Below are 72,089 nucleotides of genomic sequence, written 5' to 3' on the forward strand. Positions count from 1 at the left end.
GCTTGTAACTGCACAAGTCTGATAGCTTTTCACTGGGCTGAGTGCTCAACACTGCTCTTTCCCATTTTCCTATGCATAGAGTTAAAAAAGAGATGTAACCTGACACCTCATTGTGCTGGCAGTGTTGACTTTGATTTTGAGTTTGCACAGTGACATAAAGAAAGCAGCATATCTTAGGGTACAGATCGATGAATAGGAAGAGAATCTTAAAAAATGTACAAACTTTTTTCTGGAGAGGGCCTGGGTAGCTCAGTCGGTAGCATCAGACTTTTAATCTGAGGGTCCAGGGTTCAAGTCCCTGTTCAGGCGTCTTTTAAATTTCATCCTATCACTTTGTTTAAATTTCAGCTTGTGCTTTAAGTTAAGTTACATGCTTAGTTCACTCATTTGTTATTAAAAAATAAAAATGTTGCTTTTCTTCTAGATAGGAAAAGATACATTTGAATATGTCCAAACTGAATGCACGATGCTTTGCTTGATTTTGGCATTGTACAGTGATATTAAGCAGGAACATATGTTTCCCATAAAAAGCAAGCAGAACCAAAGTGAGTTCTACTTTTCTCTGTAGCACATGTGGCATCAACATTATGAAAGACAATAAACATCAGTACTGAGCTGTACGTATGTGAATTCAGCTTTGGAGAAAGCTAAATCAATTGCTTGATGTTGCAGCTCCACCTGCTTGTAACTGCACAAGTCTGATAGCTTTTCACTGGGCTGAGTGCTCAACACTGCTCTTTCCCATTTTCCTATGCATAGAGTTAAAAAAGAGATGTAACCTGACACCTCATTGTGCTGGCAGACAGTGTTGACTTTGATTTTGAGTTTGCACAGTGACATAAAGAAAGCAGCATATCTTAGGGTACAGATCGATGAATAGGAAGAGAATCTTAAAAAATGTACAAACTTTTTTCTGGAGAGGGCCTGGGTAGCTCAGTCGGTAGCATCAGACTTTTAATCTGAGGGTCCAGGGTTCAAGTCCCTGTTCAGGCGTCTTTTAAATTTCATCCTATCACTTTGTTTAAATTTCAGCTTGTGCTTTAAGTTAAGTTACATGCTTAGTTCACTCATTTGTTATTAAAAAATAAAAATGTTGCTTTTCTTCTAGATAGGAAAAGATACATTTGAATATGTCCAAACTGAATGCACGATGCTTTGCTTGATTTTGGCATTGTACAGTGATATTAAGCAGGAACATATGTTTCCCATAAAAAGCAAGCAGAACCAAAGTGAGTTCTACTTTTCTCTGTAGCACATGTGGCATCAACATTAAAAAAGACAATAAACATCAGTACTGAGCTGTACGTATGTGAATTCAGCTTTGGAGAAAGCTAAATCAATTGCTTGATGTTGCAGCTCCACCTGCTTGTAACTGCACAAGTCTGATAGCTTTTCACTGGGCTGAGTGCTCAACACTGCTCTTTCCCATTTTCCTATGCATAGAGTTAAAAAAGAGATGTAACCTGACACCTCATTGTGCTGGCAGTGTTGACTTTGATTTTGAGTTTGCACAGTGACATAAAGAAAGCAGCATATCTTAGGGTACAGATCGATGAATAGGAAGAGAATCTTAAAAAATGTACAAACTTTTTGCTGGAGAGGGCCTGGGTAGCTCAGTCGGTAGAGCATCAGACTTTTAATCTGAGGGTCCAGGGTTCAAGTCCCTGTTCAGGCGTCTTTTAAATTTCATCCTATCACTTTGTTTAAATTTCAGCTTGTGCTTTAAGTTAAGTTACATGCTTAGTTCACTCATTTGTTATTAAAAAATAAAAATGTTGCTTTTCTTCTAGATAGGAAAAGATACATTTGAATATGTCCAAACTGAATGCACGATGCTTTGCTTGATTTTGGCATTGTACAGTGATATTAAGCAGGAACATATGTTTCCCATAAAAAGCAAGCAGAACCAAAGTGAGTTCTACTTTTCTCTGTAGCACATGTGGCATCAACATTATGAAAGACAATAAACATCAGTACTGAGCTGTACGTATGTGAATTCAGCTTTGGAGAAAGCTAAATCAATTGCTTGATGTTGCAGCTCCACCTGCTTGTAACTGCACAAGTCTGATAGCTTTTCACTGGGCTGAGTGCTCAACACTGCTCTTTCCCATTTTCCTATGCATAGAGTTAAAAAAGAGATGTAACCTGACACCTCATTGTGCTGGCAGACAGTGTTGACTTTGATTTTGAGTTTGCACAGTGACATAAAGAAAGCAGCATATCTTAGGGTACAGATCGATGAATAGGAAGAGAATCTTAAAAAATGTACAAACTTTTTTCTGGAGAGGGCCTGGGTAGCTCAGTCGGTAGAGCATCAGACTTTTAATCTGAGGGTCCAGGGTTCAAGTCCCTGTTCAGGAGTCTTTTAAATTTCATCCTATCACTTTGTTTAAATTTCAGCTTGTGCTTTAAGTTAAGTTACATGCTTAGTTCACTCATTTGTTATTAAAAAATAAAAATGTTGCTTTTCTTCTAGATAGGAAAAGATACACTTGAATATGTCCAAACTGAATGCACGATGCTTTGCTTGATTTTGGCATTGTACAGTGATATTAAGCAGGAACATATGTTTCCCATAAAAAGCAAGCAGAACCAAAGTGAGTTCTACTTTTCTCTGTAGCACATGTGGCATCAACATTATGAAAGACAATAAACATCAGTACTGAGCTGTACGTATGTGAATTCAGCTTTGGAGAAAGTTAAATCAATTGCTTGATGTTGCAGCTCCACCTGCTTGTAACTGCACAAGTCTGATAGCTTTTCACTGGGCTGAGTGCTCAACACTGCTCTTTCCCATTTTCCTATGCATAGAGTTAAAAAAGAGATGTAACCTGACACCTCATTGTGCTGGCAGACAGTGTTGACTTTGATTTTGAGTTTGCACAGTGACATAAAGAAAGCAGCATATCTTAGGGTACAGATCGATGAATAGGAAGAGAATCTTAAAAAATGTACAAACTTTTTTCTGGAGAGGGCCTGGGTAGCTCAGTCGGTAGCATCAGACTTTTAATCTGAGGGTCCAGGGTTCAAGTCCCTGTTCAGGCGTCTTTTAAATTTCATCCTATCACTTTGTTTAAATTTCAGCTTGTGCTTTAAGTTAAGTTACATGCTTAGTTCACTCATTTGTTATTAAAAAATAAAAATGTTGCTTTTCTTCTAGATAGGAAAAGATACATTTGAATATGTCCAAACTGAATGCACGATGCTTTGCTTGATTTTGGCATTGTACAGTGATATTAAGCAGGAACATATGTTTCCCATAAAAAGCAAGCAGAACCAAAGTGAGTTCTACTTTTCTCTGTAGCACATGTGGCATCAACATTATGAAAGACAATAAACATCAGTACTGAGCTGTACGTATGTGAATTCAGCTTTGGAGAAAGCTAAATCAATTGCTTGATGTTGCAGCTCCACCTGCTTGTAACTGCACAAGTCTGATAGCTTTTCACTGGGCTGAGTGCTCAACACTGCTCTTTCCCATTTTCCTATGCATAGAGTTAAAAAAGAGATGTAACCTGACACCTCATTGTGCTGGCAGACAGTGTTGACTTTGATTTTGAGTTTGCACAGTGACATAAAGAAAGCAGCATATCTTAGGGTACAGATCGATGAATAGGAAGAGAATCTTAAAAAATGTACAAACTTTTTTATGGAGAGGGCCTGGGTAGCTCAGTCGGTAGAGCATCAGACTTTTAATCTGAGGGTCCAGGGTTCAAGTCCCTGTTCAGGCGTCTTTTAAATTTCATCCTATCACTTTGTTTAAATTTCAGCTTGTGCTTTAAGTTAAGTTACATGCTTAGTTCACTCATTTGTTATTAAAAAATAAAAATGTTGCTTTTCTTCTAGATAGGAAAAGATACATTTGAATATGTCCAAACTGAATGCACGATGCTTTGCTTGATTTTGGCATTGTACAGTGATATTAAGCAGGAACATATGTTTCCCATAAAAAGCAAGCAGAACCAAAGTGAGTTCTACTTTTCTCTGTAGCACATGTGGCATCAACATTATGAAAGACAATAAACATCAGTACTGAGCTGTACGTATGTGAATTCAGCTTTGGAGAAAGCTAAATCAATTGCTTGATGTTGCAGCTCCACCTGCTTGTAACTGCACAAGTCTGATAGCTTTTCACTGGGCTGAGTGCTCAACACTGCTCTTTCCCATTTTCCTATGCATAGAGTTAAAAAAGAGATGTAACCTGACACCTCATTGTGCTGGCAGACAGTGTAGACTTTGATTTTGAGTTTGCACAGTGACATAAAGAAAGCAGCATATCTTAGGGTATAGATCGATGAATAGGAAGAGAATCTTAAAAAATGTACAAACTTTTTACTGGAGAGGGCCTGGGTAGCTCAGCCGGTAGAGCATCAGACTTTTAATCTGAGGGTCCAGGGTTCAAGTCCCTGTTCAGGCGTCTTTTAAATTTCATCCTATCACTTTGTTTAAATTTCAGCTTGTGCTTTAAGTTAAGTTACATGCTTAGTTCACTCATTTGTTATTAAAAAATAAAAATGTTGCTTTTCTTCTAGATAGGAAAAGATACATTTGAATATGTCCAAACTGAATGCACGATGCTTTGCTTGATTTTGGCATTGTACAGTGATATTAAGCAGGAACATATGTTTCCCATAAAAAGCAAGCAGAACCAAAGTGAGTTCTACTTTTCTCTGTAGCACATGTGGCATCAACATTAAGAAAGACAATAAACATCAGTACTGAGCTGTACGTATGTGAATTCAGCTTTGGAGAAAGCTAAATCAATTGCTTGATGTTGCAGCTCCACCTGCTTGTAACTGCACAAGTCTGATAGCTTTTCACTGGGCTGAGTGCTCAACACTGCTCTTTCCCATTTTCCTATGCATAGAGTTAAAAAAGAGATGTAACCTGACACCTCATTGTGCTGGCAGACAGTGTAGACTTTGATTTTGAGTTTGCACAGTGACATAAAGAAAGCAGCATATCTTAGGGTATAGATCGATGAATAGGAAGAGAATCTTAAAAAATGTACAAACTTTTTTCTGGAGAGGGCCTGGGTAGCTCAGCCGGTAGAGCATCAGACTTTTAATCTGAGGGTCCAGGGTTCAAGTCCCTGTTCAGGCGTCTTTTAAATTTCATCCTATCACTTTGTTTAAATTTCAGCTTGTGCTTTAAGTTAAGTTACATGCTTAGTTCACTCATTTGTTATTAAAAAATAAAAATGTTGCTTTTCTTCTAGATAGGAAAAGATACATTTGAATATGTCCAAACTGAATGCACGATGCTTTGCTTGATTTTGGCATTGTACAGTGATATTAAGCAGGAACATATGTTTCCCATAAAAAGCAAGCAGAACCAAAGTGAGTTCTACTTTTCTCTGTAGCACATGTGGCATCAACATTATGAAAGACAATAAACATCAGTACTGAGCTGTACGTATGTGAATTCAGCTTTGGAGAAAGCTAAATCAATTGCTTGATGTTGCAGCTCCACCTGCTTGTAACTGCACAAGTCTGATAGCTTTTCACTGGGCTGAGTGCTCAACACTGCTCTTTCCCATTTTCCTATGCATAGAGTTAAAAAAGAGATGTAACCTGACACCTCATTGTGCTGGCAGACAGTGTAGACTTTGATTTTGAGTTTGCACAGTGACATAAAGAAAGCAGCATATCTTAGGGTACAGATCGATGAATAGGAAGAGAATCTTAAAAAATGTACAAACTTTTTTCTGGAGAGGGCCTGGGTAGCTCAGTCGGTAGAGCATCAGACTTTTAATCTGAGGGTCCAGGGTTCAAGTCCCTGTTCAGGAGTCTTTTAAATTTCATCCTATCACTTTGTTTAAATTTCAGCTTGTGCTTTAAGTTAAGTTACATGCTTAGTTCACTCATTTGTTATTAAAAAATAAAAATGTTGCTTTTCTTCTAGATAGGAAAAGATACACTTGAATATGTCCAAACTGAATGCACGATGCTTTGCTTGATTTTGGCATTGTACAGTGATATTAAGCAGGAACATATGTTTCCCATAAAAAGCAAGCAGAACCAAAGTGAGTTCTACTTTTCTCTGTAGCACATGTGGCATCAACATTATGAAAGACAATAAACATCAGTACTGAGCTGTACGTATGTGAATTCAGCTTTGGAGAAAGTTAAATCAATTGCTTGATGTTGCAGCTCCACCTGCTTGTAACTGCACAAGTCTGATAGCTTTTCACTGGGCTGAGTGCTCAACACTGCTCTTTCCCATTTTCCTATGCATAGAGTTAAAAAAGAGATGTAACCTGACACCTCATTGTGCTGGCAGACAGTGTTGACTTTGATTTTGAGTTTGCACAGTGACATAAAGAAAGCAGCATATCTTAGGGTACAGATCGATGAATAGGAAGAGAATCTTAAAAAATGTACAAACTTTTTTCTGGAGAGGGCCTGGGTAGCTCAGTCGGTAGAGCATCAGACTTTTAATCTGAGGGTCCAGGGTTCAAGTCCCTGTTCAGGCATCTTTTAAATTTCATCCTATCACTTTGTTTAAATTTCAGCTTGTGCTTTAACCCCTTAGTGACAGAGCCAATTTGGTACTTAATGACCGAGCCAATTTTTACAATTCTGACCAGTGTCACTTTATGAGGTTATAACTCTGGAACGCTTTATCGGATCCCGCTGATTCTGAGATTGTTTTTTCGTGACATGTTGTACTTCAAGTTAGTGGTAACATTTCTTCGATATTACTTGCGATTATTTATGAAAAAAATGGAAATATGGCGAAAATTTTTAAAATTTTGCAATTTTCAAACTTTGTATTTTTATGCCCTTAAATCAGAGAGATATGTCACAAAAAATAGTTAATAAATAACATTTCTCACATGTCTACTTTACATCAGCACAATTTTGGAAACAATTTTTTTTTTTGTTAGGGAGTTATAAGGGTTAAAAGTTGACCAGCAATTTCTCATTTTTACAACACCATGTTTTTTTTAGGGACCACATCACCTTTGAAGTGATTTTGAGGGGTCTATATGATAGAAAATAACCAAGTGTGACACCATTCTAAAAACTGCACCCCTCAAGCTGCTCAAAACCACATTCAAGAAGTTTATTAACCCTTTACGTACTTCACAGGAACTAAAACAATGTGGAAGAAAAAAATTAACATTTTACTTTTTTTTGCAAACATTTTACTTCAGAACCATTTTTTTTAATTTTCACAAGTGTAAAAACAGAAATTTAACCACAAATTTTGTTGTGCAATTTTTCCTGAGTACGCCGATACCCCATATGTGGAGGTAAACCACTGTTTGGGCGCACCGCAGAGCTTGGAAGTGAAGGAGCACCGTTTGACTGTTTCAATGCAGAATTGGCTGGAATTGAGATCGGACGCCATGTCGCGTTTGGAGAGCCCCTAATGTGCCTAAACAGTGGAAACCCCCCACAAGTGACACCATTTTGGAAACTAGACCCCCCAAGGAACTTATCTAGATGTGTGGTGAGCACTTTGAACCCCCAAGTGCTTCACAGAAGTTTATAACGTAGAGCCGTGAAAATAAAAAATCGCATTTGTTTTCACAAAAATGATTTTTTCGCCCACAAATTCTTATTTTCACAAGGGTAACAGGAGAAATTAGACCACAAAAGTTGTTGTGCAATTTCTCCTGAGTACGTCGATACCCCATATGTGGAGGTAAACCACTGTTTGGGCGCACCGCAGAGCTTGGAAGTGAAGGAGCACCGTTTGACTTTTTCAATGCAGAATTGGCTGGAATTGAGATCGGATGCCATGTCGCGTTTGGAGAGTCCCTGATGTGCCTAAACAGTGGAAACCCCCCACAAGTGATACCATTTTGGAAACTAGACCCCCCAAGGAACTTATCTAGATGTGTGGTGAGCACTTTGAACCCCCAAGTGCTTCACAGAAGTTTATAACGTAGAGCCGTGAAAATAAAAAATCTCATTTTTTCTACAAAAATGATCTTTTTGCCCCCAAATTTTTATTTTCACAAGGGTAACAGGAGAAATTAGACCACAAAAGTTGTTGTGCAATTTCTCCTGAGTACGTCGATACCCCATATGTGGAGGTAAACCACTGTTTGGGCGCACCGCAGAGCTTGGAAGTGAAGGAGCACCGTTTGACTTTTTCAATGCAGAATTGGCTGGAATTGAGATCGGATGCCATGTCGCGTTTGGAGAGTCCCTGATGTGCCTAAACAGTGGAAACCCCCCACAAGTGATACCATTTTGGAAACTAGACCCCCCAAGGAACTTATCTAGATGTGTGGTGAGCACTTTGAACCCCCAAGTGCTTCACAGAAGTTTATAACGTAGAGCCGTGAAAATAAAAAATCTCATTTTTTCTACAAAAATGATCTTTTTGCCCCCAAATTTTTATTTTCACAAGGGTAACAGGAGAAATTAGACCACAAAAGTTGTTGTGCAATTTCTCCTGAGTACGTCGATACCCCATATATGGGGGTAAACCACTGTTTGGGCGCACCGCAGAGCTTGGAAGAGAAGGAGTGTCGTTTTACTTTTTCAATGTAGAATTGGCTGGAATTGAGATCGGACGCCATGTCACGTTTGGAGAGCCGCTGATGTGCCTAAACAGTAGAGACCCCCCACATATGACACCATTTTGGAAACTAGACCCCTTAAGGAACTTATCTAGATGTGTGGTGAGCACTTTAAACCCCCAGGTGCTTCACAGAAGTTTATAACGTAGAGCCGTGAAAATAAAAAAATCGCATTTTTTCTACAAAAATGATCTTTTTGCCTCCAAATTTTTATTTTACCAAGGGTAACAGGAGAAAATGGACCCCAGAAGCTGTTGTACAATTTGTCTTGAGTACGCCGACACCCCATATGTGGGGGTAAACCACTGTTTGGGCGCATGGCTGAGCTCGGAAGCAAAGGAGCGCCATTTGACTTTTCAATGCAAAATTGACTGGAATTGAGATCGGACGCCATGTCGCGTTTGGAGAGCCCCTGATGTGCCTAAACAGCAGAAACCCCCCAAAAGTGACCCCATTTTGGAAACTAGACCCCCCATGGAACTTATCTAGATGTGTAGTGAGAACTTTGAATGCCCAAGTGCATCACAGAAGTTTATAATGCAGAGTCGTGAAAATAAAAAATATATATTTTTTAACAATAAAGATTTTTTAGCCCCCAAGTTTTTATTTTCACAAGGGTAACAAGAGAAATTGGACCCCAAAAGTTGTTGTCCAATTTGTCCTGAGTATGCTGGTACCCCATATGTGGGGGTAAACCACTGTTTGGGCGCATGGCAGAGCTCGGAAGGGAAGGAGTGCCATTTTGGAATGCAGACTTTGATAGAATTGTCTGCGGGCGTTATGTTGCCTTTGCAGACCCCTAATGTAACAAAACAGTAGAAACCCCCAACAAGTGACCCCATTTTGGAAAATAGACCCCCCAAGGAACTTATCTAGATATGTGGTGAGAACTTTGAATGCCCAAGTGCTTCACAGAAGTTTATAATGCAGAGTAGTGAAAATAAAAAATATTTTTTTTCCCACAAAAAAGATTTTTTTAGCCCCCAAATTTTTATTTTCACAAGGGTAACAAGAGAAATTGGACCCCAAAAGTTGTTGTCCAATTTGTCCTGAGTATGCTGGTACCCCATATGTGGGGGTAAACCACTGTTTGGGCGCACGGCAGAGCTCGGAAGGGAAGGAGCGCCATTTTGCAATGCAGACTTTGATAGAATTGTCTGCGGGCGTTATGTTGCGTTTGCAGACCCCTAATGTACCTAAACAGTAGAAACCCCCACAAGTGACCAAATTTTGGAAACTAGACCCCCTAAGGAACTTATCTAGATATGTGGTGAGAACTTTGAAAGCTCAAGTGCTTCACAGAAATTTATAATGCAGAGTAGTGAAAATAAAAAAATATATTTTTTTCCAACAAAAAAGATTTTTAGCCCCCAAGTTTTTATTTTCACAAGGGTAACAGGAGAAATTGGACCCCAAAAGTTGTTGTCCAATTTATCCCGAGTACGCTGATGCCCCATATGTGGGGGTAAACCACTGTTTGGGCGCACGGCAGAGCTCAGAAGGGAGGGAGTACCATTTGACTTTTTTAGCGCAAAATTGGCTGTCGTGTTTGGAGACCCCCTGATGTACCTAAACAGTGGAAACCCCCCAATTCTAACTCCAACCCTAACCCCAACACAGCCCTAACCCTAATCTCAACCCGATCCATAATCCTAATCACAACCCTAACGATAATCACAACCCTAACCCCAAAACAGCCCTAATCTCAACCCTAACCATAACCCTAATCAAAACCCTAAATCCAACACACCCCTAACCCTAATCCTAACCCTAATCCCAACCCTAATCCCAAACGTAACACTAATCCCAACCCTAATCCAAACCCTAACCCTAATCCCAACTCTAACCCTAACTTTAGCCCCAACCCTAACTTTAGCCCCAACCCTAACCATAACTTTAGCCCCCGTCGTCACAAAAAAAGTTCAATGTAACCTTTTTTTTGTACGTCGCGTCCGCCATTTCCGCGGATGCGTGGCCGTAACTCTGCCCTCTCCTCCCCAGGACATAGACTGGGCAGCGGATGCGTTGAAAAACTGCATCCGCTGCCCACGTTGTGCACAATTTTCACAACGTGCGTCGGTACATCGGGCCGACGCATTGCGACCGCCCCGTACCGACGCAAGTGTGAAAGAAGCCTTAGGCTACTTTCAGACATAGCGCATTTTTGAGCGCTATTTTGCGGGCGCTTTTCAAAAATGCGCAATGTCATTTTCGTCTGCCGGCAAAGTGAATGAGAAATTCACTTTGCCGTTCAGACACACCGCAAAAAAACGCGGCGCTTTTGTCTGCAAACACGCCGGCGTAAAAAGAATTGACATGTCAATTCTTTACGCAGCGGCGTGTCTGCGTATCCCCTTAGGGCCCCATATTACCTTCCACACACAGCGCCTTTGTCCTGGGTGTCGGCGTCTTTGTACGGAGGGGTTGACACCCAGGACCGGACGTGACGTCGGACAGGAAGAGGGAAGCCCCCGCCCCCCAGTGAAGCAGCATGGAGTCCTTCTGTGTGTGCGTGTGTGTGCGTGTGTGTGCGTGTGTGTGTCCCCATGCGACGCTAGTGCCACCATTGTGCTAAGTCGCCGTATGGGACTACTACTCCCATCCGGTATTAGGATGGGAGAGTTGTCCCTGTGTCCGGCGACTTAGCACAATTGTAAAGTTACACAAAACACCTACACACAATACACATACATGACACACAGTACATACAACATATAACACAGAGTATATACTCACCAACAGCACACTTGTAGGCGAAGCCCTCGATCCTCCAGGAAAAAATCCAAAAATAATAAACCAAATTCATACTCCCTGTCCGCAGAATCCATAAAACGAGTGTCCCACGCCGATCGGCTGCTCTCCGGCGATACACTGCCAGGAGCGAAGCTCCTAGCAGTGTATCGCGTACTGTTCCGGAGTTCAATGACTCCGGCGTCTCGGTTAACAGCAGTACAGCTGCGTTGAACTTTCCCACGCAGCACTGCCGTTAAGCAAGAGTGCCGGGGTCAATGACCGCCGGTAAACTCGCTCGCGCATGCGCAGTGACACACCGACAGGAACTATGGCTCCTGTCAGTGTGTTGCTGCAGCCGTGGAGAGCAGACATATCTCTGGATGTGTCTGTTCTCCATGGAAAATCTTGATACGTGGCACTTAAATATGTGGCAATTAAATACGTGACACGTGGCACTTATACGTGATACGTGTCACTTAAATACGTGGCACTGAAATACGTGGCACGTGGCACTTTGATACGTGGCACGTGGCACTTTGATACGTGGCACGTGGCACTTTGATACGTGGCACTGAAATATGTGGCACGTGGCACTTTGATACGTGGCACGTGTCACTTAAATACGTGGCACGTGGCACTGAAAGATGTGGCACGTGGCACTTTGATACGTGGCACGTGGCACTTTGATACGTGGCACGTGGCACTGAAATATGTGGCACGTGGCACTTTGATACGTGGCACGTGGCACTTTGATACGTGGCACGTGGCACTGAAATATGTGGCACGTGGCACTTTGATACGTGGCACGTGGCACTTTGATACGTGGCACGTGGCACTTTGATACGTGGCACGTGGCACTTTGATACGTGGCACTGAAATATGTGGCACGTGGCACTTTGATACGTGGCACGTGTCACTTAAATACGTGGCACGTGGCACTGAAATATGTGGGACACGTCGCACAAAAAAGTTACATGTAGTTTTTTTTGTGTCGACGGTCCGCCGAAGCACGACGCATCCGTCGCACGACGGATGCGACATGTGGCAATCCGTCGCAATGCGTCGCTAATGCAAGCCAATGGAGAAAAAACGCATCCTGCAAGCACTTTTGCAGGATGCGTTTTTTCTCCAACGACGCATTGCGACGGAAGCCAAAAAACGCTAGTGTGAAAGTAGCCTAACCCTAACCCTAGCCCTAACCCTAAATTTAGCCCCAACCCTAACCCTAACCCTAACCCTAACTCTAACCCTAACCCTAACCCTAATTTTAGCCCCAACTTGTCTTCTCCTGCCGGCCGGCAGATGGCAGCAGATGGCGGGCGCACTGCGCATGCGCCCGCCATGATGAAAAAGCCGGCTGGCAGGAGAAGACAGAAGAGGACCCAGGGACCCCGGGTGAGTATGTTAGGGTCCCCGAATCCCCCTATTTCTCTGTCCTCTGATGTGCGATCACATCAGAGGACAGAGAAATAACTGATCGCTTTTTTTTTTTTTTTTTTTTTGCGGTCGCCGGTAAACTGTTAATTACCGGCGATCGCAAAGCAGGGGTCGGTGCAAATCGACCCCGATCATGTTCTTTGGGGTCTCGGCTACCCCCGGCAGCCGAGACCCCAAAGAACATCCGGGTGCCGGGCGGCGGGCGCACTGCGCGTGCGCCCGCCATTTTTTCCCGGAAAAAAGATGGCGGCGCCCATGGGGAGACACGAGGAGCACCGGGGGAGGTAGGTAAGTATTGGGGGGCTATTGGGGGCCATCGGGGACCACATTTCTCTGTCCTCCGATGTGCGATCACATCGGAGGACAGAGAAATTAAACGGCAAATCGCGTTTTTTTTTTTTTTGTTGCGACCGCCGGTAAACGGTTAATTACCGGCGATCGCAACTCGGGGGTCGGCAAAAACCCCCCGAATCATGTTCTCTGGGGTCTCGGCTACCCTCGGCAACCGAGACCCCAGAGAAAATCCGACTCTGGGGGGCGCTATTCACTTTTTCCACAGCGCCGTTAATTAACGGCGCTGTGGATTAAGTACCCTTAGCGGCCGCCGTTAAAAGGCGTATCGGCGGTCGTTAAGGGGTTAAGTTAAGTTACATGCTTAGTTCACTCATTTGTTATTAAAAAATAAAAATGTTGCTTTTCTTCTAGATAGGAAAAGATACATTTGAATATGTCCAAACTGAATGCACGATGCTTTGCTTGATTTTGGCATTGTACAGTGATATTAAGCAGGAACATATGTTTCCCATAAAAAGCAAGCAGAACCAAAGTGAGTTCTACTTTTCTCTGTAGCACATGTGGCATCAACATTATGAAAGACAATAAACATCAGTACTGAGCTGTACATATGTGAATTCAGCTTTGGAGAAAGCTAAATCAATTGCTTGATGTTGCAGCTCCACCTGCTTATAACTGCACAAGTCTGATAGCTTTTCACTGGGCTGAGTGCTCAACACTGCTCTTTCCCATTTTCCTATGCATAGAGTTAAAAAAGAGATGTAACCTGACACCTCATTGTGCTGGCAGACAGTGTTGACTTTGATTTTGAGTTTGCACAGTGACATAAAGAAAGCAGCATATCTTAGGGTACAGATCGATGAATAGGAAGAGAATCTTAAAAAATGTACAAACTTTTTTATGGAGAGGGCCTGGGTAGCTCAGTCGGTAGAGCATCAGACTTTTAATCTGAGGGTCCAGGGTTCAAGTCCCTGTTCAGGCGTCTTTTAAATTTCATCCTATCACTTTGTTTAAATTTCAGCTTGTGCTTTAAGTTAAGTTACATGCTTAGTTCACTCATTTGTTATTAAAAAATAAAAATGTTGCTTTTCTTCTAGATAGGAAAAGATACATTTGAATATGTCCAAACTGAATGCACGATGCTTTGCTTGATTTTGGCATTGTACAGTGATATTAAGCAGGAACATATGTTTCCCATAAAAAGCAAGCAGAACCAAAGTGAGTTCTACTTTTCTATGTAGCACATGTGGCATCAACATTATGAAAGACAATAAACATCAGTACTGAGCTGTACGTATGTGAATTCAGCTTTGGAGAAAGCTAAATCAATTGCTTGATGTTGCAGCTCCACCTGCTTATAACTGCACAAGTCTGATAGCTTTTCACTGGGCTGAGTGCTCAACACTGCTCTTTCCCATTTTCCTATGCATAGAGTTAAAAAAGAGATGTAACCTGACACCTCATTGTGCTGGCAGACAGTGTTGACTTTGATTTTGAGTTTGCACAGTGACATAAAGAAAGCAGCATATCTTAGGGTACAGATCGATGAATAGGAAGAGAATCTTAAAAAATGTACAAACTTTTTTCTGGAGAGGGCCTGGGTAGCTCAGTCGGTAGAGCATCAGACTTTTAATCTGAGGGTCCAGGGTTCAAGTCCCTGTACAGGCGTCTTTTAAATTTCATCCTATCACTTTGTTTAAATTTCAGCTTGTGCTTTAAGTTAAGTTACATGCTTAGTTCACTCATTTGTTATTAAAAAATAAAAATGTTGCTTTTCTTCTAGATAGGAAAAGATACATTTGAATATGTCCAAACTGAATGCACGATGCTTTGCTTGATTTTGGCATTGTACAGTGATATTAAGCAGGAACATATGTTTCCCATAAAAAGCAAGCAGAACCAAAGTGAGTTCTACTTTTCTCTGTAGCACATGTGGCATCAACATTATGAAAGACAATAAACATCAGTACTGAGCTGTACGTATGTGAATTCAGCTTTGGAGAAAGCTAAATCAATTGCTTGATGTTGCAGCTCCACCTGCTTATAACTGCACAAGTCTGATAGCTTTTCACTGGGCTGAGTGCTCAACACTGCTCTTTCCCATTTTCCTATGCATAGAGTTAAAAAAGAGATGTAACCTGACACCTCATTGTGCTGGCAGACAGTGTTGACTTTGATTTTGAGTTTGCACAGTGACATAAAGAAAGCAGCATATCTTAGGGTACAGATCGATGAATAGGAAGAGAATCTTAAAAAATGTACAAACTTTTTTCTGGAGAGGACCTGGGTAGCTCAGTCGGTAGAGCATCAGACTTTTAATCTGAGGGTCCAGGGTTCAAGTCCCTGTTCAGGAGTCTTTTAAATTTCATCCTATCACTTTGTTTAAATTTCAGCTTGTGCTTTAAGTTAAGTTACATGCTTAGTTCACTCATTTGTTATTAAAAAATAAAAATGTTGCTTTTCTTCTAGATAGGAAAAGATACACTTGAATATGTCCAAACTGAATGCACGATGCTTTGCTTGATTTTGGCATTGTACAGTGATATTAAGCAGGAACATATGTTTCCCATAAAAAGCAAGCAGAACCAAAGTGAGTTCTACTTTTCTCTGTAGCACATGTGGCATCAACATTATGAAAGACAATAAACATCAGTACTGAGCTGTACGTATGTGAATTCAGCTTTGGAGAAAGTTAAATCAATTGCTTGATGTTGCAGCTCCACCTGCTTGTAACTGCACAAGTCTGATAGCTTTTCACTGGGCTGAGTGCTCAACACTGCTCTTTCCCATTTTCCTATGCATAGAGTTAAAAAAGAGATGTAACCTGACACCTCATTGTGCTGGCAGACAGTGTTGACTTTGATTTTGAGTTTGCACAGTGACATAAAGAAAGCAGCATATCTTAGGGTACAGATCGATGAATAGGAAGAGAATCTTAAAAAATGTACAAACTTTTTTCTGGAGAGGGCCTGGGTAGCTCAGTCGGTAGCATCAGACTTTTAATCTGAGGGTCCAGGGTTCAAGTCCCTGTTCAGGCATCTTTTAAATTTCATCCTATCACTTTGTTTAAATTTCAGCTTGTGCTTTAAGTTAAGTTACATGCTTAGTTCACTCATTTGTTATTAAAAAATAAAAATGTTGCTTTTCTTCTAGATAGGAAAAGATACATTTGAATATGTCCAAACTGAATGCACGATGCTTTGCTTGATTTTGGCATTGTACAGTGATATTAAGCAGGAACATATGTTTCCCATAAAAAGCAAGCAGAACCAAAGTGAGTTCTACTTTTCTCTGTAGCACATGTGGCATCAACATTATGAAAGACAATAAACATCAGTACTGAGCTGTACGTATGTGAATTCAGCTTTGGAGAAAGCTAAATCAATTGCTTGATGTTGCAGCTCCACCTGCTTGTAACTGCACAAGTCTGATAGCTTTTCACTGGGCTGAGTGCTCAACACTGCTCTTTCCCATTTTCCTATGCATAGAGTTAAAAAAGAGATGTAACCTGACACCTCATTGTGCTGGCAGACAGTGTTGACTTTGATTTTGAGTTTGCACAGTGACATAAAGAAAGCAGCATATCTTAGGGTACAGATCGATGAATAGGAAGAGAATCTTAAAAAATGTACAAACTTTTTTATGGAGAGGACCTGGGTAGCTCAGTCGGTAGAGCATCAGACTTTTAATCTGAGGGTCCAGGGTTCAAGTCCCTGTTCAGGCATCTTTTAAATTTCATCCTATCACTTTGTTTAAATTTCAGCTTGTGCTTTAAGTTAAGTTACATGCTTAGTTCACTCATTTGTTATTAAAAAATAAAAATGTTGCTTTTCTTCTAGATAGGAAAAGATACATTTGAATATGTCCAAACTGAATGCACGATGCTTTGCTTGATTTTGGCATTGTACAGTGATATTAAGCAGGAACATATGTTTCCCATAAAAAGCAAGCAGAACCAAAGTGAGTTCTACTTTTCTATGTAGCACATGTGGCATCAACATTATGAAAGACAATAAACATCAGTACTGAGCTGTACGTATGTGAATTCAGCTTTGGAGAAAGCTAAATCAATTGCTTGATGTTGCAGCTCCACCTGCTTATAACTGCACAAGTCTGATAGCTTTTCACTGGGCTGAGTGCTCAACACTGCTCTTTCCCATTTTCCTATGCATAGAGTTAAAAAAGAGATGTAACCTGACACCTCATTGTGCTGGCAGACAGTGTTGACTTTGATTTTGAGTTTGCACAGTGACATAAAGAAAGCAGCATATCTTAGGGTACAGATCGATGAATAGGAAGAGAATCTTAAAAAATGTACAAACTTTTTTCTGGAGAGGGCCTGGGTAGCTCAGTCGGTAGAGCATCAGACTTTTAATCTGAGGGTCCAGGGTTCAAGTCCCTGTACAGGCGTCTTTTAAATTTCATCCTATCACTTTGTTTAAATTTCAGCTTGTGCTTTAAGTTAAGTTACATGCTTAGTTCACTCATTTGTTATTAAAAAATAAAAATGTTGCTTTTCTTCTAGATAGGAAAAGATACATTTGAATATGTCCAAACTGAATGCACGATGCTTTGCTTGATTTTGGCATTGTACAGTGATATTAAGCAGGAACATATGTTTCCCATAAAAAGCAAGCAGAACCAAAGTGAGTTCTACTTTTCTCTGTAGCACATGTGGCATCAACATTATGAAAGACAATAAACATCAGTACTGAGCTGTACGTATGTGAATTCAGCTTTGGAGAAAGCTAAATCAATTGCTTGATGTTGCAGCTCCACCTGCTTATAACTGCACAAGTCTGATAGCTTTTCACTGGGCTGAGTGCTCAACACTGCTCTTTCCCATTTTCCTATGCATAGAGTTAAAAAAGAGATGTAACCTGACACCTCATTGTGCTGGCAGACAGTGTTGACTTTGATTTTGAGTTTGCACAGTGACATAAAGAAAGCAGCATATCTTAGGGTACAGATCGATGAATAGGAAGAGAATCTTAAAAAATGTACAAACTTTTTTCTGGAGAGGGCCTGGGTAGCTCAGTCGGTAGAGCATCAGACTTTTAATCTGAGGGTCCAGGGTTCAAGTCCCTGTTCAGGAGTCTTTTAAATTTCATCCTATCACTTTGTTTAAATTTCAGCTTGTGCTTTAAGTTAAGTTACATGCTTAGTTCACTCATTTGTTATTAAAAAATAAAAATGTTGCTTTTCTTCTAGATAGGAAAAGATACACTTGAATATGTCCAAACTGAATGCACGATGCTTTGCTTGATTTTGGCATTGTACAGTGATATTAAGCAGGAACATATGTTTCCCATAAAAAGCAAGCAGAACCAAAGTGAGTTCTACTTTTCTCTGTAGCACATGTGGCATCAACATTATGAAAGACAATAAACATCAGTACTGAGCTGTACGTATGTGAATTCAGCTTTGGAGAAAGTTAAATCAATTGCTTGATGTTGCAGCTCCACCTGCTTGTAACTGCACAAGTCTGATAGCTTTTCACTGGGCTGAGTGCTCAACACTGCTCTTTCCCATTTTCCTATGCATAGAGTTAAAAAAGAGATGTAACCTGACACCTCATTGTGCTGGCAGACAGTGTTGACTTTGATTTTGAGTTTGCACAGTGACATAAAGAAAGCAGCATATCTTAGGGTACAGATCGATGAATAGGAAGAGAATCTTAAAAAATGTACAAACTTTTTTCTGGAGAGGGCCTGGGTAGCTCAGTCGGTAGCATCAGACTTTTAATCTGAGGGTCCAGGGTTCAAGTCCCTGTTCAGGCATCTTTTAAATTTCATCCTATCACTTTGTTTAAATTTCAGCTTGTGCTTTAAGTTAAGTTACATGCTTAGTTCACTCATTTGTTATTAAAAAATAAAAATGTTGCTTTTCTTCTAGATAGGAAAAGATACATTTGAATATGTCCAAACTGAATGCACGATGCTTTGCTTGATTTTGGCATTGTACAGTGATATTAAGCAGGAACATATGTTTCCCATAAAAAGCAAGCAGAACCAAAGTGAGTTCTACTTTTCTCTGTAGCACATGTGGCATCAACATTATGAAAGACAATAAACATCAGTACTGAGCTGTACGTATGTGAATTCAGCTTTGGAGAAAGCTAAATCAATTGCTTGATGTTGCAGCTCCACCTGCTTGTAACTGCACAAGTCTGATAGCTTTTCACTGGGCTGAGTGCTCAACACTGCTCTTTCCCATTTTCCTATGCATAGAGTTAAAAAAGAGATGTAACCTGACACCTCATTGTGCTGGCAGACAGTGTTGACTTTGATTTTGAGTTTGCACAGTGACATAAAGAAAGCAGCATATCTTAGGGTACAGATCGATGAATAGGAAGAGAATCTTAAAAAATGTACAAACTTTTTTATGGAGAGGACCTGGGTAGCTCAGTCGGTAGAGCATCAGACTTTTAATCTGAGGGTCCAGGGTTCAAGTCCCTGTTCAGGCATCTTTTAAATTTCATCCTATCACTTTGTTTAAATTTCAGCTTGTGCTTTAAGTTAAGTTACATGCTTAGTTCACTCATTTGTTATTAAAAAATAAAAATGTTGCTTTTCTTCTAGATAGGAAAAGATACATTTGAATATGTCCAAACTGAATGCACGATGCTTTGCTTGATTTTGGCATTGTACAGTGATATTAAGCAGGAACATATGTTTCCCATAAAAAGCAAGCAGAACCAAAGTGAGTTCTACTTTTCTCTGTAGCACATGTGGCATCAACATTATGAAAGACAATAAACATCAGTACTGAGCTGTACATATGTGAATTCAGCTTTGGAGAAAGCTAAATCAATTGCTTGATGTTGCAGCTCCACCTGCTTATAACTGCACAAGTCTGATAGCTTTTCACTGGGCTGAGTGCTCAACACTGCTCTTTCCCATTTTCCTATGCATAGAGTTAAAAAAGAGATGTAACCTGACACCTCATTGTGCTGGCAGACAGTGTTGACTTTGATTTTGAGTTTGCACAGTGACATAAAGAAAGCAGCATATCTTAGGGTACAGATCGATGAATAGGAAGAGAATCTTAAAAAATGTACAAACTTTTTTCTGGAGAGGGCCTGGGTAGCTCAGTCGGTAGAGCATCAGACTTTTAATCTGAGGGTCCAGGGTTCAAGTCCCTGTTCAGGCGTCTTTTAAATTTCATCCTATCACTTTGTTTAAATTTCAGCTTGTGCTTTAAGTTAAGTTACATGCTTAGTTCACTCATTTGTTATTAAAAAATAAAAATGTTGCTTTTCTTCTAGATAGGAAAAGATACATTTGAATATGTCCAAACTGAATGCACGATGCTTTGCTTGATTTTGGCATTGTACAGTGATATTAAGCAGGAACATATGTTTCCCATAAAAAGCAAGCAGAACCAAAGTGAGTTCTACTTTTCTCTGTAGCACATGTGGCATCAACATTATGAAAGACAATAAACATCAGTACTGAGCTGTACGTATGTGAATTCAGCTTTGGAGAAAGCTAAATCAATTGCTTGATGTTGCAGCTCCACCTGCTTGTAACTGCACAAGTCTGATAGCTTTTCACTGGGCTGAGTGCTCAACACTGCTCTTTCCTATTTTCCTATGCATAGAGTTAAAAAAGAGATGTAACCTGACACCTCATTGTGCTGGCAGACAGTGTTGACTTTGATTTTGAGTTTGCACAGTGACATAAAGAAAGCAGCATATCTTAGGGTACAGATCGATGAATAGGAAGAGAATCTTAAAAAATGTACAAACTTTTTTCTGGAGAGGGCCTGGGTAGCTCAGTCGGTAGAGCATCAGACTTTTAATCTGAGGGTCCAGGGTTCAAGTCCCTGTTCAGGCATCTTTTAAATTTCATCCTATCACTTTGTTTAAATTTCAGCTTGTGCTTTAAGTTAAGTTACATGCTTAGTTCACTCATTTGTTATTAAAAAATAAAAATGTTGCTTTTCTTCTAGATAGGAAAAGATACATTTGAATATGTCCAAACTGAATGCACGATGCTTTGCTTGATTTTGGCATTGTACAGTGATATTAAGCAGGAACATATGTTTCCCATAAAAAGCAAGCAGAACCAAAGTGAGTTCTACTTTTCTCTGTAGCACATGTGGCATCAACATTATGAAAGACAATAAACATCAGTACTGAGCTGTACATATGTGAATTCAGCTTTGGAGAAAGCTAAATCAATTGCTTGATGTTGCAGCTCCACCTGCTTATAACTGCACAAGTCTGATAGCTTTTCACTGGGCTGAGTGCTCAACACTGCTCTTTCCCATTTTCCTATGCATAGAGTTAAAAAAGAGATGTAACCTGACACCTCATTGTGCTGGCAGACAGTGTTGACTTTGATTTTGAGTTTGCACAGTGACATAAAGAAAGCAGCATATCTTAGGGTACAGATCGATGAATAGGAAGAGAATCTTAAAAAATGTACAAACTTTTTTCTGGAGAGGGCCTGGGTAGCTCAGTCGGTAGAGCATCAGACTTTTAATCTGAGGGTCCAGGGTTCAAGTCCCTGTTCAGGCGTCTTTTAAATTTCATCCTATCACTTTGTTTAAATTTCAGCTTGTGCTTTAAGTTAAGTTACATGCTTAGTTCACTCATTTGTTATTAAAAAATAAAAATGTTGCTTTTCTTCTAGATAGGAAAAGATACATTTGAATATGTCCAAACTGAATGCACGATGCTTTGCTTGATTTTGGCATTGTACAGTGATATTAAGCAGGAACATATGTTTCCCATAAAAAGCAAGCAGAACCAAAGTGAGTTCTACTTTTCTCTGTAGCACATGTGGCATCAACATTATGAAAGACAATAAACATCAGTACTGAGCTGTACGTATGTGAATTCAGCTTTGGAGAAAGCTAAATCAATTGCTTGATGTTGCAGCTCCACCTGCTTGTAACTGCACAAGTCTGATAGCTTTTCACTGGGCTGAGTGCTCAACACTGCTCTTTCCTATTTTCCTATGCATAGAGTTAAAAAAGAGATGTAACCTGACACCTCATTGTGCTGGCAGACAGTGTTGACTTTGATTTTGAGTTTGCACAGTGACATAAAGAAAGCAGCATATCTTAGGGTACAGATCGATGAATAGGAAGAGAATCTTAAAAAATGTACAAACTTTTTTCTGGAGAGGGCCTGGGTAGCTCAGTCGGTAGAGCATCAGACTTTTAATCTGAGGGTCCAGGGTTCAAGTCCCTGTTCAGGCGTCTTTTAAATTTCATCCTATCACTTTGTTTAAATTTCAGCTTGTGCTTTAAGTTAAGTTACATGCTTAGTTCACTCATTTGTTATTAAAAAATAAAAATGTTGCTTTTCTTCTAGATAGGAAAAGATACATTTGAATATGTCCAAACTGAATGCACGATGCTTTGCTTGATTTTGGCATTGTACAGTGATATTAAGCAGGAACATATGTTTCCCATAAAAAGCAAGCAGAACCAAAGTGAGTTCTACTTTTCTATGTAGCACATGTGGCATCAACATTATGAAAGACAATAAACATCAGTACTGAGCTGTACGTATGTGAATTCAGCTTTGGAGAAAGCTAAATCAATTGCTTGATGTTGCAGCTCCACCTGCTTATAACTGCACAAGTCTGATAGCTTTTCACTGGGCTGAGTGCTCAACACTGCTCTTTCCCATTTTCCTATGCATAGAGTTAAAAAAGAGATGTAACCTGACACCTCATTGTGCTGGCAGACAGTGTTGACTTTGATTTTGAGTTTGCACAGTGACATAAAGAAAGCAGCATATCTTAGGGTACAGATCGATGAATAGGAAGAGAATCTTAAAAAATGTACAAACTTTTTTCTGGAGAGGGCCTGGGTAGCTCAGTCGGTAGAGCATCAGACTTTTAATCTGAGGGTCCAGGGTTCAAGTCCCTGTACAGGCGTCTTTTAAATTTCATCCTATCACTTTGTTTAAATTTCAGCTTGTGCTTTAAGTTAAGTTACATGCTTAGTTCACTCATTTGTTATTAAAAAATAAAAATGTTGCTTTTCTTCTAGATAGGAAAAGATACATTTGAATATGTCCAAACTGAATGCACGATGCTTTGCTTGATTTTGGCATTGTACAGTGATATTAAGCAGGAACATATGTTTCCCATAAAAAGCAAGCAGAACCAAAGTGAGTTCTACTTTTCTCTGTAGCACATGTGGCATCAACATTATGAAAGACAATAAACATCAGTACTGAGCTGTACGTATGTGAATTCAGCTTTGGAGAAAGCTAAATCAATTGCTTGATGTTGCAGCTCCACCTGCTTATAACTGCACAAGTCTGATAGCTTTTCACTGGGCTGAGTGCTCAACACTGCTCTTTCCCATTTTCCTATGCATAGAGTTAAAAAAGAGATGTAACCTGACACCTCATTGTGCTGGCAGACAGTGTTGACTTTGATTTTGAGTTTGCACAGTGACATAAAGAAAGCAGCATATCTTAGGGTACAGATCGATGAATAGGAAGAGAATCTTAAAAAATGTACAAACTTTTTTCTGGAGAGGACCTGGGTAGCTCAGTCGGTAGAGCATCAGACTTTTAATCTGAGGGTCCAGGGTTCAAGTCCCTGTTCAGGCGTCTTTTAAATTTCATCCTATCACTTTGTTTAAATTTCAGCTTGTGCTTTAAGTTAAGTTACATGCTTAGTTCACTCATTTGTTATTAAAAAATAAAAATGTTGCTTTTCTTCTAGATAGGAAAAGATACATTTGAATATGTCCAAACTGAATGCACGATGCTTTGCTTGATTTTGGCATTGTACATATGCTGGCTGGCAGACAGTGTTGACTTTGATTTTGAGTTTGCACAGTGACATAAAGAAAGCAGCATATCTTAGGGTACAGATCGATGAATAGGAAGAGAATCTTAAAAAATGTACAAACTTTTTTCTGGAGAGGGCCTGGGTAGCTCAGTCGGTAGCATCAGACTTTTAATCTGAGGGTCCAGGGTTCAAGTCCCTGTTCAGGCATCTTTTAAATTTCATCCTATCACTTTGTTTAAATTTCAGCTTGTGCTTTAAGTTAAGTTACATGCTTAGTTCACTCATTTGTTATTAAAAAATAAAAATGTTGCTTTTCTTCTAGATAGGAAAAGATACATTTGAATATGTCCAAACTGAATGCACGATGCTTTGCTTGATTTTGGCATTGTACAGTGATATTAAGCAGGAACATATGTTTCCCATAAAAAGCAAGCAGAACCAAAGTGAGTTCTACTTTTCTCTGTAGCACATGTGGCATCAACATTATGAAAGACAATAAACATCAGTACTGAGCTGTACGTATGTGAATTCAGCTTTGGAGAAAGCTAAATCAATTGCTTGATGTTGCAGCTCCACCTGCTTGTAACTGCACAAGTCTGATAGCTTTTCACTGGGCTGAGTGCTCAACACTGCTCTTTCCCATTTTCCTATGCATAGAGTTAAAAAAGAGATGTAACCTGACACCTCATTGTGCTGGCAGACAGTGTTGACTTTGATTTTGAGTTTGCACAGTGACATAAAGAAAGCAGCATATCTTAGGGTACAGATCGATGAATAGGAAGAGAATCTTAAAAAATGTACAAACTTTTTTATGGAGAGGGCCTGGGTAGCTCAGTCGGTAGAGCATCAGACTTTTAATCTGAGGGTCCAGGGTTCAAGTCCCTGTTCAGGCATCTTTTAAATTTCATCCTATCACTTTGTTTAAATTTCAGCTTGTGCTTTAAGTTAAGTTACATGCTTAGTTCACTCATTTGTTATTAAAAAATAAAAATGTTGCTTTTCTTCTAGATAGGAAAAGATACATTTGAATATGTCCAAACTGAATGCACGATGCTTTGCTTGATTTTGGCATTGTACAGTGATATTAAGCAGGAACATATGTTTCCCATAAAAAGCAAGCAGAACCAAAGTGAGTTCTAGTTTTCTATGTAGCACATGTGGCATCAACATTATGAAAGACAATAAACATCAGTACTGAGCTGTACGTATGTGAATTCAGCTTTGGAGAAAGCTAAATCAATTGCTTGATGTTGCAGCTCCACCTGCTTATAACTGCACAAGTCTGATAGCTTTTCACTGGGCTGAGTGCTCAACACTGCTCTTTCCCATTTTCCTATGCATAGAGTTAAAAAAGAGATGTAACCTGACACCTCATTGTGCTGGCAGACAGTGTTGACTTTGATTTTGAGTTTGCACAGTGACATAAAGAAAGCAGCATATCTTAGGGTACAGATCGATGAATAGGAAGAGAATCTTAAAAAATGTACAAACTTTTTTCTGGAGAGGGCCTGGGTAGCTCAGTCGGTAGAGCATCAGACTTTTAATCTGAGGGTCCAGGGTTCAAGTCCCTGTACAGGCGTCTTTTAAATTTCATCCTATCACTTTGTTTAAATTTCAGCTTGTGCTTTAAGTTAAGTTACATGCTTAGTTCACTCATTTGTTATTAAAAAATAAAAATGTTGCTTTTCTTCTAGATAGGAAAAGATACATTTGAATATGTCCAAACTGAATGCACGATGCTTTGCTTGATTTTGGCATTGTACAGTGATATTAAGCAGGAACATATGTTTCCCATAAAAAGCAAGCAGAACCAAAGTGAGTTCTACTTTTCTCTGTAGCACATGTGGCATCAACATTATGAAAGACAATAAACATCAGTACTGAGCTGTACGTATGTGAATTCAGCTTTGGAGAAAGCTAAATCAATTGCTTGATGTTGCAGCTCCACCTGCTTATAACTGCACAAGTCTGATAGCTTTTCACTGGGCTGAGTGCTCAACACTGCTCTTTCCCATTTTCCTATGCATAGAGTTAAAAAAGAGATGTAACCTGACACCTCATTGTGCTGGCAGACAGTGTTGACTTTGATTTTGAGTTTGCACAGTGACATAAAGAAAGCAGCATATCTTAGGGTACAGATCGATGAATAGGAAGAGAATCTTAAAAAATGTACAAACTTTTTTCTGGAGAGGACCTGGGTAGCTCAGTCGGTAGAGCATCAGACTTTTAATCTGAGGGTCCAGGGTTCAAGTCCCTGTTCAGGCGTCTTTTAAATTTCATCCTATCACTTTGTTTAAATTTCAGCTTGTGCTTTAAGTTAAGTTACATGCTTAGTTCACTCATTTGTTATTAAAAAATAAAAATGTTGCTTTTCTTCTAGATAGGAAAAGATACATTTGAATATGTCCAAACTGAATGCACGATGCTTTGCTTGATTTTGGCATTGTACATATGCTGGCTGGCAGACAGTGTTGACTTTGATTTTGAGTTTGCACAGTGACATAAAGAAAGCAGCATATCTTAGGGTACAGATCGATGAATAGGAAGAGAATCTTAAAAAATGTACAAACTTTTTTCTGGAGAGGGCCTGGGTAGCTCAGTCGGTAGCATCAGACTTTTAATCTGAGGGTCCAGGGTTCAAGTCCCTGTTCAGGCATCTTTTAAATTTCATCCTATCACTTTGTTTAAATTTCAGCTTGTGCTTTAAGTTAAGTTACATGCTTAGTTCACTCATTTGTTATTAAAAAATAAAAATGTTGCTTTTCTTCTAGATAGGAAAAGATACATTTGAATATGTCCAAACTGAATGCACGATGCTTTGCTTGATTTTGGCATTGTACAGTGATATTAAGCAGGAACATATGTTTCCCATAAAAAGCAAGCAGAACCAAAGTGAGTTCTACTTTTCTCTGTAGCACATGTGGCATCAACATTATGAAAGACAATAAACATCAGTACTGAGCTGTACGTATGTGAATTCAGCTTTGGAGAAAGCTAAATCAATTGCTTGATGTTGCAGCTCCACCTGCTTGTAACTGCACAAGTCTGATAGCTTTTCACTGGGCTGAGTGCTCAACACTGCTCTTTCCCATTTTCCTATGCATAGAGTTAAAAAAGAGATGTAACCTGACACCTCATTGTGCTGGCAGACAGTGTTGACTTTGATTTTGAGTTTGCACAGTGACATAAAGAAAGCAGCATATCTTAGGGTACAGATCGATGAATAGGAAGAGAATCTTAAAAAATGTACAAACTTTTTTATGGAGAGGGCCTGGGTAGCTCAGTCGGTAGAGCATCAGACTTTTAATCTGAGGGTCCAGGGTTCAAGTCCCTGTTCAGGCATCTTTTAAATTTCATCCTATCACTTTGTTTAAATTTCAGCTTGTGCTTTAAGTTAAGTTACATGCTTAGTTCACTCATTTGTTATTAAAAAATAAAAATGTTGCTTTTCTTCTAGATAGGAAAAGATACATTTGAATATGTCCAAACTGAATGCACGATGCTTTGCTTGATTTTGGCATTGTACAGTGATATTAAGCAGGAACATATGTTTCCCATAAAAAGCAAGCAGAACCAAAGTGAGTTCTACTTTTCTCTGTAGCACATGTGGCATCAACATTATGAAAGACAATAAACATCAGTACTGAGCTGTACATATGTGAATTCAGCTTTGGAGAAAGCTAAATCAATTGCTTGATGTTGCAGCTCCACCTGCTTATAACTGCACAAGTCTGATAGCTTTTCACTGGGCTGAGTGCTCAACACTGCTCTTTCCCATTTTCCTATGCATAGAGTTAAAAAAGAGATGTAACCTGACACCTCATTGTGCTGGCAGACAGTGTTGACTTTGATTTTGAGTTTGCACAGTGACATAATGAAAGCAGCATATCTTAGGGTACAGATCGATGAATAGGAAGAGAATCTTAAAAAATGTACAAACTTTTTTCTGGAGAGGGCCTGGGTAGCTCAGTCGGTAGAGCATCAGACTTTTAATCTGAGGGTCCAGGGTTCAAGTCCCTGTTCAGGCGTCTTTTAAATTTCATCCTATCACTTTGTTTAAATTTCAGCTTGTGCTTTAAGTTAAGTTACATGCTTAGTTCACTCATTTGTTATTAAAAAATAAAAATGTTGCTTTTCTTCTAGATAGGAAAAGATACATTTGAATATGTCCAAACTGAATGCACGATGCTTTGCTTGATTTTGGCATTGTACAGTGATATTAAGCAGGAACATATGTTTCCCATAAAAAGCAAGCAGAACCAAAGTGAGTTCTACTTTTCTCTGTAGCACATGTGGCATCAACATTATGAAAGACAATAAACATCAGTACTGAGCTGTACGTATGTGAATTCAGCTTTGGAGAAAGCTAAATCAATTGCTTGATGTTGCAGCTCCACCTGCTTGTAACTGCACAAGTCTGATAGCTTTTCACTGGGCTGAGTGCTCAACACTGCTCTTTCCTATTTTCCTATGCATAGAGTTAAAAAAGAGATGTAACCTGACACCTCATTGTGCTGGCAGACAGTGTTGACTTTGATTTTGAGTTTGCACAGTGACATAAAGAAAGCAGCATATCTTAGGGTACAGATCGATGAATAGGAAGAGAATCTTAAAAAATGTACAAACTTTTTTCTGGAGAGGGCCTGGGTAGCTCAGTCGGTAGAGCATCAGACTTTTAATCTGAGGGTCCAGGGTTCAAGTCCCTGTTCAGGCGTCTTTTAAATTTCATCCTATCACTTTGTTTAAATTTCAGCTTGTGCTTTAAGTTAAGTTACATGCTTAGTTCACTCATTTGTTATTAAAAAATAAAAATGTTGCTTTTCTTCTAGATAGGAAAAGATACATTTGAATATGTCCAAACTGAATGCACGATGCTTTGCTTGATTTTGGCATTGTACAGTGATATTAAGCAGGAACATATGTTTCCCATAAAAAGCAAGCAGAACCAAAGTGAGTTCTACTTTTCTATGTAGCACATGTGGCATCAACATTATGAAAGACAATAAACATCAGTACTGAGCTGTACGTATGTGAATTCAGCTTTGGAGAAAGCTAAATCAATTGCTTGATGTTGCAGCTCCACCTGCTTATAACTGCACAAGTCTGATAGCTTTTCACTGGGCTGAGTGCTCAACACTGCTCTTTCCCATTTTCCTATGCATAGAGTTAAAAAAGAGATGTAACCTGACACCTCATTGTGCTGGCAGACAGTGTTGACTTTGATTTTGAGTTTGCACAGTGACATAAAGAAAGCAGCATATCTTAGGGTACAGATCGATGAATAGGAAGAGAATCTTAAAAAATGTACAAACTTTTTTCTGGAGAGGGCCTGGGTAGCTCAGTCGGTAGAGCATCAGACTTTTAATCTGAGGGTCCAGGGTTCAAGTCCCTGTACAGGCGTCTTTTAAATTTCATCCTATCACTTTGTTTAAATTTCAGCTTGTGCTTTAAGTTAAGTTACATGCTTAGTTCACTCATTTGTTATTAAAAAATAAAAATGTTGCTTTTCTTCTAGATAGGAAAAGATACATTTGAATATGTCCAAACTGAATGCACGATGCTTTGCTTGATTTTGGCATTGTACAGTGATATTAAGCAGGAACATATGTTTCCCATAAAAAGCAAGCAGAACCAAAGTGAGTTCTACTTTTCTCTGTAGCACATGTGGCATCAACATTATGAAAGACAATAAACATCAGTACTGAGCTGTACGTATGTGAATTCAGCTTTGGAGAAAGCTAAATCAATTGCTTGATGTTGCAGCTCCACCTGCTTATAACTGCACAAGTCTGATAGCTTTTCACTGGGCTGAGTGCTCAACACTGCTCTTTCCCATTTTCCTATGCATAGAGTTAAAAAAGAGATGTAACCTGACACCTCATTGTGCTGGCAGACAGTGTTGACTTTGATTTTGAGTTTGCACAGTGACATAAAGAAAGCAGCATATCTTAGGGTACAGATCGATGAATAGGAAGAGAATCTTAAAAAATGTACAAACTTTTTTCTGGAGAGGACCTGGGTAGCTCAGTCGGTAGAGCATCAGACTTTTAATCTGAGGGTCCAGGGTTCAAGTCCCTGTTCAGGCGTCTTTTAAATTTCATCCTATCACTTTGTTTAAATTTCAGCTTGTGCTTTAAGTTAAGTTACATGCTTAGTTCACTCATTTGTTATTAAAAAATAAAAATGTTGCTTTTCTTCTAGATAGGAAAAGATACATTTGAATATGTCCAAACTGAATGCACGATGCTTTGCTTGATTTTGGCATTGTACATATGCTGGCTGGCAGACAGTGTTGACTTTGATTTTGAGTTTGCACAGTGACATAAAGAAAGCAGCATATCTTAGGGTACAGATCGATGAATAGGAAGAGAATCTTAAAAAATGTACAAACTTTTTTCTGGAGAGGGCCTGGGTAGCTCAGTCGGTAGCATCAGACTTTTAATCTGAGGGTCCAGGGTTCAAGTCCCTGTTCAGGCATCTTTTAAATTTCATCCTATCACTTTGTTTAAATTTCAGCTTGTGCTTTAAGTTAAGTTACATGCTTAGTTCACTCATTTGTTATTAAAAAATAAAAATGTTGCTTTTCTTCTAGATAGGAAAAGATACATTTGAATATGTCCAAACTGAATGCACGATGCTTTGCTTGATTTTGGCATTGTACAGTGATATTAAGCAGGAACATATGTTTCCCATAAAAAGCAAGCAGAACCAAAGTGAGTTCTACTTTTCTCTGTAGCACATGTGGCATCAACATTATGAAAGACAATAAACATCAGTACTGAGCTGTACGTATGTGAATTCAGCTTTGGAGAAAGCTAAATCAATTGCTTGATGTTGCAGCTCCACCTGCTTGTAACTGCACAAGTCTGATAGCTTTTCACTGGGCTGAGTGCTCAACACTGCTCTTTCCCATTTTCCTATGCATAGAGTTAAAAAAGAGATGTAACCTGACACCTCATTGTGCTGGCAGACAGTGTTGACTTTGATTTTGAGTTTGCACAGTGACATAAAGAAAGCAGCATATCTTAGGGTACAGATCGATGAATAGGAAGAGAATCTTAAAAAATGTACAAACTTTTTTATGGAGAGGGCCTGGGTAGCTCAGTCGGTAGAGCATCAGACTTTTAATCTGAGGGTCCAGGGTTCAAGTCCCTGTTCAGGCATCTTTTAAATTTCATCCTATCACTTTGTTTAAATTTCAGCTTGTGCTTTAAGTTAAGTTACATGCTTAGTTCACTCATTTGTTATTAAAAAATAAAAATGTTGCTTTTCTTCTAGATAGGAAAAGATACATTTGAATATGTCCAAACTGAATGCACGATGCTTTGCTTGATTTTGGCATTGTACAGTGATATTAAGCAGGAACATATGTTTCCCATAAAAAGCAAGCAGAACCAAAGTGAGTTCTACTTTTCTCTGTAGCACATGTGGCATCAACATTATGAAAGACAATAAACATCAGTACTGAGCTGTACATATGTGAATTCAGCTTTGGAGAAAGCTAAATCAATTGCTTGATGTTGCAGCTCCACCTGCTTATAACTGCACAAGTCTGATAGCTTTTCACTGGGCTGAGTGCTCAACACTGCTCTTTCCCATTTTCCTATGCATAGAGTTAAAAAAGAGATGTAACCTGACACCTCATTGTGCTGGCAGACAGTGTTGACTTTGATTTTGAGTTTGCACAGTGACATAAAGAAAGCAGCATATCTTAGGGTACAGATCGATGAATAGGAAGAGAATCTTAAAAAATGTACAAACTTTTTTCTGGAGAGGGCCTGGGTAGCTCAGTCGGTAGAGCATCAGACTTTTAATCTGAGGGTCCAGGGTTCAAGTCCCTGTTCAGGCGTCTTTTAAATTTCATCCTATCACTTTGTTTAAATTTCAGCTTGTGCTTTAAGTTAAGTTACATGCTTAGTTCACTCATTTGTTATTAAAAAATAAAAATGTTGCTTTTCTTCTAGATAGGAAAAGATACATTTGAATATGTCCAAACTGAATGCACGATGCTTTGCTTGATTTTGGCATTGTACAGTGATATTAAGCAGGAACATATGTTTCCCATAAAAAGCAAGCAGAACCAAAGTGAGTTCTACTTTTCTCTGTAGCACATGTGGCATCAACATTATGAAAGACAATAAACATCAGTACTGAGCTGTACGTATGTGAATTCAGCTTTGGAGAAAGCTAAATCAATTGCTTGATGTTGCAGCTCCACCTGCTTGTAACTGCACAAGTCTGATAGCTTTTCACTGGGCTGAGTGCTCAACACTGCTCTTTCCTATTTTCCTATGCATAGAGTTAAAAAAGAGATGTAACCTGACACCTCATTGTGCTGGCAGACAGTGTTGACTTTGATTTTGAGTTTGCACAGTGACATAAAGAAAGCAGCATATCTTAGGGTACAGATCGATGAATAGGAAGAGAATCTTAAAAAATGTACAAACTTTTTTCTGGAGAGGGCCTGGGTAGCTCAGTCGGTAGAGCATCAGACTTTTAATCTGAGGGTCCAGGGTTCAAGTCCCTGTTCAGGCGTCTTTTAAATTTCATCCTATCACTTTGTTTAAATTTCAGCTTGTGCTTTAAGTTAAGTTACATGCTTAGTTCACTCATTTGTTATTAAAAAATAAAAATGTTGCTTTTCTTCTAGATAGGAAAAGATACATTTGAATATGTCCAAACTGAATGCACGATGCTTTGCTTGATTTTGGCATTGTACAGTGATATTAAGCAGGAACATATGTTTCCCATAAAAAGCAAGCAGAACCAAAGTGAGTTCTACTTTTCTCTGTAGCACATGTGGCATCAACATTATGAAAGACAATAAACATCAGTACTGAGCTGTACATATGTGAATTCAGCTTTGGAGAAAGCTAAATCAATTGCTTGATGTTGCAGCTCCACCTGCTTATAACTGCACAAGTCTGATAGCTTTTCACTGGGCTGAGTGCTCAACACTGCTCTTTCCCATTTTCCTATGCATAGAGTTAAAAAAGAGATGTAACCTGACACCTCATTGTGCTGGCAGACAGTGTTGACTTTGATTTTGAGTTTGCACAGTGACATAAAGAAAGCAGCATATCTTAGGGTACAGATCGATGAATAGGAAGAGAATCTTAAAAAATGTACAAACTTTTTTCTGGAGAGGGCCTGGGTAGCTCAGTCGGTAGAGCATCAGACTTTTAATCTGAGGGTCCAGGGTTCAAGTCCCTGTTCAGGCGTCTTTTAAATTTCATCCTATCACTTTGTTTAAATTTCAGCTTGTGCTTTAAGTTAAGTTACATGCTTAGTTCACTCATTTGTTATTAAAAAATAAAAATGTTGCTTTTCTTCTAGATAGGAAAAGATACATTTGAATATGTCCAAACTGAATGCACGATGCTTTGCTTGATTTTGGCATTGTACAGTGATATTAAGCAGGAACATATGTTTCCCATAAAAAGCAAGCAGAACCAAAGTGAGTTCTACTTTTCTCTGTAGCACATGTGGCATCAACATTATGAAAGACAATAAACATCAGTACTGAGCTGTACGTATGTGAATTCAGCTTTGGAGAAAGCTAAATCAATTGCTTGATGTTGCAGCTCCACCTGCTTGTAACTGCACAAGTCTGATAGCTTTTCACTGGGCTGAGTGCTCAACACTGCTCTTTCCTATTTTCCTATGCATAGAGTTAAAAAAGAGATGTAACCTGACACCTCATTGTGCTGGCAGACAGTGTTGACTTTGATTTTGAGTTTGCACAGTGACATAAAGAAAGCAGCATATCTTAGGGTACAGATCGATGAATAGGAAGAGAATCTTAAAAAATGTACAAACTTTTTTCTGGAGAGGGCCTGGGTAGCTCAGTCGGTAGAGCATCAGACTTTTAATCTGAGGGTCCAGGGTTCAAGTCCCTGTTCAGGCGTCTTTTAAATTTCATCCTATCACTTTGTTTAAATTTCAGCTTGTGCTTTAAGTTAAGTTACATGCTTAGTTCACTCATTTGTTATTAAAAAATAAAAATGTTGCTTTTCTTCTAGATAGGAAAAGATACATTTGAATATGTCCAAACTGAATGCACGATGCTTTGCTTGATTTTGGCATTGTACAGTGATATTAAGCAGGAACATATGTTTCCCATAAAAAGCAAGCAGAACCAAAGTGAGTTCTACTTTTCTCTGTAGCACATGTGGCATCAACATTATGAAAGACAATAAACATCAGTACTGAGCTGTACGTATGTGAATTCAGCTTTGGAGAAAGCTAAATCAATTGCTTGATGTTGCAGCTCCACCTGCTTATAACTGCACAAGTCTGATAGCTTTTCACTGGGCTGAGTGCTCAACACTGCTCTTTCCCATTTTCCTATGCATAGAGTTAAAAAAGAGATGTAACCTGACACCTCATTGTGCTGGCAGACAGTGTTGACTTTGATTTTGAGTTTGCACAGTGACATAAAGAAAGCAGCATATCTTAGGGTACAGATCGATGAATAGGAAGAGAATCTTAAAAAATGTACAAACTTTTTTCTGGAGAGGGCCTGGGTAGCTCAGTCGGTAGAGCATCAGACTTTTAATCTGAGGGTCCAGGGTTCAAGTCCCTGTACAGGCGTCTTTTAAATTTCATCCTATCACTTTGTTTAAATTTCAGCTTGTGCTTTAAGTTAAGTTACATGCTTAGTTCACTCATTTGTTATTAAAAAATAAAAATGTTGCTTTTCTTCTAGATAGGAAAAGATACATTTGAATATGTCCAAACTGAATGCACGATGCTTTGCTTGATTTTGGCATTGTACAGTGATATTAAGCAGGAACATATGTTTCCCATAAAAAGCAAGCAGAACCAAAGTGAGTTCTACTTTTCTCTGTAGCACATGTGGCATCAACATTATGAAAGACAATAAACATCAGTACTGAGCTGTACGTATGTGAATTCAGCTTTGGAGAAAGCTAAATCAATTGCTTGATGTTGCAGCTCCACCTGCTTATAACTGCACAAGTCTGATAGCTTTTCACTGGGCTGAGTGCTCAACACTGCTCTTTCCCATTTTCCTATGCATAGAGTTAAAAAAGAGATGTAACCTGACACCTCATTGTGCTGGCAGACAGTGTTGACTTTGATTTTGAGTTTGCACAGTGACATAAAGAAAGCAGCATATCTTAGGGTACAGATCGATGAATAGGAAGAGAATCTTAAAAAATGTACAAACTTTTTTCTGGAGAGGACCTGGGTAGCTCAGTCGGTAGAGCATCAGACTTTTAATCTGAGGGTCCAGGGTTCAAGTCCCTGTTCAGGCGTCTTTTAAATTTCATCCTATCACTTTGTTTAAATTTCAGCTTGTGCTTTAAGTTAAGTTACATGCTTAGTTCACTCATTTGTTATTAAAAAATAAAAATGTTGCTTTTCTTCTAGATAGGAAAAGATACATTTGAATATGTCCAAACTGAATGCACGATGCTTTGCTTGATTTTGGCATTGTACAGTGATATTAAGCAGGAACATATGTTTCCCATAAAAAGCAAGCAGAACCAAAGTGAGTTCTACTTTTCTCTGTAGCACATGTGGCATCAACATTATGAAAGACAATAAACATCAGTACTGAGCTGTACGTATGTGAATTCAGCTTTGGAGAAAGCTAAATCAATTGCTTGATGTTGCAGCTCCACCTGCTTGTAACTGCACAAGTCTGATAGCTTTTCACTGGGCTGAGTGCTCAACACTGCTCTTTCCTATTTTCCTATGCATAGAGTTAAAAAAGAGATGTAACCGGACACCTCATTGTGCTGGCAGACAGTGTTGACTTTGATTTTGAGTTTGCACAGTGACATAAAGAAAGCAGCATATCTTAGGGTACAGATCGATGAATAGGAAGAGAATCTTAAAAAATGTACAAACTTTTTTCTGGAGAGGACCTGGGTAGCTCAGTCGGTAGAGCATCAGACTTTTAATCTGAGGGTCCAGGGTTCAAGTCCCTGTTCAGGCGTCTTTTAAATTTCATCCTATCACTTTGTTTAAATTTCAGCTTGTGCTTTAAGTTAAGTTACATGCTTAGTTCACTCATTTGTTATTAAAAAATAAAAATGTTGCTTTTCTTCTAGATAGGAAAAGATACATTTGAATATGTCCAAACTGAATGCACGATGCTTTGCTTGATTTTGGCATTGTACAGTGATATTAAGCAGGAACATATGTTTCCCATAAAAAGCAAGCAGAACCAAAGTGAGTTCTACTTTTCTCTGTAGCACATGTGGCATCAACATTATGAAAGACAATAAACATCAGTACTGAGCTGTACGTATGTGAATTCAGCTTTGGAGAAAGCTAAATCAATTGCTTGATGTTGCAGCTCCACCTGCTTGTAACTGCACAAGTCTGATAGCTTTTCACTGGGTTGAGTGCTCAACACTGCTCTTTCCCATTTTCCTATGCATAGAGTTAAAAAAGAGATGTAACCTGACACCTCATTGTGCTGGCAGACAGTGTTGACTTTGATTTTGAGTTTGCACAGTGACATAAAGAAAGCAGCATATCTTAGGGTACAGATCGATGAATAGGAAGAGAATCTTAAAAAATGTACAAACTTTTTTCTGGAGAGGACCTGGGTAGCTCAGTCGGTAGAGCATCAGACTTTTAATCTGAGGGTCCAGGGTTCAAGTCCCTGTTCAGGCGTCTTTTAAATTTCATCCTATCACTTTGTTTAAATTTCAGCTTGTGCTTTAAGTTAAGTTACATGCTTAGTTCACTCATTTGTTATTAAAAAATAAAAATGTTGCTTTTCTTCTAGATAGGAAAAGATACATTTGAATATGTCCAAACTGAATGCACGATGCTTTGCTTGATTTTGGCATTGTACAGTGATATTAAGCAGGAACATATGTTTCCCATAAAAAGCAAGCAGAACCAAAGTGAGTTCTACTTTTCTCTGTAGCACATGTGGCATCAACATTATGAAAGACAATAAACATCAGTACTGAGCTGTACGTATGTGAATTCAGCTTTGGAGAAAGCTAAATCAATTGCTTGATGTTGCAGCTCCACCTGCTTGTAACTGCACAAGTCTGATAGCTTTTCACTGGGCTGAGTGCTCAACACTGCTCTTTCCTATTTTCCTATGCATAGAGTTAAAAAAGAGATGTAACCGGACACCTCATTGTGCTGGCAGACAGTGTTGACTTTGATTTTGAGTTTGCACAGTGACATAAAGAAAGCAGCATATCTTAGGGTACAGATCGATGAATAGGAAGAGAATCTTAAAAAATGTACAAACTTTTTTCTGGAGAGGACCTGGGTAGCTCAGTCGGTAGAGCATCAGACTTTTAATCTGAGGGTCCAGGGTTCAAGTCCCTGTTCAGGCGTCTTTTAAATTTCATCCTATCACTTTGTTTGAATTTCAGCTTGTGCTTTAAGTTAAGTTACATGCTTAGTTCACTCATTTGTTATTAAAAAATAAAAATGTTGCTTTTCTTCTAGATAGGAAAAGATACATTTGAATATGTCCAAACTGAATGCACGATGCTTTGCTTGATTTTGGCATTGTACAGTGATATTAAGCAGGAACATATGTTTCCCATAAAAAGCAAGCAGAACCAAAGTGAGTTCTACTTTTCTCTGTAGCACATGTGGCATCAACATTATGAAAGACAATAAACATCAGTACTGAGCTGTACGTATGTGAATTCAGCTTTGGAGAAAGCTAAATCAATTGCTTGATGTTGCAGCTCCACCTGCTTGTAACTGCACAAGTCTGATAGCTTTTCACTGGGTTGAGTGCTCAACACTGCTCTTTCCCATTTTCCTATGCATAGAGTTAAAAAAGAGATGTAACCTGACACCTCATTGTGCTGGCAGACAGTGTTGACTTTGATTTTGAGTTTGCACAGTGACATAAAGAAAGCAGCATATCTTAGGGTACAGATCGATGAATAGGAAGAGAATCTTAAAAAATGTACAAACTTTTTTCTGGAGAGGGCCTGGGTAGCTCAGTCGGTAGAGCATCAGACTTTTAATCTGATGGTCCAGGGTTCAAGTCCCTGTTCAGGCGTCTTTTAAATTTCATCCTATCACTTTGTTTAAATTTCAGCTTGTGCTTTAAGTTAAGTTACATGCTTAGTTCACTCATTTGTTATTAAAAAATAAAAATGTTGCTTTTCTTCTAGATAGGAAAAGATACATTTGAATATGTCCAAACTGAATGCACGATGCTTTGCTTGATTTTGGCATTGTACAGTGATATTAAGCAGGAACATATGTTTCCCATAAAAAGCAAGCAGAACCAAAGTGAGTTCTACTTTTCTCTGTAGCACATGTGGCATCAACATTATGAAAGACAATAAACATCAGTACTGAGCTGTACGTATGTGAATTCAGCTTTGGAGAAAGCTAAATCAATTGCTTGATGTTGCAGCTCCACCTGCTTATAACTGCACAAGTCTGATAGCTTTTCACTGGGCTGAGTGCTCAACACTGCTCTTTCCCATTTTCCTATGCATAGAGTTAAAAAAGAGATGTAACCTGACACCTCATTGTGCTGGCAGACAGTGTTGACTTTGATTTTGAGTTTGCACAGTGACATAAAGAAAGCAGCATATCTTAGGGTACAGATCGATGAATAGGAAGAGAATCTTAAAAAATGTACAAACTTTTTTCTGGAGAGGGCCTGGGTAGCTCAGTCGGTAGAGCATCAGACTTTTAATCTGAGGGTCCAGGGTTCAAGTCCCTGTTCAGGCGTCTTTTAAATTTCATCCTATCACTTTGTTTAAATTTCAGCTTGTGCTTTAAGTTAAGTTACATGCTTAGTTCACTCATTTGTTATTAAAAAATAAAAATGTTGCTTTTCTTCTAGATAGGAAAAGATACATTTGAATATGTCCAAACTGAATGCACGATGCTTTGCTTGATTTTGGCATTGTACAGTGATATTAAGCAGGAACATATGTTTCCCATAAAAAGCAAGCAGAACCAAAGTGAGTTCTACTTTTCTCTGTAGCACATGTGGCATCAACATTATGAAAGACAATAAACATCAGTACTGAGCTGTACGTATGTGAATTCAGCTTTGGAGAAAGCTAAATCAATTGCTTGATGTTGCAGCTCCACCTGCTTGTAACTGCACAAGTCTGATAGCTTTTCACTGGGCTGAGTGCTCAACACTGCTCTTTCCTATTTTCCTATGCATAGAGTTAAAAAAGAGATGTAACCGGACACCTCATTGTGCTGGCAGACAGTGTTGACTTTGATTTTGAGTTTGCACAGTGACATAAAGAAAGCAGCATATCTTAGGGTACAGATCGATGAATAGGAAGAGAATCTTAAAAAATGTACAAACTTTTTTCTGGAGAGGACCTGGGTAGCTCAGTCGGTAGAGCATCAGACTTTTAATCTGAGGGTCCAGGGTTCAAGTCCCTGTTCAGGCGTCTTTTAAATTTCATCCTATCACTTTGTTTGAATTTCAGCTTGTGCTTTAAGTTAAGTTACATGCTTAGTTCACTCATTTGTTATTAAAAAATAAAAATGTTGCTTTTCTTCTAGATAGGAAAAGATACATTTGAATATGTCCAAACTGAATGCACGATGCTTTGCTTGATTTTGGCATTGTACAGTGATATTAAGCAGGAACATATGTTTCCCATAAAAAGCAAGCAGAACCAAAGTGAGTTCTACTTTTCTCTGTAGCACATGTGGCATCAACATTATGAAAGACAATAAACATCAGTACTGAGCTGTACGTATGTGAATTCAGCTTTGGAGAAAGCTAAATCAATTGCTTGATGTTGCAGCTCCACCTGCTTGTAACTGCACAAGTCTGATAGCTTTTCACTGGGTTGAGTGCTCAACACTGCTCTTTCCCATTTTCCTATGCATAGAGTTAAAAAAGAGATGTAACCTGACACCTCATTGTGCTGGCAGACAGTGTTGACTTTGATTTTGAGTTTGCACAGTGACATAAAGAAAGCAGCATATCTTAGGGTACAGATCGATGAATAGGAAGAGAATCTTAAAAAATGTACAAACTTTTTTCTGGAGAGGACCTGGGTAGCTCAGTCGGTAGAGCATCAGACTTTTAATCTGAGGGTCCAGGGTTCAAGTCCCTGTTCAGGCGTCTTTTAAATTTCATCCTATCACTTTGTTTGAATTTCAGCTTGTGCTTTAAGTTAAGTTACATGCTTAGTTCACTCATTTGTTATTAAAAAATAAAAATGTTGCTTTTCTTCTAGATAGGAAAAGATACATTTGAATATGTCCAAACTGAATGCACGATGCTTTGCTTGATTTTGGCATTGTACAGTGATATTAAGCAGGAACATATGTTTCCCATAAAAAGCAAGCAGAACCAAAGTGAGTTCTACTTTTCTCTGTAGCACATGTGGCATCAACATTATGAAAGACAATAAACATCAGTACTGAGCTGTACGTATGTGAATTCAGCTTTGGAGAAAGCTAAATCAATTGCTTGATGTTGCAGCTCCACCTGCTTGTAACTGCACAAGTCTGATAGCTTTTCACTGGGTTGAGTGCTCAACACTGCTCTTTCCCATTTTCCTATGCATAGAGTTAAAAAAGAGATGTAACCTGACACCTCATTGTGCTGGCAGACAGTGTTGACTTTGATTTTGAGTTTGCACAGTGACATAAAGAAAGCAGCATATCTTAGGGTACAGATCGATGAATAGGAAGAGAATCTTAAAAAATGTACAAACTTTTTTCTGGAGAGGGCCTGGGTAGCTCAGTCGGTAGAGCATCAGACTTTTAATCTGATGGTCCAGGGTTCAAGTCCCTGTTCAGGCGTCTTTTAAATTTCATCCTATCACTTTGTTTAAATTTCAGCTTGTGCTTTAAGTTAAGTTACATGCTTAGTTCACTCATTTGTTATTAAAAAATAAAAATGTTGCTTTTCTTCTAGATAGGAAAAGATACATTTGAATATGTCCAAACTGAATGCACGATGCTTTGCTTGATTTTGGCATTGTACAGTGATATTAAGCAGGAACATATGTTTCCCATAAAAAGCAAGCAGAACCAAAGTGAGTTCTACTTTTCTCTGTAGCACATGTGGCATCAACATTATGAAAGACAATAAACATCAGTACTGAGCTGTACGTATGTGAATTCAGCTTTGGAGAAAGCTAAATCAATTGCTTGATGTTGCAGCTCCACCTGCTTATAACTGCACAAGTCTGATAGCTTTTCACTGGGCTGAGTGCTCAACACTGCTCTTTCCCATTTTCCTATGCATAGAGTTAAAAAAGAGATGTAACCTGACACCTCATTGTGCTGGCAGACAGTGTTGACTTTGATTTTGAGTTTGCACAGTGACATAAAGAAAGCAGCATATCTTAGGGTACAGATCGATGAATAGGAAGAGAATCTTAAAAAATGTACAAACTTTTTTCTGGAGAGGGCCTGGGTAGCTCAGTCGGTAGAGCATCAGACTTTTAATCTGAGGGTCCAGGGTTCAAGTCCCTGTACAGGCATCTTTTAAATTTCATCCTATCACTTTGTTTAAATTTCAGCTTGTGCTTTAAGTTAAGTTACATGCTTAGTTCACTCATTTGTTATTAAAAAATAAAAATGTTGCTTTTCTTCTAGATAGGAAAAGATACATTTGAATATGTCCAAACTGAATGCACGATGCTTTGCTTGATTTTGGCATTGTACAGTGATATTAAGCAGGAACATATGTTTCCCATAAAAAGCAAGCAGAACCAAAGTGAGTTCTACTTTTCTCTGTAGCACATGTGGCATCAACATTATGAAAGACAATAAACATCAGTACTGAGCTGTACGTATGTGAATTCAGCTTTGGAGAAAGCTAAATCAATTGCTTGATGTTGCAGCTCCACCTGCTTGTAACTGCACAAGTCTGATAGCTTTTCACTGGGCTGAGTGCTCAACACTGCTCTTTCCTATTTTCCTATGCATAGAGTTAAAAAAGAGATGTAACCTGACACCTCATTGTGCTGGCAGACAGTGTTGACTTTGATTTTGAGTTTGCACAGTGACATAAAGAAAGCAGCATATCTTAGGGTACAGATCGATGAATAGGAAGAGAATCTTAAAAAATGTACAAACTTTTTTCTGGAGAGGGCCTGGGTAGCTCAGTCGGTAGAGCATCAGACTTTTAATCTGAGGGTCCAGGGTTCAAGTCCCTGTTCAGGCGTCTTTTAAATTTCATCCTATCACTTTGTTTAAATTTCAGCTTGTGCTTTAAGTTAAGTTACATGCTTAGTTCACTCATTTGTTATTAAAAAATAAAAATGTTGCTTTTCTTCTAGATAGGAAAAGATACATTTGAATATGTCCAAACTGAATGCACGATGCTTTGCTTGATTTTGGCATTGTACAGTGATATTAAGCAGGAACATATGTTTCCCATAAAAAGCAAGCAGAACCAAAGTGAGTTCTACTTTTCTCTGTAGCACATGTGGCATCAACATTATGAAAGACAATAAACATCAGTACTGAGCTGTACGTATGTGAATTCAGCTTTGGAGAAAGCTAAATCAATTGCTTGATGTTGCAGCTCCACCTGCTTATAACTGCACAAGTCTGATAGCTTTTCACTGGGCTGAGTGCTCAACACTGCTCTTTCCCATTTTCCTATGCATAGAGTTAAAAAAGAGATGTAACCTGACACCTCATTGTGCTGGCAGACAGTGTTGACTTTGATTTTGAGTTTGCACAGTGACATAAAGAAAGCAGCATATCTTAGGGTACAGATCGATGAATAGGAAGAGAATCTTAAAAAATGTACAAACTTTTTTCTGGAGAGGGCCTGGGTAGCTCAGTCGGTAGAGCATCAGACTTTTAATCTGAGGGTCCAGGGTTCAAGTCCCTGTACAGGCGTCTTTTAAATTTCATCCTATCACTTTGTTTAAATTTCAGCTTGTGCTTTAAGTTAAGTTACATGCTTAGTTCACTCATTTGTTATTAAAAAATAAAAATGTTGCTTTTCTTCTAGATAGGAAAAGATACATTTGAATATGTCCAAACTGAATGCACGATGCTTTGCTTGATTTTGGCATTGTACAGTGATATTAAGCAGGAACATATGTTTCCCATAAAAAGCAAGCAGAACCAAAGTGAGTTCTACTTTTCTCTGTAGCACATGTGGCATCAACATTATGAAAGACAATAAACATCAGTACTGAGCTGTACGTATGTGAATTCAGCTTTGGAGAAAGCTAAATCAATTGCTTGATGTTGCAGCTCCACCTGCTTATAACTGCACAAGTCTGATAGCTTTTCACTGGGCTGAGTGCTCAACACTGCTCTTTCCCATTTTCCTATGCATAGAGTTAAAAAAGAGATGTAACCTGACACCTCATTGTGCTGGCAGACAGTGTTGACTTTGATTTTGAGTTTGCACAGTGACATAAAGAAAGCAGCATATCTTAGGGTACAGATCGATGAATAGGAAGAGAATCTTAAAAAATGTACAAACTTTTTTCTGGAGAGGACCTGGGTAGCTCAGTCGGTAGAGCATCAGACTTTTAATCTGAGGGTCCAGGGTTCAAGTCCCTGTTCAGGCGTCTTTTAAATTTCATCCTATCACTTTGTTTAAATTTCAGCTTGTGCTTTAAGTTAAGTTACATGCTTAGTTCACTCATTTGTTATTAAAAAATAAAAATGTTGCTTTTCTTCTAGATAGGAAAAGATACATTTGAATATGTCCAAACTGAATGCACGATGCTTTGCTTGATTTTGGCATTGTACAGTGATATTAAGCAGGAACATATGTTTCCCATAAAAAGCAAGCAGAACCAAAGTGAGTTCTACTTTTCTCTGTAGCACATGTGGCATCAACATTATGAAAGACAATAAACATCAGTACTGAGCTGTACGTATGTGAATTCAGCTTTGGAGAAAGCTAAATCAATTGCTTGATGTTGCAGCTCCACCTGCTTGTAACTGCACAAGTCTGATAGCTTTTCACTGGGCTGAGTGCTCAACACTGCTCTTTCCTATTTTCCTATGCATAGAGTTAAAAAAGAGATGTAACCGGACACCTCATTGTGCTGGCAGACAGTGTTGACTTTGATTTTGAGTTTGCACAGTGACATAAAGAAAGCAGCATATCTTAGGGTACAGATCGATGAATAGGAAGAGAATCTTAAAAAATGTACAAACTTTTTTCTGGAGAGGACCTGGGTAGCTCAGTCGGTAGAGCATCAGACTTTTAATCTGAGGGTCCAGGGTTCAAGTCCCTGTTCAGGCGTCTTTTAAATTTCATCCTATCACTTTGTTTAAATTTCAGCTTGTGCTTTAAGTTAAGTTACATGCTTAGTTCACTCATTTGTTATTAAAAAATAAAAATGTTGCTTTTCTTCTAGATAGGAAAAGATACATTTGAATATGTCCAAACTGAATGCACGATGCTTTGCTTGATTTTGGCATTGTACAGTGATATTAAGCAGGAACATATGTTTCCCATAAAAAGCAAGCAGAACCAAAGTGAGTTCTACTTTTCTCTGTAGCACATGTGGCATCAACATTATGAAAGACAATAAACATCAGTACTGAGCTGTACGTATGTGAATTCAGCTTTGGAGAAAGCTAAATCAATTGCTTGATGTTGCAGCTCCACCTGCTTGTAACTGCACAAGTCTGATAGCTTTTCACTGGGCTGAGTGCTCAACACTGCTCTTTCCCATTTTCCTATGCATAGAGTTAAAAAAGAGATGTAACCTGACACCTCATTGTGCTGGCAGACAGTGTTGACTTTGATTTTGAGTTTGCACAGTGACATAAAGAAAGCAGCATATCTTAGGGTACAGATCGATGAATAGGAAGAGAATCTTAAAAAATGTACAAACTTTTTTCTGGAGAGGGCCTGGGTAGCTCAGTCGGTAGAGCATCAGACTTTTAATCTGATGGTCCAGGGTTCAAGTCCCTGTTCAGGCGTCTTTTAAATTTCATCCTATCACTTTGTTTAAATTTCAGCTTGTGCTTTAAGTTAAGTTACATGCTTAGTTCACTCATTTGTTATTAAAAAATAAAAATGTTGCTTTTCTTCTAGATAGGAAAAGATACATTTGAATATGTCCAAACTGAATGCACGATGCTTTGCTTGATTTTGGCATTGTACAGTGATATTAAGCAGGAACATATGTTTCCCATAAAAAGCAAGCAGAACCAAAGTGAGTTCTACTTTTCTCTGTAGCACATGTGGCATCAACATTATGAAAGACAATAAACATCAGTACTGAGCTGTACGTATGTGAATTCAGCTTTGGAGAAAGCTAAATCAATTGCTTGATGTTGCAGCTCCACCTGCTTATAACTGCACAAGTCTGATAGCTTTTCACTGGGCTGAGTGCTCAACACTGCTCTTTCCCATTTTCCTATGCATAGAGTTAAAAAAGAGATGTAACCTGACACCTCATTGTGCTGGCAGACAGTGTTGACTTTGATTTTGAGTTTGCACAGTGACATAAAGAAAGCAGCATATCTTAGGGTACAGATCGATGAATAGGAAGAGAATCTTAAAAAATGTACAAACTTTTTTCTGGAGAGGGCCTGGGTAGCTCAGTCGGTAGAGCATCAGACTTTTAATCTGAGGGTCCAGGGTTCAAGTCCCTGTACAGGCATCTTTTAAATTTCATCCTATCACTTTGTTTAAATTTCAGCTTGTGCTTTAAGTTAAGTTACATGCTTAGTTCACTCATTTGTTATTAAAAAATAAAAATGTTGCTTTTCTTCTAGATAGGAAAAGATACATTTGAATATGTCCAAACTGAATGCACGATGCTTTGCTTGATTTTGGCATTGTACAGTGATATTAAGCAGGAACATATGTTTCCCATAAAAAGCAAGCAGAACCAAAGTGAGTTCTACTTTTCTCTGTAGCACATGTGGCATCAACATTATGAAAGACAATAAACATCAGTACTGAGCTGTACGTATGTGAATTCAGCTTTGGAGAAAGCTAAATCAATTGCTTGATGTTGCAGCTCCACCTGCTTATAACTGCACAAGTCTGATAGCTTTTCACTGGGCTGAGTGCTCAACACTGCTCTTTCCCATTTTCCTATGCATAGAGTTAAAAAAGAGATGTAACCTGACACCTCATTGTGCTGGCAGACAGTGTTGACTTTGATTTTGAGTTTGCACAGTGACATAAAGAAAGCAGCATATCTTAGGGTACAGATCGATGAATAGGAAGAGAATCTTAAAAAATGTACAAACTTTTTTCTGGAGAGGACCTGGGTAGCTCAGTCGGTAGAGCATCAGACTTTTAATCTGAGGGTCCAGGGTTCAAGTCCCTGTTCAGGCGTCTTTTAAATTTCATCCTATCACTTTGTTTAAATTTCAGCTTGTGCTTTAAGTTAAGTTACATGCTTAGTTCACTCATTTGTTATTAAAAAATAAAAATGTTGCTTTTCTTCTAGATAGGAAAAGATACATTTGAATATGTCCAAACTGAATGCACGATGCTTTGCTTGATTTTGGCATTGTACAGTGATATTAAGCAGGAACATATGTTTCCCATAAAAAGCAAGCAGAACCAAAGTGAGTTCTACTTTTCTCTGTAGCACATGTGGCATCAACATTATGAAAGACAATAAACATCAGTACTGAGCTGTACGTATGTGAATTCAGCTTTGGAGAAAGCTAAATCAATTGCTTGATGTTGCAGCTCCACCTGCTTGTAACTGCACAAGTCTGATAGCTTTTCACTGGGCTGAGTGCTCAACACTGCTCTTTCCTATTTTCCTATGCATAGAGTTAAAAAAGAGATGTAACCGGACACCTCATTGTGCTGGCAGACAGTGTTGACTTTGATTTTGAGTTTGCACAGTGACATAAAGAAAGCAGCATATCTTAGGGTACAGATCGATGAATAGGAAGAGAATCTTAAAAAATGTACAAACTATTTTCTGGAGAGGACCTGGGTAGCTCAGTCGGTAGAGCATCAGACTTTTAATCTGAGGGTCCAGGGTTCAAGTCCCTGTTCAGGCGTCTTTTAAATTTCATCCTATCACTTTGTTTAAATTTCAGCTTGTGCTTTAAGTTAAGTTACATGCTTAGTTCACTCATTTGTTATTAAAAAATAAAAATGTTGCTTTTCTTCTAGATAGGAAAAGATACATTTGAATATGTCCAAACTGAATGCACGATGCTTTGCTTGATTTTGGCATTGTACAGTGATATTAAGCAGGAACATATGTTTCCCATAAAAAGCAAGCAGAACCAAAGTGAGTTCTACTTTTCTCTGTAGCACATGTGGCATCAACATTATGAAAGACAATAAACATCAGTACTGAGCTGTACGTATGTGAATTCAGCTTTGGAGAAAGCTAAATCAATTGCTTGATGTTGCAGCTCCACCTGCTTGTAACTGCACAAGTCTGATAGCTTTTCACTGGGCTGAGTGCTCAACACTGCTCTTTCCTATTTTCCTATGCATAGAGTTAAAAAAGAGATGTAACCTGACACCTCATTGTGCTGGCAGACAGTGTTGACTTTGATTTTGAGTTTGCACAGTGACATAAAGAAAGCAGCATATCTTAGGGTACAGATCGATGAATAGGAAGAGAATCTTAAAAAATGTACAAACTTTTTTATGGAGAGGGCCTGGGTAGCTCAGTCGGTAGAGCATCAGACTTTTAATCTGAGGGTCCAGGGTTCAAGTCCCTGTTCAGGCGTCTTTTAAATTTCATCCTATCACTTTGTTTAAATTTCAGCTTGTGCTTTAAGTTAAGTTACATGCTTAGTTCACTCATTTGTTATTAAAAAATAAAAATGTTGCTTTTCTTCTAGATAGGAAAAGATACATTTGAATATGTCCAAACTGAATGCACGATGCTTTGCTTGATTTTGGCATTGTACAGTGATATTAAGCAGGAACATATGTTTCCCATAAAAAGCAAGCAGAACCAAAGTGAGTTCTACTTTTCTCTGTAGCACATGTGGCATCAACATTATGAAAGACAATAAACATCAGTACTGAGCTGTACGTATGTGAATTCAGCTTTGGAGAAAGCTAAATCAATTGCTTGATGTTGCAGCTCCACCTGCTTGTAACTGCACAAGTCTGATAGCTTTTCACTGGGCTGAGTGCTCAACACTGCTCTTTCCTATTTTCCTATGCATAGAGTTAAAAAAGAGATGTAACCTGACACCTCATTGTGCTGGCAGACAGTGTTGACTTTGATTTTGAGTTTGCACAGTGACATAAAGAAAGCAGCATATCTTAGGGTACAGATCGATGAATAGGAAGAGAATCTTAAAAAATGTACAAACTTTTTTCTGGAGAGGGCCTGGGTAGCTCAGTCGGTAGAGCATCAGACTTTTAATCTGAGGGTCCAGGGTTCAAGTCCCTGTTCAGGCGTCTTTTAAATTTCATCCTATCACTTTGTTTAAATTTCAGCTTGTGCTTTAAGTTAAGTTACATGCTTAGTTCACTCATTTGTTATTAAAAAATAAAAATGTTGCTTTTCTTCTAGATAGGAAAAGATACATTTGAATATGTCCAAACTGAATGCATGATGCTTTGCTTGATTTTGGCATTGTACAGTGATATTAAGCAGGAACATATGTTTCCCATAAAAAGCAAGCAGAACCAAAGTGAGTTCTACTTTTCTCTGTAGCACATGTGGCATCAACATTATGAAAGACAATAAACATCAGTACTGAGCTGTACTTATGTGAATTCAGCTTTGGAGAAAGCTAAATCAATTGCTTGATGTTGCAGCTCCACCTGCTTGTAACTGCACAAGTCTGATAGCTTTTCACTGGGCTGAGTGCTCAACACTGCTCTTTCCTATTTTCCTATGCATAGAGTTAAAAAAGAGATGTAACCTGACACCTCATTGTGCTGGCAGACAGTGTTGACTTTGATTTTGAGTTTGCACAGTGACATAAAGAAAGCAGCATATCTTAGGGTACAGATCGATGAATAGGAAGAGAATCTTAAAAAATGTACAAACTTTTTTCTGGAGAGGGCCTGGGTAGCTCAGTCGGTAGAGCATCAGACTTTTAATCTGATGGTCCAGGGTTCAAGTCCCTGTTCAGGCGTCTTTTAAATTTCATCCTATCACTTTGTTTAAATTTCAGCTTGTGCTTTAAGTTAAGTTACATGCTTAGTTCACTCATTTGTTATTAAAAAATAAAAATGTTGCTTTTCTTCTAGATAGGAAAAGATACATTTGAATATGTCCAAACTGAATGCACGATGCTTTGCTTGATTTTGGCATTGTACAGTGATATTAAGCAGGAACATATGTTTCCCATAAAAAGCAAGCAGAACCAAAGTGAGTTCTACTTTTCTCTGTAGCACATGTGGCATCAACATTATGAAAGACAATAAACATCAGTACTGAGCTGTACGTATGTGAATTCAGCTTTGGAGAAAGCTAAATCAATTGCTTGATGTTGCAGCTCCACCTGCTTGTAACTGCACAAGTCTGATAGCTTTTCACTGGGCTGAGTGCTCAACACTGCTCTTTCCTATTTTCCTATGCATAGAGTTAAAAAAGAGATGTAACCTGACACCTCATTGTGCTGGCAGACAGTGTTGACTTTGATTTTGAGTTTGCACAGTGACATAAAGAAAGCAGCATATCTTAGGGTACAGATCGATGAATAGGAAGAGAATCTTAAAAAATGTACAAACTTTTTTCTGGAGAGGGCCTGGGTAGCTCAGTCGGTAGAGCATCAGACTTTTAATCTGAGGGTCCAGGGTTCAAGTCCCTGTTCAGGCGTCTTTTAAATTTCATCCTATCACTTTGTTTAAATTTCAGCTTGTGCTTTAAGTTAAGTTACATGCTTAGTTCACTCATTTGTTATTAAAAAATAAAAATGTTGCTTTTCTTCTAGATAGGAAAAGATACATTTGAATATGTCCAAACTGAATGCACGATGCTTTGCTTGATTTTGGCATTGTACAGTGATATTAAGCAGGAACATATGTTTCCCATAAAAAGCAAGCAGAACCAAAGTGAGTTCTACTTTTCTCTGTAGCACATGTGGCATCAACATTATGAAAGACAATAAACATCAGTACTGAGCTGTACGTATGTGAATTCAGCTTTGGAGAAAGCTAAATCAATTGCTTGATGTTGCAGCTCCACCTGCTTGTAACTGCACAAGTCTGATAGCTTTTCACTGGGCTGAGTGCTCAACACTGCTCTTTCCTATTTTCCTATGCATAGAGTTAAAAAAGAGATGTAACCTGACACCTCATTGTGCTGGCAGACAGTGTTGACTTTGATTTTGAGTTTGCACAGTGACATAAAGAAAGCAGCATATCTTAGGGTACAGATCGATGAATAGGAAGAGAATCTTAAAAAATGTACAAACTTTTTTCTGGAGAGGGCCTGGGTAGCTCAGTCGGTAGAGCATCAGACTTTTAATCTGAGGGTCCGGGGTTCAAGTCCCTGTTCAGGCGTCTTTTAAATTTCATCCTATCACTTTGTTTAAATTTCAGCTTGTGCTTTAAGTTAAGTTACATGCTTAGTTCACTCATTTGTTATTAAAAAATAAAAATGTTTCTTTTCTTCTAGATAGGAAAAGATACATTTGAATATGTCCAAACTGAATGCATGATGCTTTGCTTGATTTTGGCATTGTACAGTGATATTAAGCAGGAACATATGTTTCCCATAAAAAGCAAGCAGAACCAAAGTGAGTTCTACTTTTCTCTGTAGCACATGTGGCATCAACATTATGAAAGACAATAAACATCAGTACTGAGCTGTACTTATGTGAATTCAGCTTTGGAGAAAGCTAAATCAATTGCTTGATGTTGCAGCTCCACCTGCTTGTAACTGCACAAGTCTGATAGCTTTTCACTGGGCTGAGTGCTCAACACTGCTCTTTCCTATTTTCCTATGCATAGAGTTAAAAAAGAGATGTAACCTGACACCTCATTGTGCTGGCAGACAGTGTTGACTTTGATTTTGAGTTTGCACAGTGACATAAAGAAAGCAGCATATCTTAGGGTACAGATCGATGAATAGGAAGAGAATCTTAAAAAATGTACAAACTTTTTTCTGGAGAGTGCCTGGGTAGCTCAGTCGGTAGAGCATCAGACTTTAAATCTGAGGGTCCAGGGTTCAAGTCCCTGTTCAGGCGTCTTTTAAATTTCATCCTATCACTTTGTTTAAATTTCAGCTTGTGCTTTAAGTTAAGTTACATGCTTAGTTCACTCATTTGTTATTAAAAAATAAAAATGTTGCTTTTCTTCTAGATAGGAAAAGATACATTTGAATATGTCCAAACTGAATGCACGATGCTTTGCTTGATTTTGGCATTGTACAGTGATATTAAGCAGGAACATATGTTTCCCATAAAAAGCAAGCAGAACCAAAGTGAGTTCTACTTTTCTCTGTAGCACATGTGGCATCAACATTATGAAAGACAATAAACATCAGTACTGAGCTGTACGTATGTGAATTCAGCTTTGGAGAAAGCTAAATCAATTGCTTGATGTTGCAGCTCCACCTGCTTGTAACTGCACAAGTCTGATAGCTTTTCACTGGGCTGAGTGCTCAACACTGCTCTTTCCTATTTTCCTATGCATAGAGTTAAAAAAGAGATGTAACCTGACACCTCATTGTGCTGGCAGACAGTGTTGACTTTGATTTTGAGTTTGCACAGTGACATAAAGAAAGCAGCATATCTTAGGGTACAGATCGATGAATAGGAAGAGAATCTTAAAAAATGTACAAACTTTTTTCTGGAGAGGACCTGGGTAGCTCAGTCGGTAGAGCATCAGACTTTTAATCTGAGGGTCCAGGGTTCAAGTCCCTGTTCAGGCGTCTTTTAAATTTCATCCTATCACTTTGTTTAAATTTCAGCTTGTGCTTTAAGTTAAGTTACATGCTTAGTTCACTCATTTGTTATTAAAAAATAAAAATGTTGCTTTTCTTCTAGATAGGAAAAGATACATTTGAATATGTCCAAACTGAATGCACGATGCTTTGCTTGATTTTGGCATTGTACAGTGATATTAAGCAGGAACATATGTTTCCCATAAAAAGCAAGCAGAACCAAAGTGAGTTCTACTTTTCTATGTAGCACATGTGGCATCAACATTATGAAAGACAATAAACATCAGTACTGAGCTGTACGTATGTGAATTCAGCTTTGGAGAAAGCTAAATCAATTGCTTGATGTTGCAGCTCCACCTGCTTATAACTGCACAAGTCTGATAGCTTTTCACTGGGCTGAGTGCTCAACACTGCTCTTTCCCATTTTCCTATGCATAGAGTTAAAAAAGAGATGTAACCTGACACCTCATTGTGCTGGCAGACAGTGTTGACTTTGATTTTGAGTTTGCACAGTGACATAAAGAAAGCAGCATATCTTAGGGTACAGATCGATGAATAGGAAGAGAATCTTAAAAAATGTACAAACTTTTTTCTGGAGAGTACCTGGGTAGCTCAGTCGGTAGAGCATCAGACTTTAAATCTGAGGGTCCAGGGTTCAAGTCCCTGTTCAGGCGTCTTTTAAATTTCATCCTATCACTTTGTTTAAATTTCAGCTTGTGCTTTAAGTTAAGTTACATGCTTAGTTCACTCATTTGTTATTAAAAAATAAAAATGTTGCTTTTCTTCTAGATAGGAAAAGATACATTTGAATATGTCCAAACTGAATGCACGATGCTTTGCTTGATTTTGGCATTGTACAGTGATATTAAGCAGGAACATATGTTTCCCATAAAAAGCAAGCAGAACCAAAGTGAGTTCTACTTTTCTCTGTAGCACATGTGGCATCAACATTATGAAAGACAATAAACATCAGTACTGAGCTGTACGTATGTGAATTCAGCTTTGGAGAAAGCTAAATCAATTGCTTGATGTTGCAGCTCCACCTGCTTGTAACTGCACAAGTCTGATAGCTTTTCACTGGGCTGAGTGCTCAACACTGCTCTTTCCTATTTTCCTATGCATAGAGTTAAAAAAGAGATGTAACCTGACACCTCATTGTGCTGGCAGACAGTGTTGACTTTGATTTTGAGTTTGCACAGTGACATAAAGAAAGCAGCATATCTTAGGGTACAGATCGATGAATAGGAAGAGAATCTTAAAAAATGTACAAACTTTTTTCTGGAGAGGGCCTGGGTAGCTCAGTCGGTAGAGCATCAGACTTTTAATCTGAGGGTCCAGGGTTCAAGTCCCTGTTCAGGCGTCTTTTAAATTTCATCCTATCACTTTGTTTAAATTTCAGCTTGTGCTTTAAGTTAAGTTACATGCTTAGTTCACTCATTTGTTATTAAAAAATAAAAATGTTGCTTTTCTTCTAGATAGGAAAAGATACATTTGAATATGTCCAAACTGAATGCACGATGCTTTGCTTGATTTTGGCATTGTACAGTGATATTAAGCAGGAACATATGTTTCCCATAAAAAGCAAGCAGAACCAAAGTGAGTTCTACTTTTCTCTGTAGCACATGTGGCATCAACATTATGAAAGACAATAAACATCAGTACTGAGCTGTACGTATGTGAATTCAGCTTTGGAGAAAGCTAAATCAATTGCTTGATGTTGCAGCTCCACCTGCTTGTAACTGCACAAGTCTGATAGCTTTTCACTGGGCTGAGTGCTCAACACTGCTCTTTCCCATTTTCCTATGCATAGAGTTAAAAAAGAGATGTAACCTGACACCTCATTGTGCTGGCAGACAGTGTTGACTTTGATTTTGAGTTTGCACAGTGACATAAAGAAAGCAGCATATCTTAGGGTACAGATCGATGAATAGGAAGAGAATCTTAAAAAATGTACAAACTTTTTTCTGGAGAGGGCCTGGGTAGCTCAGTCGGTAGAGCATCAGACTTTTAATCTGAGGGTCCAGGGTTCAAGTCCCTGTTCAGGCGTCTTTTAAATTTCATCCTATCACTTTGTTTAAATTTCAGCTTGTGCTTTAAGTTAAGTTACATGCTTAGTTCACTCATTTGTTATTAAAAAATAAAAATGTTGCTTTTCTTCTAGATAGGAAAAGATACATTTGAATATGTCCAAACTGAATGCACGATGCTTTGCTTGATTTTGGCATTGTACAGTGATATTAAGCAGGAACATATGTTTCCCATAAAAAGCAAGCAGAACCAAAGTGAGTTCTACTTTTCTCTGTAGCACATGTGGCATCAACATTATGAAAGACAATAAACATCAGTACTGAGCTGTATGTATGTGAATTCAGCTTTGGAGAAAGCTAAATCAATTGCTTGATGTTGCAGCTCCACCTGCTTGTAACTGCACAAGTCTGATAGCTTTTCACTGGGCTGAGTGCTCAACACTGCTCTTTCCCATTTTCCTATGCATAGAGTTAAAAAAGAGATGTAACCTGACACCTCATTGTGCTGGCAGACAGTGTTGACTTTGATTTTGAGTTTGCACAGTGACATAAAGAAAGCAGCATATCTTAGGGTACAGATCGATGAATAGGAAGAGAATCTTAAAAAATGTACAAACTTTTTTCTGGAGAGGGCCTGGGTAGCTCAGTCGGTAGAGCATCAGACTTTTAATCTGAGGGTCCAGGGTTCAAGTCCCTGTTCAGGCGTCTTTTAAATTTCATCCTATCACTTTGTTTAAATTTCAGCTTGTGCTTTAAGTTAAGTTACATGCTTAGTTCACTCATTTGTTATTAAAAAATAAAAATGTTGCTTTTCTTCTAGATAGGAAAAGATACATTTGAATATGTCCAAACTGAATGCACGATGCTTTGCTTGATTTTGGCATTGTACAGTGATATTAAGCAGGAACATATGTTTCCCATAAAAAGCAAGCAGAACCAAAGTGAGTTCTACTTTTCTATGTAGCACATGTGGCATCAACATTATGAAAGACAATAAACATCAGTACTGAGCTGTACGTATGTGAATTCAGCTTTGGAGAAAGCTAAATCAATTGCTTGATGTTGCAGCTCCACCTGCTTATAACTGCACAAGTCTGATAGCTTTTCACTGGGCTGAGTGCTCAACACTGCTCTTTCCCATTTTCCTATGCATAGAGTTAAAAAAGAGATGTAACCTGACACCTCATTGTGCTGGCAGACAGTGTTGACTTTGATTTTGAGTTTGCACAGTGACATAAAGAAAGCAGCATATCTTAGGGTACAGATCGATGAATAGGAAGAGAATCTTAAAAAATGTACAAACTTTTTTCTGGAGAGTGCCTGGGTAGCTCAGTCGGTAGAGCATCAGACTTTAAATCTGAGGGTCCAGGGTTCAAGTCCCTGTTCAGGCGTCTTGTAAATTTCATCCTATCACTTTGTTTAAATTTCAGCTTGTGCTTTAAGTTAAGTTACATGCTTAGTTCACTCATTTGTTATTAAAAAATAAAAATGTTGCTTTTCTTCTAGATAGGAAAAGATACATTTGAATATGTCCAAACTGAATGCACGATGCTTTGCTTGATTTTGGCATTGTACAGTGATATTAAGCAGGAACATATGTTTCCCATAAAAAGCAAGCAGAACCAAAGTGAGTTCTACTTTTCTCTGTAGCACATGTGGCATCAACATTATGAAAGACAATAAACATCAGTACTGAGCTGTACGTATGTGAATTCAGCTTTGGAGAAAGCTAAATCAATTGCTTGATGTTGCAGCTCCACCTGCTTGTAACTGCACAAGTCTGATAGCTTTTCACTGGGCTGAGTGCTCAACACTGCTCTTTCCTATTTTCCTATGCATAGAGTTAAAAAAGAGATGTAACCTGACACCTCATTGTGCTGGCAGACAGTGTTGACTTTGATTTTGAGTTTGCACAGTGACATAAAGAAAGCAGCATATCTTAGGGTACAGATCGATGAATAGGAAGAGAATCTTAAAAAATGTACAAACTTTTTTCTGGAGAGGGCCTGGGTAGCTCAGTCGGTAGAGCATCAGACTTTTAATCTGAGGGTCCAGGGTTCAAGTCCCTGTTCAGGCGTCTTTTAAATTTCATCCTATCACTTTGTTTAAATTTCAGCTTGTGCTTTAAGTTAAGTTACATGCTTAGTTCACTCATTTGTTATTAAAAAATAAAAATGTTGCTTTTCTTCTAGATAGGAAAAGATACATTTGAATATGTCCAAACTGAATGCACGATGCTTTGCTTGATTTTGGCATTGTACAGTGATATTAAGCAGGAACATATGTTTCCCATAAAAAGCAAGCAGAACCAAAGTGAGTTCTACTTTTCTCTGTAGCACATGTGGCATCAACATTATGAAAGACAATAAACATCAGTACTGAGCTGTACGTATGTGAATTCAGCTTTGGAGAAAGCTAAATCAATTGCTTGATGTTGCAGCTCCACCTGCTTGTAACTGCACAAGTCTGATAGCTTTTCACTGGGCTGAGTGCTCAACACTGCTCTTTCCTATTTTCCTATGCATAGAGTTAAAAAAGAGATGTAACCTGACACCTCATTGTGCTGGCAGACAGTGTTGACTTTGATTTTGAGTTTGCACAGTGACATAAAGAAAGCAGCATATCTTAGGGTACAGATCGATGAATAGGAAGAGAATCTTAAAAAATGTACAAACTTTTTTCTGGAGAGGGCCTGGGTAGCTCAGTCGGTAGAGCATCAGACTTTTAATCTGAGGGTCCAGGGTTCAAGTCCCTGTTCAGGCGTCTTTTAAATTTCATCCTATCACTTTGTTTAAATTTCAGCTTGTGCTTTAAGTTAAGTTACATGCTTAGTTCACTCATTTGTTATTAAAAAATAAAAATGTTGCTTTTCTTCTAGATAGGAAAAGATACATTTGAATATGTCCAAACTGAATGCACGATGCTTTGCTTGATTTTGGCATTGTACAGTGATATTAAGCAGGAACATATGTTTCCCATAAAAAGCAAGCAGAACCAAAGTGAGTTCTACTTTTCTATGTAGCACATGTGGCATCAACATTATGAAAGACAATAAACATCAGTACTGAGCTGTACGTATGTGAATTCAGCTTTGGAGAAAGCTAAATCAATTGCTTGATGTTGCAGCTCCACCTGCTTATAACTGCACAAGTCTGATAGCTTTTCACTGGGCTGAGTGCTCAACACTGCTCTTTCCCATTTTCCTATGCATAGAGTTAAAAAAGAGATGTAACCTGACACCTCATTGTGCTGGCAGACAGTGTTGACTTTGATTTTGAGTTTGCACAGTGACATAAAGAAAGCAGCATATCTTAGGGTACAGATCGATGAATAGGAAGAGAATCTTAAAAAATGTACAAACTTTTTTCTGGAGAGTGCCTGGGTAGCTCAGTCGGTAGAGCATCAGACTTTTAATCTGAGGGTCCAGGGTTCAAGTCCCTGTTCAGGCGTCTTTTAAATTTCATCCTATCACTTTGTTTAAATTTCAGCTTGTGCTTTAAGTTAAGTTACATGCTTAGTTCACTCATTTGTTATTAAAAAATAAAAATGTTGCTTTTCTTCTAGATAGGAAAAGATACATTTGAATATGTCCAAACTGAATGCACGATGCTTTGCTTGCTTTTGGCATTGTACAGTGATATTAAGCAGGAACATATGTTTCCCATAAAAAGCAAGCAGAACCAAAGTGAGTTCTACTTTTCTATGTAGCACATGTGGCATCAACATTATGAAAGACAATAAACATCAGTACTGAGCTGTACGTATGTGAATTCAGCTTTGGAGAAAGCTAAATCAATTGCTTGATGTTGCAGCTCCACCTGCTTATAACTGCACAAGTCTGATAGCTTTTCACTGGGCTGAGTGCTCAACACTGCTCTTTCCCATTTTCCTATGCATAGAGTTAAAAAAGAGATGTAACCTGACACCTCATTGTGCTGGCAGACAGTGTTGACTTTGATTTTGAGTTTGCACAGTGACATAAAGAAAGCAGCATATCTTAGGGTACAGATCGATGAATAGGAAGAGAATCTTAAAAAATGTACAAACTTTTTTCTGGAGAGTACCTGGGTAGCTCAGTCGGTAGAGCATCAGACTTTTAATCTGAGGGTCCAGGGTTCAAGTCCCTGTTCAGGCGTCTTTTAAATTTCATCCTATCACTTTGTTTAAATTTCAGCTTGTGCTTTAAGTTAAGTTACATGCTTAGTTCACTCATTTGTTATTAAAAAATAAAAATGTTGCTTTTCTTCTAGATAGGAAAAGATACATTTGAATATGTCCAAACTGAATGCACGATGCTTTGCTTGATTTTGGCATTGTACAGTGATATTAAGCAGGAACATATGTTTCCCATAAAAAGCAAGCAGAACCAAAGTGAGTTCTACTTTTCTCTGTAGCACATGTGGCATCAACATTATGAAAGACAATAAACATCAGTACTGAGCTGTACGTATGTGAATTCAGCTTTGGAGAAAGCTAAATCAATTGCTTGATGTTGCAGCTCCACCTGCTTGTAACTGCACAAGTCTGATAGCTTTTCACTGGGCTGAGTGCTCAACACTGCTCTTTCCTATTTTCCTATGCATAGAGTTAAAAAAGAGATGTAACCTGACACCTCATTGTGCTGGCAGACAGTGTTGACTTTGATTTTGAGTTTGCACAGTGACATAAAGAAAGCAGCATATCTTAGGGTACAGATCGATGAATAGGAAGAGAATCTTAAAAAATGTACAAACTTTTTTCTGGAGAGGGCCTGGGTAGCTCAGTCGGTAGAGCATCAGACTTTTAATCTGAGGGTCCAGGGTTCAAGTCCCTGTTCAGGCGTCTTTTAAATTTCATCCTATCACTTTGTTTAAATTTCAGCTTGTGCTTTAAGTTAAGTTACATGCTTAGTTCACTCATTTGTTATTAAAAAATAAAAATGTTGCTTTTCTTCTAGATAGGAAAAGATACATTTGAATATGTCCAAACTGAATGCACGATGCTTTGCTTGATTTTGGCATTGTACAGTGATATTAAGCAGGAACATATGTTTCCCATAAAAAGCAAGCAGAACCAAAGTGAGTTCTACTTTTCTCTGTAGCACATGTGGCATCAACATTATGAAAGACAATAAACATCAGTACTGAGCTGTACGTATGTGAATTCAGCTTTGGAGAAAGCTAAATCAATTGCTTGATGTTGCAGCTCCACCTGCTTGTAACTGCACAAGTCTGATAGCTTTTCACTGGGCTGAGTGCTCAACACTGCTCTTTCCCATTTTCCTATGCATAGAGTTAAAAAAGAGATGTAACCTGACACCTCATTGTGCTGGCAGACAGTGTTGACTTTGATTTTGAGTTTGCACAGTGACATAAAGAAAGCAGCATATCTTAGGGTACAGATCGATGAATAGGAAGAGAATCTTAAAAAATGTACAAACTTTTTTCTGGAGAGGGCCTGGGTAGCTCAGTCGGTAGAGCATCAGACTTTTAATCTGAGGGTCCAGGGTTCAAGTCCCTGTTCAGGCGTCTTTTAAATTTCATCCTATCACTTTGTTTAAATTTCAGCTTGTGCTTTAAGTTAAGTTACATGCTTAGTTCACTCATTTGTTATTAAAAAATAAAAATGTTGCTTTTCTTCTAGATAGGAAAAGATACATTTGAATATGTCCAAACTGAATGCACGATGCTTTGCTTGATTTTGGCATTGTACAGTGATATTAAGCAGGAACATATGTTTCCCATAAAAAGCAAGCAGAACCAAAGTGAGTTCTACTTTTCTCTGTAGCACATGTGGCATCAACATTATGAAAGACAATAAACATCAGTACTGAGCTGTATGTATGTGAATTCAGCTTTGGAGAAAGCTAAATCAATTGCTTGATGTTGCAGCTCCACCTGCTTGTAACTGCACAAGTCTGATAGCTTTTCACTGGGCTGAGTGCTCAACACTGCTCTTTCCCATTTTCCTATGCATAGAGTTAAAAAAGAGATGTAACCTGACACCTCATTGTGCTGGCAGACAGTGTTGACTTTGATTTTGAGTTTGCACAGTGACATAAAGAAAGCAGCATATCTTAGGGTACAGATCGATGAATAGGAAGAGAATCTTAAAAAATGTACAAACTTTTTTCTGGAGAGGGCCTGGGTAGCTCAGTCGGTAGAGCATCAGACTTTTAATCTGAGGGTCCAGGGTTCAAGTCCCTGTTCAGGCGTCTTTTAAATTTCATCCTATCACTTTGTTTAAATTTCAGCTTGTGCTTTAAGTTAAGTTACATGCTTAGTTCACTCATTTGTTATTAAAAAATAAAAATGTTGCTTTTCTTCTAGATAGGAAAAGATACATTTGAATATGTCCAAACTGAATGCACGATGCTTTGCTTGATTTTGGCATTGTACAGTGATATTAAGCAGGAACATATGTTTCCCATAAAAAGCAAGCAGAACCAAAGTGAGTTCTACTTTTCTATGTAGCACATGTGGCATCAACATTATGAAAGACAATAAACATCAGTACTGAGCTGTACGTATGTGAATTCAGCTTTGGAGAAAGCTAAATCAATTGCTTGATGTTGCAGCTCCACCTGCTTATAACTGCACAAGTCTGATAGCTTTTCACTGGGCTGAGTGCTCAACACTGCTCTTTCCCATTTTCCTATGCATAGAGTTAAAAAAGAGATGTAACCTGACACCTCATTGTGCTGGCAGACAGTGTTGACTTTGATTTTGAGTTTGCACAGTGACATAAAGAAAGCAGCATATCTTAGGGTACAGATCGATGAATAGGAAGAGAATCTTAAAAAATGTACAAACTTTTTTCTGGAGAGTGCCTGGGTAGCTCAGTCGGTAGAGCATCAGACTTTAAATCTGAGGGTCCAGGGTTCAAGTCCCTGTTCAGGCGTCTTGTAAATTTCATCCTATCACTTTGTTTAAATTTCAGCTTGTGCTTTAAGTTAAGTTACATGCTTAGTTCACTCATTTGTTATTAAAAAATAAAAATGTTGCTTTTCTTCTAGATAGGAAAAGATACATTTGAATATGTCCAAACTGAATGCACGATGCTTTGCTTGATTTTGGCATTGTACAGTGATATTAAGCAGGAACATATGTTTCCCATAAAAAGCAAGCAGAACCAAAGTGAGTTCTACTTTTCTCTGTAGCACATGTGGCATCAACATTATGAAAGACAATAAACATCAGTACTGAGCTGTACGTATGTGAATTCAGCTTTGGAGAAAGCTAAATCAATTGCTTGATGTTGCAGCTCCACCTGCTTGTAACTGCACAAGTCTGATAGCTTTTCACTGGGCTGAGTGCTCAACACTGCTCTTTCCTATTTTCCTATGCATAGAGTTAAAAAAGAGATGTAACCTGACACCTCATTGTGCTGGCAGACAGTGTTGACTTTGATTTTGAGTTTGCACAGTGACATAAAGAAAGCAGCATATCTTAGGGTACAGATCGATGAATAGGAAGAGAATCTTAAAAAATGTACAAACTTTTTTCTGGAGAGGGCCTGGGTAGCTCAGTCGGTAGAGCATCAGACTTTTAATCTGAGGGTCCAGGGTTCAAGTCCCTGTTCAGGCGTCTTTTAAATTTCATCCTATCACTTTGTTTAAATTTCAGCTTGTGCTTTAAGTTAAGTTACATGCTTAGTTCACTCATTTGTTATTAAAAAATAAAAATGTTGCTTTTCTTCTAGATAGGAAAAGATACATTTGAATATGTCCAAACTGAATGCACGATGCTTTGCTTGATTTTGGCATTGTACAGTGATATTAAGCAGGAACATATGTTTCCCATAAAAAGCAAGCAGAACCAAAGTGAGTTCTACTTTTCTCTGTAGCACATGTGGCATCAACATTATGAAAGACAATAAACATCAGTACTGAGCTGTACGTATGTGAATTCAGCTTTGGAGAAAGCTAAATCAATTGCTTGATGTTGCAGCTCCACCTGCTTGTAACTGCACAAGTCTGATAGCTTTTCACTGGGCTGAGTGCTCAACACTGCTCTTTCCTATTTTCCTATGCATAGAGTTAAAAAAGAGATGTAACCTGACACCTCATTGTGCTGGCAGACAGTGTTGACTTTGATTTTGAGTTTGCACAGTGACATAAAGAAAGCAGCATATCTTAGGGTACAGATCGATGAATAGGAAGAGAATCTTAAAAAATGTACAAACTTTTTTCTGGAGAGGGCCTGGGTAGCTCAGTCGGTAGAGCATCAGACTTTTAATCTGAGGGTCCAGGGTTCAAGTCCCTGTTCAGGCGTCTTTTAAATTTCATCCTATCACTTTGTTTAAATTTCAGCTTGTGCTTTAAGTTAAGTTACATGCTTAGTTCACTCATTTGTTATTAAAAAATAAAAATGTTGCTTTTCTTCTAGATAGGAAAAGATACATTTGAATATGTCCAAACTGAATGCACGATGCTTTGCTTGATTTTGGCATTGTACAGTGATATTAAGCAGGAACATATGTTTCCCATAAAAAGCAAGCAGAACCAAAGTGAGTTCTACTTTTCTATGTAGCACATGTGGCATCAACATTATGAAAGACAATAAACATCAGTACTGAGCTGTACGTATGTGAATTCAGCTTTGGAGAAAGCTAAATCAATTGCTTGATGTTGCAGCTCCACCTGCTTATAACTGCACAAGTCTGATAGCTTTTCACTGGGCTGAGTGCTCAACACTGCTCTTTCCCATTTTCCTATGCATAGAGTTAAAAAAGAGATGTAACCTGACACCTCATTGTGCTGGCAGACAGTGTTGACTTTGATTTTGAGTTTGCACAGTGACATAAAGAAAGCAGCATATCTTAGGGTACAGATCGATGAATAGGAAGAGAATCTTAAAAAATGTACAAACTTTTTTCTGGAGAGTGCCTGGGTAGCTCAGTCGGTAGAGCATCAGACTTTAAATCTGAGGGTCCAGGGTTCAAGTCCCTGTTCAGGCGTCTTTTAAATTTCATCCTATCACTTTGTTTAAATTTCAGCTTGTGCTTTAAGTTAAGTTACATGCTTAGTTCACTCATTTGTTATTAAAAAATAAAAATGTTGCTTTTCTTCTAGATAGGAAAAGATACATTTGAATATGTCCAAACTGAATGCACGATGCTTTGCTTGCTTTTGGCATTGTACAGTGATATTAAGCAGGAACATATGTTTCCCATAAAAAGCAAGCAGAACCAAAGTGAGTTCTACTTTTCTCTGTAGCACATGTGGCATCAACATTATGAAAGACAATAAACATCAGTACTGAGCTGTACGTATGTGAATTCAGCTTTGGAGAAAGCTAAATCAATTGCTTGATGTTGCAGCTCCACCTGCTTGTAACTGCACAAGTCTGATAGCTTTTCACTGGGCTGAGTGCTCAACACTGCTCTTTCCTATTTTCCTATGCATAGAGTTAAAAAAGAGATGTAACCTGACACCTCATTGTGCTGGCAGACAGTGTTGACTTTGATTTTGAGTTTGCACAGTGACATAAAGAAAGCAGCATATCTTAGGGTACAGATCGATGAATAGGAAGAGAATCTTAAAAAATGTACAAACTTTTTTCTGGAGAGGGCCTGGGTAGCTCAGTCGGTAGAGCATCAGACTTTTAATCTGAGGGTCCAGGGTTCAAGTCCCTGTTCAGGCGTCTTTTAAATTTCATCCTATCACTTTGTTTAAATTTCAGCTTGTGCTTTAAGTTAAGTTACATGCTTAGTTCACTCATTTGTTATTAAAAAATAAAAATGTTGCTTTTCTTCTAGATAGGAAAAGATACATTTGAATATGTCCAAACTGAATGCACGATGCTTTGCTTGATTTTGGCATTGTACAGTGATATTAAGCAGGAACATATGTTTCCCATAAAAAGCAAGCAGAACCAAAGTGAGTTCTACTTTTCTCTGTAGCACATGTGGCATCAACATTATGAAAGACAATAAACATCAGTACTGAGCTGTACGTATGTGAATTCAGCTTTGGAGAAAGCTAAATCAATTGCTTGATGTTGCAGCTCCACCTGCTTGTAACTGCACAAGTCTGATAGCTTTTCACTGGGCTGAGTGCTCAACACTGCTCTTTCCTATTTTCCTATGCATAGAGTTAAAAAAGAGATGTAACCTGACACCTCATTGTGCTGGCAGACAGTGTTGACTTTGATTTTGAGTTTGCACAGTGACATAAAGAAAGCAGCATATCTTAGGGTACAGATCGATGAATAGGAAGAGAATCTTAAAAAATGTACAAACTTTTTTCTGGAGAGGGCCTGGGTAGCTCAGTCGGTAGAGCATCAGACTTTTAATCTGAGGGTCCAGGGTTCAAGTCCCTGTTCAGGCGTCTTTTAAATTTCATCCTATCACTTTGTTTAAATTTCAGCTTGTGCTTTAAGTTAAGTTACATGCTTAGTTCACTCATTTGTTATTAAAAAATAAAAATGTTGCTTTTCTTCTAGATAGGAAAAGATACATTTGAATATGTCCAAACTGAATGCACGATGCTTTGCTTGATTTTGGCATTGTACAGTGATATTAAGCAGGAACATATGTTTCCCATAAAAAGCAAGCAGAACCAAAGTGAGTTCTACTTTTCTATGTAGCACATGTGGCATCAACATTATGAAAGACAATAAACATCAGTACTGAGCTGTACGTATGTGAATTCAGCTTTGGAGAAAGCTAAATCAATTGCTTGATGTTGCAGCTCCACCTGCTTATAACTGCACAAGTCTGATAGCTTTTCACTGGGCTGAGTGCTCAACACTGCTCTTTCCCATTTTCCTATGCATAGAGTTAAAAAAGAGATGTAACCTGACACCTCATTGTGCTGGCAGACAGTGTTGACTTTGATTTTGAGTTTGCACAGTGACATAAAGAAAGCAGCATATCTTAGGGTACAGATCGATGAATAGGAAGAGAATCTTAAAAAATGTACAAACTTTTTTCTGGAGAGTGCCTGGGTAGCTCAGTCGGTAGAGCATCAGACTTTAAATCTGAGGGTCCAGGGTTCAAGTCCCTGTTCAGGCGTCTTGTAAATTTCATCCTATCACTTTGTTTAAATTTCAGCTTGTGCTTTAAGTTAAGTTACATGCTTAGTTCACTCATTTGTTATTAAAAAATAAAAATGTTGCTTTTCTTCTAGATAGGAAAAGATACATTTGAATATGTCCAAACTGAATGCACGATGCTTTGCTTGATTTTGGCATTGTACAGTGATATTAAGCAGGAACATATGTTTCCCATAAAAAGCAAGCAGAACCAAAGTGAGTTCTACTTTTCTCTGTAGCACATGTGGCATCAACATTATGAAAGACAATAAACATCAGTACTGAGCTGTACGTATGTGAATTCAGCTTTGGAGAAAGCTAAATCAATTGCTTGATGTTGCAGCTCCACCTGCTTGTAACTGCACAAGTCTGATAGCTTTTCACTGGGCTGAGTGCTCAACACTGCTCTTTCCTATTTTCCTATGCATAGAGTTAAAAAAGAGATGTAACCTGACACCTCATTGTGCTGGCAGACAGTGTTGACTTTGATTTTGAGTTTGCACAGTGACATAAAGAAAGCAGCATATCTTAGGGTACAGATCGATGAATAGGAAGAGAATCTTAAAAAATGTACAAACTTTTTTCTGGAGAGGGCCTGGGTAGCTCAGTCGGTAGAGCATCAGACTTTTAATCTGAGGGTCCAGGGTTCAAGTCCCTGTTCAGGCGTCTTTTAAATTTCATCCTATCACTTTGTTTAAATTTCAGCTTGTGCTTTAAGTTAAGTTACATGCTTAGTTCACTCATTTGTTATTAAAAAATAAAAATGTTGCTTTTCTTCTAGATAGGAAAAGATACATTTGAATATGTCCAAACTGAATGCACGATGCTTTGCTTGATTTTGGCATTGTACAGTGATATTAAGCAGGAACATATGTTTCCCATAAAAAGCAAGCAGAACCAAAGTGAGTTCTACTTTTCTATGTAGCACATGTGGCATCAACATTATGAAAGACAATAAACATCAGTACTGAGCTGTACGTATGTGAATTCAGCTTTGGAGAAAGCTAAATCAATTGCTTGATGTTGCAGCTCCACCTGCTTATAACTGCACAAGTCTGATAGCTTTTCACTGGGCTGAGTGCTCAACACTGCTCTTTCCCATTTTCCTATGCATAGAGTTAAAAAAGAGATGTAACCTGACACCTCATTGTGCTGGCAGACAGTGTTGACTTTGATTTTGAGTTTGCACAGTGACATAAAGAAAGCAGCATATCTTAGGGTACAGATCGATGAATAGGAAGAGAATCTTAAAAAATGTACAAACTTTTTTCTGGAGAGTGCCTGGGTAGCTCAGTCGGTAGAGCATCAGACTTTAAATCTGAGGGTCCAGGGTTCAAGTCCCTGTTCAGGCGTCTTTTAAATTTCATCCTATCACTTTGTTTAAATTTCAGCTTGTGCTTTAAGTTAAGTTACATGCTTAGTTCACTCATTTGTTATTAAAAAATAAAAATGTTGCTTTTCTTCTAGATAGGAAAAGATACATTTGAATATGTCCAAACTGAATGCACGATGCTTTGCTTGCTTTTGGCATTGTACAGTGATATTAAGCAGGAACATATGTTTCCAATAAAAAGCAAGCAGAACCAAAGTGAGTTCTACTTTTCTCTGTAGCACATGTGGCATCAACATTATGAAAGACAATAAACATCAGTACTGAGCTGTACGTATGTGAATTCAGCTTTGGAGAAAGCTAAATCAATTGCTTGATGTTGCAGCTCCACCTGCTTGTAACTGCACAAGTCTGATAGCTTTTCACTGGGCTGAGTGCTCAACACTGCTCTTTCCTATATTCCTATGCATAGAGTTAAAAAAGAGATGTAACCTGACACCTCATTGTGCTGGCAGACAGTGTTGACTTTGATTTTGAGTTTGCACAGTGACATAAAGAAAGCAGCATATCTTAGGGTACAGATCGATGAATAGGAAGAGAATCTTAAAAAATGTACAAACTTTTTTCTGGAGAGGGCCTGGGTAGCTCAGTCGGTAGAGCATCAGACTTTTAATCTGAGGGTCCAGGGTTCAAGTCCCTGTTCAGGCGTCTTTTAAATTTCATCCTATCACTTTGTTTAAATTTCAGCTTGTGCTTTAAGTTAAGTTACATGCTTAGTTCACTCATTTGTTATTAAAAAATAAAAATGTTGCTTTTCTTCTAGATAGGAAAAGATACATTTGAATATGTCCAAACTGAATGCACGATGCTTTGCTTGATTTTGGCATTGTACAGTGATATTAAGCAGGAACATATGTTTCCCATAAAAAGCAAGCAGAACCAAAGTGAGTTCTACTTTTCTCTGTAGCACATGTGGCATCAACATTATGAAAGACAATAAACATCAGTACTGAGCTGTACGTATGTGAATTCAGCTTTGGAGAAAGCTAAATCAATTGCTTGATGTTGCAGCTCCACCTGCTTGTAACTGCACAAGTCTGATAGCTTTTCACTGGGCTGAGTGCTCAACACTGCTCTTTCCTATTTTCCTATGCATAGAGTTAAAAAAGAGATGTAACCTGACACCTCATTGTGCTGGCAGACAGTGTTGACTTTGATTTTGAGTTTGCACAGTGACATAAAGAAAGCAGCATATCTTAGGGTACAGATCGATGAATAGGAAGAGAATCTTAAAAAATGTACAAACTTTTTTCTGGAGAGGGCCTGGGTAGCTCAGTCGGTAGAGCATCAGACTTTTAATCTGAGGGTCCAGGGTTCAAGTCCCTGTTCAGGCGTCTTTTAAATTTCATCCTATCACTTTGTTTAAATTTCAGCTTGTGCTTTAAGTTAAGTTACATGCTTAGTTCACTCATTTGTTATTAAAAAATAAAAATGTTTCTTTTCTTCTAGATAGGAAAAGATACATTTGAATATGTCCAAACTGAATGCATGATGCTTTGCTTGATTTTGGCATTGTACAGTGATATTAAGCAGGAACATATGTTTCCCATAAAAAGCAAGCAGAACCAAAGTGAGTTCTACTTTTCTCTGTAGCACATGTGGCATCAACATTATGAAAGACAATAAACATCAGTACTGAGCTGTACGTATGTGAATTCAGCTTTGGAGAAAGCTAAATCAATTGCTTGATGTTGCAGCTCCACCTGCTTGTAACTGCACAAGTCTGATAGCTTTTCACTGGGCTGAGTGCTCAACACTGCTCTTTCCTATTTTCCTATGCATAGAGTTAAAAAAGAGATGTAACCTGACACCTCATTGTGCTGGCAGACAGTGTTGACTTTGATTTTGAGTTTGCACAGTGACATAAAGAAAGCAGCATATCTTAGGGTACAGATCGATGAATAGGAAGAGAATCTTAAAAAATGTACAAACTTTTTTCTGGAGAGGGCCTGGGTAGCTCAGTCGGTAGAGCATCAGACTTTTAATCTGAGGGTCCAGGGTTCAAGTCCCTGTTCAGGCGTCTTTTAAATTTCATCCTATCACTTTGTTTAAATTTCAGCTTGTGCTTTAAGTTAAGTTACATGCTTAGTTCACTCATTTGTTATTAAAAAATAAAAATGTTTCTTTTCTTCTAGATAGGAAAAGATACATTTGAATATGTCCAAACTGAATGCATGATGCTTTGCTTGATTTTGGCATTGTACAGTGATATTAAGCAGGAACATATGTTTCCCATAAAAAGCAAGCAGAACCAAAGTGAGTTCTACTTTTCTATGTAGCACATGTGGCATCAACATTATGAAAGACAATAAACATCAGTACTGAGCTGTACGTATGTGAATTCAGCTTTGGAGAAAGCTAAATCAATTGCTTGATGTTGCAGCTCCACCTGCTTATAACTGCACAAGTCTGATAGCTTTTCACTGGGCTGAGTGCTCAACACTGCTCTTTCCCATTTTCCTATGCATAGAGTTAAAAAAGAGATGTAACCTGACACCTCATTGTGCTGGCAGACAGTGTTGACTTTGATTTTGAGTTTGCACAGTGACATAAAGAAAGCAGCATATCTTAGGGTACAGATCGATGAATAGGAAGAGAATCTTAAAAAATGTACAAACTTTTTTCTGGAGAGTGCCTGGGTAGCTCAGTCGGTAGAGCATCAGACTTTAAATCTGAGGGTCCAGGGTTCAAGTCCCTGTTCAGGCGTCTTGTAAATTTCATCCTATCACTTTGTTTAAATTTCAGCTTGTGCTTTAAGTTAAGTTACATGCTTAGTTCACTCATTTGTTATTAAAAAATAAAAATGTTGCTTTTCTTCTAGATAGGAAAAGATACATTTGAATATGTCCAAACTGAATGCACGATGCTTTGCTTGATTTTGGCATTGTACAGTGATATTAAGCAGGAACATATGTTTCCCATAAAAAGCAAGCAGAACCAAAGTGAGTTCTACTTTTCTCTGTAGCACATGTGGCATCAACATTATGAAAGACAATAAACATCAGTACTGAGCTGTACGTATGTGAATTCAGCTTTGGAGAAAGCTAAATCAATTGCTTGATGTTGCAGCTCCACCTGCTTGTAACTGCACAAGTCTGATAGCTTTTCACTGGGCTGAGTGCTCAACACTGCTCTTTCCTATTTTCCTATGCATAGAGTTAAAAAAGAGATGTAACCTGACACCTCATTGTGCTGGCAGACAGTGTTGACTTTGATTTTGAGTTTGCACAGTGACATAAAGAAAGCAGCATATCTTAGGGTACAGATCGATGAATAGGAAGAGAATCTTAAAAAATGTACAAACTTTTTTCTGGAGAGGGCCTGGGTAGCTCAGTCGGTAGAGCATCAGACTTTTAATCTGAGGGTCCAGGGTTCAAGTCCCTGTTCAGGCGTCTTTTAAATTTCATCCTATCACTTTGTTTAAATTTCAGCTTGTGCTTTAAGTTAAGTTACATGCTTAGTTCACTCATTTGTTATTAAAAAATAAAAATGTTGCTTTTCTTCTAGATAGGAAAAGATACATTTGAATATGTCCAAACTGAATGCACGATGCTTTGCTTGATTTTGGCATTGTACAGTGATATTAAGCAGGAACATATGTTTCCCATAAAAAGCAAGCAGAACCAAAGTGAGTTCTACTTTTCTATGTAGCACATGTGGCATCAACATTATGAAAGACAATAAACATCAGTACTGAGCTGTACGTATGTGAATTCAGCTTTGGAGAAAGCTAAATCAATTGCTTGATGTTGCAGCTCCACCTGCTTATAACTGCACAAGTCTGATAGCTTTTCACTGGGCTGAGTGCTCAACACTGCTCTTTCCCATTTTCCTATGCATAGAGTTAAAAAAGAGATGTAACCTGACACCTCATTGTGCTGGCAGACAGTGTTGACTTTGATTTTGAGTTTGCACAGTGACATAAAGAAAGCAGCATATCTTAGGGTACAGATCGATGAATAGGAAGAGAATCTTAAAAAATGTACAAACTTTTTTCTGGAGAGTGCCTGGGTAGCTCAGTCGGTAGAGCATCAGACTTTAAATCTGAGGGTCCAGGGTTCAAGTCCCTGTTCAGGCGTCTTTTAAATTTCATCCTATCACTTTGTTTAAATTTCAGCTTGTGCTTTAAGTTAAGTTACATGCTTAGTTCACTCATTTGTTATTAAAAAATAAAAATGTTGCTTTTCTTCTAGATAGGAAAAGATACATTTGAATATGTCCAAACTGAATGCACGATGCTTTGCTTGCTTTTGGCATTGTACAGTGATATTAAGCAGGAACATATGTTTCCAATAAAAAGCAAGCAGAACCAAAGTGAGTTCTACTTTTCTCTGTAGCACATGTGGCATCAACATTATGAAAGACAATAAACATCAGTACTGAGCTGTACGTATGTGAATTCAGCTTTGGAGAAAGCTAAATCAATTGCTTGATGTTGCAGCTCCACCTGCTTGTAACTGCACAAGTCTGATAGCTTTTCACTGGGCTGAGTGCTCAACACTGCTCTTTCCTATATTCCTATGCATAGAGTTAAAAAAGAGATGTAACCTGACACCTCATTGTGCTGGCAGACAGTGTTGACTTTGATTTTGAGTTTACACAGTGACATAAAGAAAGCAGCATATCTTAGGGTACAGATCGATGAATAGGAAGAGAATCTTAAAAAATGTACAAACTTTTTTCTGGAGAGGGCCTGGGTAGCTCAGTCGGTAGAGCATCAGACTTTTAATCTGAGGGTCCAGGGTTCAAGTCCCTGTTCAGGCGTCTTTTAAATTTCATCCTATCACTTTGTTTAAATTTCAGCTTGTGCTTTAAGTTAAGTTACATGCTTAGTTCACTCATTTGTTATTAAAAAATAAAAATGTTGCTTTTCTTCTAGATAGGAAAAGATACATTTGAATATGTCCAAACTGAATGCACGATGCTTTGCTTGATTTTGGCATTGTACAGTGATATTAAGCAGGAACATATGTTTCCCATAAAAAGCAAGCAGAACCAAAGTGAGTTCTACTTTTCTATGTAGCACATGTGGCATCAACATTATGAAAGACAATAAACATCAGTACTGAGCTGTACGTATGTGAATTCAGCTTTGGAGAAAGCTAAATCAATTGCTTGATGTTGCAGCTCCACCTGCTTATAACTGCACAAGTCTGATAGCTTTTCACTGGGCTGAGTGCTCAACACTGCTCTTTCCCATTTTCCTATGCATAGAGTTAAAAAAGAGATGTAACCTGACACCTCATTGTGCTGGCAGACAGTGTTGACTTTGATTTTGAGTTTGCACAGTGACATAAAGAAAGCAGCATATCTTAGGGTACAGATCGATGAATAGGAAGAGAATCTTAAAAAATGTACAAACTTTTTTCTGGAGAGTGCCTGGGTAGCTCAGTCGGTAGAGCATCAGACTTTAAATCTGAGGGTCCAGGGTTCAAGTCCCTGTTCAGGCGTCTTTTAAATTTCATCCTATCACTTTGTTTAAATTTCAGCTTGTGCTTTAAGTTAAGTTACATGCTTAGTTCACTCATTTGTTATTAAAAAATAAAAATGTTGCTTTTCTTCTAGATAGGAAAAGATACATTTGAATATGTCCAAACTGAATGCACGATGCTTTGCTTGCTTTTGGCATTGTACAGTGATATTAAGCAGGAACATATGTTTCCAATAAAAAGCAAGCAGAACCAAAGTGAGTTCTACTTTTCTCTGTAGCACATGTGGCATCAACATTATGAAAGACAATAAACATCAGTACTGAGCTGTACGTATGTGAATTCAGCTTTGGAGAAAGCTAAATCAATTGCTTGATGTTGCAGCTCCACCTGCTTGTAACTGCACAAGTCTGATAGCTTTTCACTGGGCTGAGTGCTCAACACTGCTCTTTCCTATATTCCTATGCATAGAGTTAAAAAAGAGATGTAACCTGACACCTCATTGTGCTGGCAGACAGTGTTGACTTTGATTTTGAGTTTACACAGTGACATAAAGAAAGCAGCATATCTTAGGGTACAGATCGATGAATAGGAAGAGAATCTTAAAAAATGTACAAACTTTTTTCTGGAGAGGGCCTGGGTAGCTCAGTCGGTAGAGCATCAGACTTTTAATCTGAGGGTCCAGGGTTCAAGTCCCTGTTCAG

The 72,089-nt window shown here is 38.5% G+C and overlaps 9 non-coding genes across 9 annotated transcripts; all 9 read left to right on the plus strand.

The window, feature by feature from the left end:
- The first annotated feature begins 6,402 nt into the window (after positions 1-6,402).
- On the plus strand, positions 6,403-6,475 carry TRNAK-UUU (transfer RNA lysine (anticodon UUU)). Its single transcript has one exon. It is a non-coding gene; the product is annotated as a tRNA-Lys (tRNA).
- A 14,293-nt stretch (positions 6,476-20,768) lies between these two features.
- On the plus strand, positions 20,769-20,841 carry TRNAK-UUU (transfer RNA lysine (anticodon UUU)). Its single transcript has one exon. It is a non-coding gene; the product is annotated as a tRNA-Lys (tRNA).
- A 3,748-nt stretch (positions 20,842-24,589) lies between these two features.
- Positions 24,590-24,662, plus strand: TRNAK-UUU (transfer RNA lysine (anticodon UUU)). The gene has a single exon. It is a non-coding gene; the product is annotated as a tRNA-Lys (tRNA).
- A 2,376-nt stretch (positions 24,663-27,038) lies between these two features.
- On the plus strand, positions 27,039-27,111 carry TRNAK-UUU (transfer RNA lysine (anticodon UUU)). Its single transcript has one exon. It is a non-coding gene; the product is annotated as a tRNA-Lys (tRNA).
- A 3,748-nt stretch (positions 27,112-30,859) lies between these two features.
- Positions 30,860-30,932, plus strand: TRNAK-UUU (transfer RNA lysine (anticodon UUU)). The gene has a single exon. It is a non-coding gene; the product is annotated as a tRNA-Lys (tRNA).
- Positions 30,933-37,719: 6,787 nt separating this feature from the next.
- Positions 37,720-37,792, plus strand: TRNAK-UUU (transfer RNA lysine (anticodon UUU)). The gene has a single exon. It is a non-coding gene; the product is annotated as a tRNA-Lys (tRNA).
- Positions 37,793-40,463: 2,671 nt separating this feature from the next.
- On the plus strand, positions 40,464-40,536 carry TRNAK-UUU (transfer RNA lysine (anticodon UUU)). The gene has a single exon. It is a non-coding gene; the product is annotated as a tRNA-Lys (tRNA).
- A 4,043-nt stretch (positions 40,537-44,579) lies between these two features.
- TRNAK-UUU (transfer RNA lysine (anticodon UUU)) lies at positions 44,580-44,652 on the plus strand. The gene has a single exon. It is a non-coding gene; the product is annotated as a tRNA-Lys (tRNA).
- A 4,043-nt stretch (positions 44,653-48,695) lies between these two features.
- On the plus strand, positions 48,696-48,768 carry TRNAK-UUU (transfer RNA lysine (anticodon UUU)). Its single transcript has one exon. It is a non-coding gene; the product is annotated as a tRNA-Lys (tRNA).
- Positions 48,769-72,089: the final 23,321 nt, after the last annotated feature.

Source organism: Ranitomeya variabilis, chromosome 1, assembly GCF_051348905.1.
Source record: "Ranitomeya variabilis isolate aRanVar5 chromosome 1, aRanVar5.hap1, whole genome shotgun sequence".
Lineage (NCBI taxonomy): Eukaryota > Metazoa > Chordata > Amphibia > Anura > Dendrobatidae > Ranitomeya > Ranitomeya variabilis.